Raw genomic sequence first — 63,985 nt, forward strand, 5'->3', positions numbered from 1 at the left:
ACCTATTCAGGGGGAATTAGAGGAAAGGATAGAGGGGGGACATTGCCGTATGGCTTCACATGGCTACAGACAAGGTCACTTCTCACTTCCCATACGCTACCCTCCCACCTTTCCCTGGCGGCATCCGAGTAGGGCTAGTGCAGTGGTAGACCCAGGAGAAGTGGGAAGGAATGTTTCACTGACTTAAAGAATGTCTGATGAAAATGTAATTATTCTTTTAGTACATAGGGAGATATCAACTGAATAGACAAATATATCTTTTTTTTTTAAAGATTTTGTTTATTTATTTGACAGAGATAGAGACAGCCAGCGAGAGAGGGAACACAAGCAGGGGGAGTGGGAGAGGAAGAAGCAGGCTCATAGCAGAGGAACCCGATGTGGGGCTCGATCCCAGAATGCCGAGATCACGCCCTGAGCTGAAGGCAGATGCTTAATGACTGTGCCACCCAGGCGCCCCTAGACAAATATATCTTAAAATTTTGATTTGAACTTGCAATTCATCAGTGTATGACCCTTTTGTTATGCAAGCATCAGGGGAACCTCAGCAGGTTTTGTGTTTCAAAAGGGCCTTTTTTTTAGGGCTATTCCTTATAAACTACACCCCTGTTCAAGCCAAAGTAACGGAACGGAAGCTTTGGGAGGTAACTGAAGGCGAGGAAGGAGATATGCTCTCTGGAGTGACGTCATGGTTATCATCTTGAGCTCTTGCAGGATCTTGTTGCCTTCGTGTACTCCACCCATGGCTACTCGGCAAAATGCCTCTACAACGGGATTCATCAGCGGAATCCAACTAAACGGAGCATGGCTGAAGAAACCTGCAGCAGAGGCCACACCCAGAGGATGGCACCTCAAAGGAGGGATAAGGAGTCAAGTCCAAGGACAAGGAGAGGCACTGCTCACTGCAGGGCTGGAAATGGTGAGGGCCACGAGTCAATGACTGAGGTCCTTTGCTCCACAGTTGAAATTAAAAATGTCAACCAGCTGGTACTGATCATCAGAAAAGGATGCCAACCGTAACCTGGTCACTCTACTTGCCAAAACTTGGGAGGGTCTGGGGCCACGGGGTGTGTCAGGGCAAGCCTCGGTGGGGCTCAGAGTGGGGCTCACTTCTGTATCTACCACTATGTCAGTGTTTCAAGATTGAACCTAGAGTACGGCGTTACCACTTGTGTGTATGCACACCTGTGCGTGCGGCAGACCGTGAGGTCTGCCATATTTGTGGCAAGAACTGGGAATGAGGTGAAGGGACTAGAGAAAGATGCCCAGACCTCTGTGGCCCGCAGACTTCCTCTGAGAAGAAAAGGTTACACAAACCTGAAATAACAGACCAACTGCCCATTCACTGAAGATCTGTGCGTTGGCCACGTTAGGGAAGAGGGGGCCCATATTTGTAGGGACCACACCGTTGGCCTCCATGAGAGGTAGAGTTACCCAAAGTCTGTTGAAAAGAAGAATCTGGAGTTGGCGTTCTGATGCAACTTGCACAGTTTTGCTCATTTCTAGAATTGACCTCTGACAGGCCCCCCTCACTCGCCTCCTGCAAATAGCTCTGTTAACAACTTCTGTTCGGATGATACTTTCAATTTCGTGAGGTACCTTCAGAGGCCAGTTTTAATTCTGTGAAGTAATCTGTATGCTCTCAGGTTGTAGACAGGCAAATTCCTATGACGGTGGTGACTCGCCCAGTGAAATGGATTTTTAAACTAAATCCATACCCTCTCCTGTGTTCTTTTACCGTAATACCAAGTTGCATCACAAGTTTTTAGTTGGGAATCATCTAAAATTTAAAAATCTAAAAATATTTTTAAACATCATGTAAAGAGTGAGAGAATAGCCATAAGCAATTGCAGAAACAAGCTTCTTCCTCTACATTGAGGGTCCTGTTGTAGTCCTTACTCTTGCCAATGCATGAAGACCGCCCCCCCCACACACACACAGGGGAGGGGAAGGGGCTCACGCCCAAGTCAGTGTAAATCCCAGGGTCTTTTACAGAAGGACTAAAACTAGAGGAATGGTCACATGTGTCTCCCAAAACAAATCTCAGAAAATGATGCTCAAACATATTTTTTAAAAGAAATCGTCAAAACGTACTGACAATCTGTGAATCCGAAGTTAGGATTTTTAAAGTATATTCCGCACACTAATTTTCTCTGGGAACGTGTTCGCCCTTGTCAGTTTCTGTATGTCAACAGTGCTTTTCCTTTGGGTCATTCCTTGTAAATTATTGACCCCTCTAAGAGTTTAAACTAAATGTGTTCACTCAAATTATTTACACAAAACTCTTCATAATCCCATAGAAAAACAAATCTTTATTTCAAAAATAGATTTTCGTGTTTAAAATAGCACTTGGTTTTTGGGAAGGAAGTATAAGTACTGGGAAAGGTATGTTAAGAACTAAATTATCAGAGGGAAAATTAAAGGAAATGGAGGGAAATACTCATTTGATGACTGTATTTCAAAGGGCTTTGGGCTAATAGTTCATCTCTTCATGACTTTCTCCCTTCATCCTTCACTCTGTGAGAACTCCCTCCAAAAACTGAGCTATTTGTCACCAACCATGTCCATTTGTCTTTTCTTATTAAAGGACAAGATTTCCAATTCACTGAAGGCATTAACACTGTAGTACAATTTTCAGTGTTTACAAAGCCATTCCATACCCTCCCTTATACTTTAGAGATGAATGTACTCTCCTAATTTCTGTTTATTTTCTTCTGAGGGATGAGTTTGAGCTTTTAAAATGTGAAAAGATTCACAACCATGGTTTTGAAAAGTTCATGGGCACTGATGACTTTATCTTTTCACCTGCTTCACTATCCCTATTCTTTTTCAAATGTTGTTTTAATTTGATAGCCCTACATAGTCCCACTTCACCCATTTCCTGTGCCCTCAAGTTGCCCCCAAGTAGAAAGGGAATAGTTGAATTTGCTGCTTTTTCTTCCAAGCATGTGAGCTCTATCCTCTGAGCATGGGGGCTTGTGTTCTATAGGCCTCTTGCCCTTACTGTCATGGGGTTTTACAGAGACACCCTCCACCCCAAAAAATCATCTCAAACCCCCTTAGGCCTGAAAGACCCAGATTAAAGAGCAATGTAATGGCTGAGAGAGAGAGAGAGAGGAAAGGACAGAAGGAAAACATTTAGTGGGTCTCTAAAACTTAAGTTTTTAAGCCCAAATAATTTCTTGAAAGGTACTTTTAGGTAGGAGGGCCTGCTCTTTCTTTCTTTTCTTTTCCTTTCTTTTCTTTTCTCTTCTCTCTTTTTTTTTTTTTTTTTAAATTTTTTTAGTTTCTTTCCAAGTCCTACTTCTGTGGCTGCTGCTGGATCTTCAACTCCTTAGCACAAAAAGAGGCACCAAAGATTCCAAGGCTTTTTAGAGAACAAAAGGGAGCCTGGGTCACTCTGATAAATTACTTGTGTTAGCACCTGTAAGTCTGTTTCGCATTTCACTTCAACCTTTATTCACTGTTGATAACAGCAACAGAAAATCAATCCTGACAAGTTGTGCTTTTACAGTATCCAGCAGGAAAGCCCAGCTAATTGTGAGCGGGTGATTTTTTTCAAGCACCGAATTTTGTATTTAGTCCTGCCTCTGATAAACCTACTTATTCAGTAGTTGTTAATCATCGAGGCATTCACTGCTTTACTCCCATGCTTCGAGCAAGATGGAATTTGTTTTCTAAAAAATAACTTCTGCAAAGCCGGGAAGTCATCGTTGTTTCTTTGCGGACCGTGCTTATGGAGGTATTTTTTACTGAACTGCTCCAAGGGCAAGAAAAAAAAAAAAAAAAGGCTGTTGGAATAGCAAACAAAGGCCCCATGCTGCAGTCTTGCAGGAAGGCAGCTCCAGTGGTGTCTAGTTTCAGGCCAGAATACTAAGGTCGTAATTTCAGGCCATCGATGGCTCTCCCAGATGTCTTTGGTCAAGTTAATCACAGTTTGCCTGAAGGGTGCGTTTTCAGGTAATCCATCCTGGTGTAATTGTAAATTGAGAGCTCCTTCTGGCTGAATGTTGGGAGTTTTAGCCCAGACTGAGACCAGGGACTGTGGACACAAGGCCTCCAACTTCTATCTTTTTAGTTTTGCCGCCGAAGATGATTCAGCGACTGCTTCACAAGCGCTGAAAAGAGCTCAGAAGGTTCCATGCCAAGTGCGCACCAGAACTGATAGACTTTTGCATCAGCGGGAGCACATCAGCTGTTCTGAGGACAGTCAGCAGCGCCCTGGGTCCTCCACCAGGTGATGGTTTGCATTGGGGTGGATGCCACAGGGCGAGTCCCCAGCCAGGCCCAACGGGGTGCGGAGGGCATGAGCCAGGCTCTTGCTGCCGGGGAAGCAAAGAGCACATTCTCCTGCTTCTCCGGCTTTTCTTCCCCTTCCCTCTGCCCCTCCACCCGTGCCACTTCTCTCCAGCCTGAACTCAGTCTTTTCCCTGATTGACATTTAATTCCTATTTAGATTGGAAACCCTGATCCTGAAGAAATACACGCCACTGCACTAGAACGTCTCTACCCCTGCTGCCACAGGATATATACAAAACGTGGCTCACGCACACACCCTGCTGCACACTCATCATTTCCATCATTTCATTTGGTCCTCCACTCATCCTATGACTCACGTACTACTGTTACCCCTTTCGTACAGACGAGGAAATACCAGGGTGAAATAACACATTGTTGCTGGCCTTCTAGATTGCATGGGATTCGGACCCCCGTCTGGTTGTCTTTAGAGAGCACGTGTTTCACGAAACCTCCACGTGTGCGTCCCACGGCAAGGACCTGATATTTTTATTTTTCCCGGCACCCACTCTGACCTCCCTCCACGGCACACCCGCTGCGAGGTGCCACCTGAGGGCTCATACGGCACTTGCTCACGCAATGGCGTGTCTCCCCGAGTTCTGGCCCATCTTGGCAGTAGCCGGGACGTGCTACTTGGTTTCTGTCTCAATCTGAACGTTCCAGTCTTTTCCATCTTTTACAGGAAGGGCAAAGTAGAATGGTTGGGGACAAAAAAAATAAGAACCTGGCTTTCTTTTTACACCTGCCATCCCAAACATAGTTCTAGATGTGTGTGAAAGAGAATCAAAACCCATGTTTTTTGAGGTCTCAAAACCATGTCGCTCTCTGTTTAGAAGGACGCAGCAGTGGTATTCACCACACAACAAGATATCAGAATTAAGGCAGTCATCTCTGTAAGTCTCTCAGTACATGAAAAGCAAATATATGTTTCCTGCGTTTTATCCAAGAATATCTGCAACTGTGGAACTCCAGCTAAACTTCAAAGTCCATTCTCAGCCCTTTTTGTTACTTACTTTTCTTCTTGCTTCTTCTCTCGGTCTACAACAACTTTGAAAAGGAATTTCTCTCTCTATCCGATCTCTTCCCTAGAACAGGAAACATGTCTCCCAGCTTCCCTCTGTTGTCTCCTCTGCAACAGTCACATTGGCCTGTTGTGGGGAGGTTTGCCACTAATTACCTTGGAGGAAGCACCAAGGCAGGACAGCACGTCTCCTCCTGCCCCTGGCCTGGCCAGCCATCATAGTTGATCTCAGCACTCTGTGTCACTAAGAGTCACCAGATGGCCCCTACGCCTGACCAGTCTGGGTGCACAAATGGAGTTTTCCTTGCACACCAGGATGATACAAACAACAGAGCCATGGCAGTCAGAGTTGTCTTTTTAAAGTGAATATGTCCATCATTGCTGTCTCCATCTCTAAAATAAAGATTTTATTTATTTATTCATTCGACAGAGATAGAGACAGCCAGTGAGAGAGGGAACACAGCAGGGGAGTGGGAGAGGAAGAGGCAGGCTCATAGCGGAAGAGCCTGATGTGGGGCTCGATCCCACAATGCCGGGATCACGCCCTGAGCCGAAGGCAGATGCTTAACTGCTGTGCCACCCAGGCGCCCCTAACTCCTCACATTCTTTGTTCAAAGGTAAGGACAGCCCAGATGGTTCCTGTTTCTGATGCAGGGGTTCTATCCTCAAGAGTCACAGCTTGAATGGAGAATAAGGGGTGAGCTTAAAGGAAGGGTGTCTCGTATGTGTCACTTTATAGAATGTTTCACTCCTCTCCTCTTCTTGGTTCTCCACAAAACAATAGTTACCCTTTCTTAATATAAACATTCAACACACTAGGAAGAGAAGGGACTTTCTCAAGCTAATAAATGCCATCGGTGAACAAAACCACGACCAATGCTTTCTCCCTAAGATCAGGAACAAGACAGACTTCTACTCTTGCTCTTCCATTCAGGATTGTACTGGAAACTCTAGAGTTGTTAGGCAATAAAAAGAAATAGAAATAAAAAGACATCCAGACTGGAATGGAGGAAGTAAAAATTATATTGTGAGATGACATAATCTTGTATATAGAAAATCCTAAGGTATCCATTAAAAAGCTATCAGAACTAATGAATGACTTTGACAAGGTTGCAGTATACAAGATTAATATACAAAAATCAATTATATTTTATACACTAACAATGAACAATTCAAAAATGAAATTAAGAAAACAATTTCATTCACAATAGCATCAAAAAGAATAAAATACCTAGGAATCAATTTAACCAAGAAAGGGAAAGATTTGTACACTGAAAATCACAAAATATTATTGAAAGAATAAACCCTAAATAAATGCAAAGACCTTGTCTGTTCATGGGTCAAAAGACTTGATACTGTTAAGACGGCAATGTTGATCTACAAATTTGATGAGATCCCTATCAAAATCCCAGCTGCCTTTTTTTTTTTTTCAGAAATTGACAAGCTGATCCTAAAATTCATATGGAAATTACCTGGAGTTAACCAAATCAAGCTTAAAAGCACAGTCCACCAAAAGTATATTCTTATTTCAGGCATCAGCCAAATGTCCAGGGATCACCAAGACTGTCTTCACTTCTGGCCAGCTGGCTACAGATTCAGGGGTTCCCATGACCATCTTCAGGTTTCAATATTTGCCAGAAAGATTCACAGAACTCAGGAAAGTGTTATACTTAGGGCCATAGTTTTATTGTAGCAACGGGTTACAAATTAGAACCAACCAAAGGGAGAAACACATCAGATAAAATCTGGGAGGGTTCCAAATACAAAACTCCCCTCTGTCCTCAGGGATGTATCACCCTCCTAACATCAAAATGTGATGATATTCCGAGAGTACTGCTAACCAGGGAAGCTCATGAAGCTTCAATATCCAGAGTTTTTGTTGCAGTTTCATTACATAGGCATAATTGATTGAATCATTAGCTCTGTGGTTAAATTCAATCTCCAACTCCCTTTCCTCTCCCAGAGGTTGGAGACTCAAATCTCTGACAATAATCACATGGTTGGTTTCTCTGGAATGACCAACCCCCATCTTCAATCATCTCCTTAGCATAAACTATGTAGGGGACCACAGTGAATCACATCGTTAACATAAACTATCAGGTGTGGTTCAAGGGACCCCACATGAATAACAAAGACACTCCTTTCACTCAGGAAATTCCAAGGGTTCAGATATTACCTCCCAGAAACTGGGGACAAAGGTCAGTCAAATTCTTTATTATGCAGAACTGGAAAGGGACCCAGAATAGCGCAAACAATGTTGAAAAAAGAAAGAAAGAAAACAACAACAAAGTTAGAGAGCTCAAAATTCCTGACTTCAAAACCATAGCATCAAGATAATGTTTTACTGGCATAGGAATAGCGAAATAGTTCAATTGTATAAAACTGAGAATCCGGAAATAAACCCTCATATTTATGGTCGATTGATTGTATACAAGGATATCAAGACAATTCAGTGGGGGAAGGAACAGTCTTTTCAATAAGTGGTGCTGGATATCCACATGCAAAAGAATGTTATGTACCCCTACCTCACACCATATAAAAAGTTATCTCAAATGTATTGAAACCTAAAAATAAAAGCTAAAATTTTAAAACTCTTAGGAAAAAAATAGGAATAAATAGTCATTACATTAGACAATAGTTTCTTATATAAGACTCAGAAGAACAAGTGATGAAAAAATTGATAAAATGGATTTAGCCAAAATCAAAAATTTCTAATTCTGCAAGTAGTAGCATCAAGAAAGTGAAAATATAGACCATAAGGCGGGAGAAAATATTTGCAAATCATATATCTGATAAGGTACTTGAATGTATAATATATAAGTTCATACAATCAACAATAAAAAGGCAACCCAATTTAAAAATATGAAAAACTTGAATAGACATTTCTTGAAAGAGTGTACACAAGTACATGAAAAAGTGTTCAATACCCTCAGCCATTAGGGAAGCACAAGCCAAAACTATATATAACAAGATATAACCTCACACTCGTCACGAGGATGCCGAAAACAAAAAGATAAGTAATTGCACTTGTTGATGATGTTGTGGAGAAACTGGAGCCCTCTTGCATTGCCAGTGGGGTTGTAAAATGGTGCAGCTACTTTAGAAAATGGTTTGGGAGTTTCTCAAATTGTTGAATGTAGAATTACCTTATGAGCCAGGATTTCCTCTCCTTGGTATATCTCCACGAGAATTGAAGCATATGTTCACACAAAAGCTTGAAAATGACTGTTCATAGCAGCATTGTTCACACTGGCCAAAAGTGGAAATAATCCAAATGTCCATGGACTAAGGAATGGGATAAATGAAATGCAGAAGAATATTATTTAGCCATGAAAAGAAATGAAGTACTGATACATGTGATGACATAATTGAACCCTAAAAATGTTATGCTGAGTGAAATAAGTCAGATACAAAAGGTCACATGTTGTATGATGACATTTACATGAAATATCCAAAATATGAAAATCCATAGAGACAAAAAGATTAGTGGATTATGGAGTGACCATCAAAGGGTATGGGGTTTCTTTTTGGGGTGATAAAGATGTTCCACAAGGAGATATTGGTGATAATTGCACAATTCGCTAAACATATTAAACACCCCTGAACTACTGTATACTTTAAAACAACATCATTCTATCTATCTATCTATCTTTCATATATAAATGTATTAAGCTTACTGTTAATTAATAAATATTTTAATATTATATAAAATATATATGCGTATTTACATCTCAATAAAGGTGACATTAAAGAAACCAATAATTGCTTCCTAAGGTAATCTCATGTCTTGACTGAGAACACCACCATTGTTTTCTTTCTTTCTTTTTTTTAAGATTTTATTTATTTATTCAACAGAGAGAGAGAACAAGCAGGGGGAGAGGCAGAGGGAGAAACAGACTCCCCACTGAGCAGTGAGCCTGATGTGGGGCTCGATCCCAGGACCCTGGGATCATGACTTGGACCAAAGACAGAAGCTTAACTGACTGAGCCACCCAGGCGTCCCTCGATATTGTTTTCTCAAGAAGAAACAATTAGGGGCATAGTTAGAGAGTGAGCAGGCTTATAGTTCTGTTAGATTTTCAGGTAGGAAAAAAAAGATAGAACAAACACTTCCCTGTCATTTCATATATCTTGACACACATCAACCTGCCTCCTATTGATGGCTTTCATGCATGTCAGCAGTATCATTTCCTTTCCCACCTGCTATAGGAAGTTAGAGCATTTCATAATACAATACATCTGGGTTAATTAAAATTAAATCGTTACAGATAAACAAAGATTAAAATAACATAGCAGGTGTATGTAGCAACACTGAGTTTATTTGACCATTACAATAAACTGTACTTGAAGTAACTTTCTGAGTAGTATTCTGAGCCTTTAAGAAAAGAGGAGACACACATTCTAGACATTCTATCATGAAGCTATAGATGTTCTGGTGGCAAGCGGCCTTGGTTCACCACCACGGGGCAACTGCCTCTGACTAGAAATAGATACTTACTGTATTTCTCCAGTACAGCTCTTCAAATATTAGAGAAAAGCAATATCCTCCCACAGGAGAAATGTTGGGGAATTAAATATAATTTAGCAAGTTGACATTTAAGGATAATGACTTAATTCAAGTGAGCTGAGAGTGGCCTTATGATTTATGGTGTGAGGCGCACCAGTGTGGAAAGACACAGGGCTGGAGCGGGAGCATTCAGACTCTCTGGATCTGCTCCCTTAACATCCCAGCAAAAGGACAAGATTACACAGATAATTCTGACATCTTTTCTGCAAGTCCACTGTGTCACTATGGTAGAAGGGCAGGGACAGCCCATCTAATGGGCCTACCAGGAGTGGCAGCAGGCCTTTCTATGAGATGTTCATTCTAGTTTCTGTAGCGATAGGCTTAGTGATGATATTTACACGAGTAAATAGAAACATGACCTATGCTGTAAAATAATCATATCTCAATCCATCTTTGATCAATTCACAGCATAGCTAACTCATACACTACAATGATAAACATACCGCCATGTATTTAGAGGTAAATGTTCTGCTTCTCTGGGATGTCTTTTGCTACGGAGTACTTTTATATAGAGGGCAGCGGGAAAGCCCAGTAGGGGAGGGAAGTGTGGTATCTGGGGGGATATTGTTCCGGAACCCCCTCACCCAGTGTTCCCCACGGTAACTACAGTACTGTGGAATGACCTACCAGCCTCTGGGTTTGAAATAGCTCAATACTCCTTCAACATTTTTGAAATGTTTCTGACATACAAGAGAGTATAAAAAAATAACATAATGATTCCTCTCTTACTAACCAGCCACCTTCAGAAATAAGATGTTACAAAGGCAGATGAGACGCCCATGGCCCCTCCCCGGCTGCATTTCTTTCTCTTTGAGGAGTCACTCTTTGGCGTGACTTTTTTTCCCTCTCTAATGAAACCTGACACGTAACTCATTCCTGAAGAATACACCAAGGCAACATTTGATCAGTATACATAAAAATGACACGAATGGATGATAAAGAAAAAACTTCTCTTTTGGGATTGCGGATGATGACTGGGGTCTTTCAACAGCTGTGCCATTCATTTAGTAAGAATCTCACCTAATCATTCACAGGGGATATCCCGCAAGGATATGCCACCATTTCAGGGTGCTGGCCTCTCAGGTCATTTCTAGCACCCTGATTCTGTAAGCAGTGTTCCAATAGGCACGTGTGTGTGTGTGTGTGTGTGTGTGTGTGTGTGTACATCGATCAGATAGATAGACAAACATAGACGTATATCCTAATATACTGTGGCACTTTTTTCTTTTATTTTAAAGATTTTTATTTATTTATTCATTTGAGAGAAAGAGTGCATGAGCGGTGGGGGAGGGGCAGAGGGAGAAGCAGACTCCCTCTAAGCAGGGAGCCCGGTGTGGGGCTCGATCCCAGAACTCCGGGATCATGACCTGGGGCCAAGGCAGACACTTAACGAGGGACTGAGCCGCCCAGGCACCCCTGTGGCACTTATTTTTAAAGGAAAGATTCCTTCGAAGTTTAGGAGCCAGGTTGAACACTGTATGTATTTTGATTCCGATTTTATCATTTTTATTTGTTTATTTAGTTAGGAAACTTTTCTGCCTTTATTTCTTTGAATTTAGGTAATATTTCATGCACGTTTTTCTTTCCTTTGGGAACATCTTTTTTTTTTTTTTTAATTGAAGTGCTGTTGACGTATAGTGCTACGTTAGTTTATATTTTTGGTTTTAATAGATATTGCCAGAGAGTTTCCCAAAAACTATTTATTTGAAATTGAAGATTTCTACATCTGCCGCATTGTTATGGAGTCCTGGAGTTTCCCGGAACATTGTGAAGATCACTGGCCTTAGGGTGTTATTTTTCTGCCTTGGCTGCCCACATGTCCTTAGCGAAAGGTGAACCCGGTAAAATGCCGTGGTTCTGCTGGCTGTAATACAAAATGGAGAAATAAAGAAAGATGTCTTGCTGTATATTAGAAAATAAAGCGCAGAACTGACTTCCTATCTTCCTGGACTAGGTGGCTGGTTGAAAAATGGAAATAGGTCATTAGAAGGGGACATTTGTTAGTACTTCCTTTCAGTGCAAGCTTACAAAAAAATCCTGGGAGGTAATGGAGGAAAGACTTTTCTGGTTGCCATGAATACATTGAATTCTGTGGGGGTTCTCATCTCATGTGATAAGGGCCCCTCCAGGAACACAATATCCCACATCTGGTTTGTACAAAACTAGATGAAACAAATTGCTTAAAAAATCAAATCACACGTTCATTCTCCTCAAAAGTAACTTCCTAAGGTCATTGTGAACAAGACTAGATAAAACAGAAGAGCTGTTGTGAAATTAAGTTTGGAACGCGTCCTTTGTGAAAAACTAATGACAGCTCATGCGAAAGCCTCAGTCTGAATGAACAAAACTAAGAAACAAATTTAGACCAAATCAAAATACACCAGGAATTCGTATCTGCTGCCCTGGACTTTTGGGTGCGCTTTGAACTCTGGCCCTATACATTCTCATGGATTTTCTTCCTAAACCCATTAACCCTCAGGCGGGTGGACTGGGCGAAAGGGGGATTGTAAAGAAACTGGACACATCTCTATCAAATCTCCAGATCATCCCAGAGAAAGTACATTGTAAAAAGATGGAAGGAAGGAAGGGAAGGCGGGAAGGAGGGAAGGAGGGGAGAGAACCATTACCTAAATGACCCTTTAAATGTTCAAAAATTAGATTTAATGATACTGGGCATTGGACCAAAAAGCCTCCATCTTGTGCCAAAATGTAAACTGCTGAAATTCAAAAGAAAGGAAAAAGAAAAGTTAAAATAAGCAACTAAGTAAACAAACAAACAAATCTATGGTATAAAGGCAAAACGTTGGGATGAGTCCAATAAAATCCCTTTTGGATCAATGTAATGCCATTGTTTATTCAAGCTCCAAATTCCATCACATGTGGCAGGCAGGAGCGCTACTCTTCAACTGAAACAGTGCAAAACATAGTCTGGATCCAAGGAAATCGCGCCAGAATCCCTGGCAATGTATCACTTTTTAAGCCCTGTTTTGCTTTTGTGCTCATGGTAACGTTCGCAGCTGTCGAACGTGGCTTCGGGCTGTCTGACTCCCTTGAGAGAATTTATGTGTTTTTCTACTTCCCTTCCTTATTAGGAGGCAGGAATCTGCGACACCTATTAGAACAAGTATGCATAAAGGGTAATGACCATGCAATTTATTAGTGGTCTGTTCTTCCTCAATGAGCCCCCGCCTCCCGCTCGGAGAGGCCACGCCCACGGTGGAAAGGCCTGTGGGCGGCGGCAGCAGGTGGGCAAAGCGGCGGGAATCAGGGAGACATTGGACTCTGGGAAAGCAGCCTCTTTCTTCCACACCGAGGCATGGAAAAGAGACTGGAATATCGCGGTTTGAATTTCACGAATGCAAAAGCTTATTAGCCAGCAAACGTGAATAGGGTCGAAGTAAAGAGAAAACATGAGCTACACAAACTTCTTCCTGATAGCTCTGTAGCAGGAGAAAGTTTCTCAGATCGTTTTTCTTTTCTTCTTTCTAAAATGGGATGAAGTGGAGGTAATTTTGGTCTTCAAGGCCTGGGTAGGGGAAGGAGCCATTCCCAAGAGAGGGCAAGAGATCTCTGTTTCCTCGGAGTTTCCAGCAAGTAGGGCAGCAGAGTTGAGGGTGGAGACGTGGGCAGCAGAACCATTTGGGGAAAGATGCATTTGAGAAGCTGAGAGTGGGCTCCTCTGGGCTGAACCCTCACGAAATCTTCAAACAGGAAGCAGGAACGAAGTTACAGATTCTAATAAAATCTGCATGGGCAGCCTGAAAATGCCAAGCGGCCCCCTGCCCCTGCCAGGCATCGTGGTAAGGTTTGGAGTCCAGACGGAAAGTTCCGGAGAACAAACTGCTTGGGGACAAATCTGTTTCTGCTAAAATCACATATATGTTCAAGAAAACGTAATCCATATGTTTTTGATCCGCTCCCGTGTTTGCTCATCAAAATGTTTCGGTGAGGCATGTCCACAAAGCTTGTTAAGTCATTCTTCTTCAAGACAGGAAACCAGTTTTGGCCACGGAGGGTGCATTCTAACCCCGGGAGAGCTAGGCTCAACTTGAAACGCAGAGTCTCAAGGTGTGAGTGGGCTCTCACGTGGAAAAATGTAACAGGATCTGCAGAGAACCATCTGGAGGAAGGACATGCGCATTTTACTTGCGCTGTTTTTAGGGGTGCGGGGGGCGGGGAGCTACTGAAGGGAGTCAACGGGCAGACGTTCTTCCAAGCTTTGGAGCGTGATCTATATTGTGAAATAGAGAAAATAAGATAAAGGTACTCCACGTGAAAGTTACAACCTCTCCACAATCAATTACGGGTTGGTTTGTTTTTTTCACAAACTCTCAACGATTCTTCTTCTTCTCTAACATCATTCATGACCCCCTAAATCAGAGAGCCGTTCTCTTATCCCTCTCGTGCATGCCTTGTGCATTCTAGCCAGCCCGGGTGAATGCTGACCCGCCCCGAAGTGACTCGTGTTTTCAGCGTGCGGCACGTACACGGAGTGGTAGGCACGCGGTGTAGACACAGCTATGGCAGGTGGCGCGCTCTGCTCTGAGAGAGTCAAAATGCTACGCGGCAGGAACACCCACCGGCACGGAAAAGGGGACAGGAAGGTCGACCAGAAACCTTGGAAGATGTGCTAATTGGTTTCCTCCTCTCTTGAGCGTTCTCTGGCTTTTTTTTCTTGTTGAATGTGAACGCTGGCAGGAGAAGGTGAAGGAAGCGGCTTGGGAGTTAATCCTGAGCCGTGGCCGGAGGAGAGCATTGCATTGTGGTGCTCCAAGGAACCAGCCCCGCTCCCCTGACACACTCTCCCCAAATGGCATAAATCTCCCAGAGAGCGGCAAATGCGACCCGTGTCTGGGTTCCTGACTGACGGCTGGCTTGCTTTCACGTTTTGCTCAGTGATTTCAAGTAGGCCAGTCAAAGCTGCTAATTAAAGAGGGAGTGATTTATTTCATAACTTTTCTTCTCCCTTCAGGAAACATAACTCAGCTCCAGGCACAGCGAGTGTACCTTGCCTATTCAATAAATTACACCCAGCTCATTAATACTTCATTAGGAAAGCTGAAAACCCTGTGACAGAACCGCAGGGAAGGAAAAGGTTGGCCGGCTCCGACCCAGAAAGCAGAGAGGGCCTGATTGAATGGACTTTTTGGCTCCTGGGCCCGGCTGCCTGGCCCAGCATGCCAGTCTGTTTGCTTTGGGAGCACATTCTGTCCTGCCCCGTGCCCCTGCACCGAATCCTTCACTCATTTCTTCTGTGTGATGTGGAGAGGTGGGAAAATTTGTTTTTAACCTTATGGAACTGTCGTCATTTTTTTTTTTTTTGAACGAAAACATTGTGGGCAACAAAATCTAGAGATCAGCAGTCCTTCCCCAATATGCCTATGTTTCTCCATCACCCAACGCATGGTGATGGCTTAACCTTCAAGAACAAGATAGGGTTTTTTTTTTCTTTTTAATAAAAGAGAGAGGCCCCAAAGCTTATACACAATTGACTTAACCTTTCCATATATAAATATTAACTGGAGGAGAGCCAGATCATGCCAGCTCTCCTGGTTCTCTATATATGGCGAATCAGTCCATCGGTGCACTGCAGAAGCAAATATATGTACATCGAGAAATCTAAAACTAATATCCTTAGCTTCCACTAGTATTTGACCTAAGAGCTGTAGAGGTGAGCCTACTGTTTCTCAAATTTTAACATCCACACGTACCTCTTGTGGGTCTTGTTCAAAGGCAGAGTCTGTGAGATCTGAGGTGGGACCTACGAATCTCTATTTTGAACCAGGCTCCCAGATACTACTGCTGCTGCTGGTCTGTGGACCAGTCTCTGGGGAGTAAGGGGTTGGGAAACATCACACACCTTCCGGAGTGGGCTGGTGGATCTGATAGTTCTGGGGCGAAAAGGAATAAACACCAGGTAGCAGTGTGCATTACATTCCCTCACCTGTCAAACCACTTCTAGAGCAGGGGTTAGCAAACATTGTCTCTAAAGTGTCAGTAAGTATTTTTGGCTTTTCAGGTCATGTAGCCACTGTTTCAACTCCTCAACTCTAGCCTTGTAGCACGGAAGCAGCCATTGAAAACATGGAAACCGATTGGCATGGCTATGTTTCAATAAAACTTTATTTATAAAACTAAGCTGTGGGCCAGATTTGGCCCGTGGACTGTAGTTTGCGAATTTCTGTTCTAGAACAATGGCTTCCAAAGTCTGTGGCTGTACACCCAGAACAGTACACTTCCCCAATAATGTATGGGTATTTGTAAATTCTATACACATCCAATTGCACTAATACAAAAATAGAAAACAGAAGCAAGAAAATTGATATAGAAACTAATACTTCTTTGTTCGTTCAAGCGGAACACCTTTGCTAACCCCTGGGTACACACACTCACCTTCCAAACCAGTGATGTGGAGAATTTTAAAATGTTTTTTTCTCAACAAAATGATCACATCAACAGGAGTAGTACTTGGGGTTTGGATGGTCTTGGAGTTCTAGAACATAGAGCAACTATAATAAGATCTGACAGTAACAAAGTGAAGAAAACTACTGAGAAGAATTACTTTATGCAAATCACCAGGGTAACATGGTGACTCTGTAACCGTCTGGGCCTTATTGAAGGAGTCCTGGGTGCCAGGTGCCGAACGAAGCACTCTGAATGTAGCATCTCATTTAATGCTCCCATGGCGCTCAGAAGGAAAGGTCATTATTCGTCCATTTTGCAGAAGAGAGAACAGAGACGTAGTGAGGTTGTCACAAGGGACTATAGTGAGTTCCTTATTTAGTTAGGTGGGTCATTGGAGTATAACAGTCACATCTGCCTAATTACATACAATATCTTTGGTCTTAGCTGCTGGTTATAGCCTCATCAAATCACGATCATTTTCCGAATGTTAATATTTATTATATGATGACATCATACGGATGGAAAATCCCACTAGTTACAGTGAATGGGTTTAACATACGAGCACACAAATCCCTTCATCTGGCCAGAAGTAGCTCTTGGAGGTCATGGTAATACCCGTCTCCGTGCTAAGAAAGTGTGCCGGCTAATTTCAAATATATTGTTGGTTTCTTTAAAGAGATTGCTTGCTGGGTATTACCGAACAGTCTGAGATGAGAGCCATGTGCTGAAAACCCATTTATTTCCCAAACTCAGAGATGAACACGTGAGCGGAAAGCATAGGAAGATTTCTATGCAAGAAGATGGTTTGTAATGCTAATTGTTTCACTTGCTTTACAGAGTTAAGAAATTCTTAACAGTCTGTATTTCTGATGGAGACCCTATCCATGTATTTTATTCTAAAGGGAAGGGTTTAAGGATAAATACTGACATTTGCGTAAACGAGGGTTTTAGTATGGTAAATCACGGTTCTGCAGTTTAAGAGAGAAGATTATTGGCATATTAAAAAGCTTTTATTTCAAAATAAAGGATGCATCAGGGTAAGCGGATAAGTGTGTAACAATTACTGATATTCAGACTGAAGGTTCTGTCAATAAACCTTGGCTGGTTGATCGTTAACTATAATTCAAGAGCGAGAGATTTTTTTTTCAATGAGAAGTATATTGGGGATAGCCGTGGGACTAGGACAATGGGATCCATAATTTGAATAAAAAGTCAGGACAGATAATCTGAAATGTGCTCTGATGCCAATTTCTGTTTTCAAACGTTCTCTTTGTTAGATCATCCTGAAAAGCCTACGACGTATGATCTCTGTAGCTTTAGTCATTCATAACGCTACTTAAACCATGGCACATTTCAGCGTTTTTTTAGAACTGTGAATTGTACGTCCAGCCCAGCATTCTTCATATTGTTTAACACACCTCTTAAATGTAAAATTCATAGCATGTATGGCCCTCTTTATTTTTTTAAAAGAGTTTATTTATGTATTTGTCAGAGAGAGGAGAGAGAGCACAAGCAGGGGGAGTGGCAGGCAGAAGGAAAAGCAGTCTCCCCATTGAGCAAGGAGCCCGATGCGGGACTCTATCCTAGGACCCTGGGATCATGACCTGAGCCGAAGGCAGACGCTTAACCAACTGAGTCACCTACACGTCTCATGTATGGCCCTCTTTATATAATTACCTTATTTCAATTTAAAAATGCCCAGGTTTTACTTTAAAATGTGTTAGTATAGTCCGTGACCTCAGAAAATGCTCTCAAAGAGATAAAAGCAGGTTAGAAGAAAATGAAACACTTTCACAAAAAACATTTCAAAGGAGGATACCCTTATTAAACATGTAAGAGATGCTTTTGCAAAAATTTTGCATTTCAAATAAATCAACCTCATAAAATATTTGAGAGTTAAAGAGTGGGCAATTTCCTTCCTTGTAAGTTCCATGAAAAAAAAAAAAAATCACCTGTGAGCATTACCAAAGCAGAAAAGATATAAATGACATGTAGACTACACTTTTGACTTTGGCTGTTTGACACAACATTCTTTAGTACACGTTTAAGCTTTCCGTGAAATTGCCTACATTCTTTTCACAATTTAAAAATTCCCTGCACAATAGGTGAGGAATTATTACACCCTCAATCATAATTTTGTCTCCAAGATTTATCATTATGATTCAGATAAAAAAAAATACTTTTCTAACTTTAAAAATGCTTTATTCCTGTTAGTGATCTATTAAAAAAATATTGGGATGGGTTCAGAAAGAGGAGTTTAATAGAGGTAAATATCCATATTGCACCTGTGTCATAGTAGAAAACTATCTTCTGATTGTCCAGCATACAAAAGTGTATGGTTTTTTAGGAGAAATCCCTTATTGCATGTGGTTTTGTGGTGAGTCTATGCTCCATACTTTAGTTTGAATTTTTCTCAGAAGTAAACTGAGAAGCCAATTCAGTTGCCAGGGGTGTATTTTGAAAATGACTCCAAGAGACCCCAGTGGAAAGGTGGGTAGGTAAGACCGCAAAGGGAAAGAAATCGGTAAATACTTTCTTACCAAGTAAATCTTACTATGGGCAACAGAAGCCTAGTTTCTAGGAGGCTCTCCAGGACACAGTAAAACACAACTGTCAGAGTTTTCACCCTGGGGGGCAGGAGTGGGGAACTTAAACATCAATGCTGTGCTCATTCATTTTATGTGTCCACTTAGCTAGGCTAGAGTGCCCGGATGTTGGGTCAAATACCACTCTATATGTTGCTGTGAAGGTATTTTGTCTTTTTTAGATATGAATCACATTTAATTTATTTCATTTAAAAAAATATTTTCTTTATCTATTTGAGAGAGAGAGAGACTGAGAGAATGCGTGGGAGGAGGGGCAGAGGGAGAAGTCGACCCTCTGCAGGGCAGGGAGCCCGATGCAAGACTCGATCTCACGGCCCTGGGATCATGACCGGAGCTGAAGGCAGACCCTTAACTGACTGAGCCACCAGGGCGCCCTAGATATGAATAACATTTAAATCAGTAGACTGAGTAAAGCAAATGATCTTCCATAATAGGTGTGGGCCTCATCCAATCAGTTGAAGGTCTTCAGAGAGGAAGACGGCCAGCAGACTGCCTTTGGACTCAAGCTGCAACATCAGCTCTTCCCTGGATTTACAACGTGCTGGCCTGCTCTCCAGATTTCAGACTTGCCAATCCCAAAATCACGTGAGCCAATTTCTTAAAATCTCTCTCTGTCTCTCTCTCTCTTTACACACACACGTGTGTGCGCACGTTTGCACGCACACCCACACCCTCTTGGTTCTGCTTCTCTGGAGAACCCTGACTAATACAAATCCTCTTCAGTATTAGTATTTGGTTGAGGGCGTTTTCAGGCAAAGCAGTACAGGCTTGCAGTGAAATAAGGGGGGAGGGGGTAAGGGCAGGCTGCCCACAGCGGCTGCTACACTCTGCCCCCATTACCGAAGCCCAAATAATTAGGATTTAGGGACAGTGGCTTCCAGGGGGTCAATGGAGCCCACAGGATAGCACATAGAAATATGGATCCAAGAAAAGCAAAGAAAAGCACTGGAAATGATTTGAAAATAAGGGCAAGTATCAAAGGTATTTTTTTCCTATTTTTAATCCCTATATCAGATAAGTGATTATATAAAGCAAATACAGTACCAACGCCCTATGTTATCTAGAACATCTGTAGGAATAAAATGTACAACCAAAATTGCCTAGACAATGGGAGGTTTGAAATGAAAGTATATGCTTTGGAGCTCCCGCACTCTACTTGAAGTTCCATATTTTTGAAGGTTAGACACTGATACATTAAAGGTGCAATCTGCGAACCTTAGAACAACCACTACAAAAATAAGAGATACACCTGAAAAGGCAATGGTGGATAAAATAGAGGTATAAAAAATAATAGTTCAAGTACAAGAAGGCAGGAAAAGAGTTTGAGGGGAAAAAAAACAGATGAGACATATAAAAACAAACAGGAAAATATGATGTTGGATTAGAGCCATCCAGTATTAGCTCTAATATACATATACATTCTCTATAGAATATGCGTATATAGTATACGTATATATGCACATATATAATATGATATACATATGTAATATACATAATATAATATGTAATATAACATAATGTGTAATATAATGTAATATACATATATGCATAATGTGATAAAATATACATCCTCTATTGGCCTATTAGATGGCTATAATCAAAACAATTCACAATAACAAATGTTAGCGTGGGTATGGAGAAACTGGACCCCTCATACATTGCTGGTAGGAATGTAAAATGGCATAGCCATTTTGAAAAACAGCTTGCAGCTTCCTCGAAATATTAAATATAGAGTTACACGTGACCCACCCATTCTGTTCTTAAGTATATACCCAAGAAAATGAAAACATATGTAAATAAATGTTCATTATTCATGATAGCCCCGAAGTGGAACAGTCCAGATGCCCACCAATATCCAATGGATAAACAGACTAGGGTATATTCATACGCTGGCATGTTATCTGACAGCAAAAGAGAATGAAGTCCTGATACGGGTAACGACATAGGTGAACCTTGAAAGCACAGTGCTAAGTGAAAGAAGGCAGTCACAGATGAGCACATCCCGTAAGATTCTATTTATGTGAAACCTCCAGAATACGCAGATATAAAGACGGAGTTGATTCATGGCTGCACAGGGCTGGTGTGGGATGGAGAATAGGCAGTGACTGTTAATGGGTTACAAGATCTGGAGGAGGTAATAAAAATGTTCTAAAATTGGACTGTGACGATGTTTGCAGAACTCCGTAAATATACTAAAACCCATTGACTTTTTTTTAAATAATATTTTTTATTATATTATGTTAGTCACCGTACAGTACATCCCTGGTTTTTGATGTAAAGTTCGACGATTCATTAGTTGCGTATAACACCCAGTGCAAAACCCATTGACTTTTACACTAGACATGGGTCAATTATATGGTGTGTGAGTTAGATCTCAATAAAGCTATTTTTCTAAAAAAAAAAAAAAGGACAGATTGTCAGCTTGGTTAAAAAAGCAAGACTCAACTTCATGCTTTCTATAAGAAAACACTTGAAATATAAGGATGGCAGGTGGTGAGAGATGTGGCAGCAGAGGTAAGCAAGCACAGATGCTATACCACCTTGTCTAGGATACTGAAGAGCTGGGTTTTACATGGAGGGGCATAGGGATTTCACAGAAAGGTTTTTTAAGTGGAGTAGAAATGCAACTAGCAGGGCCATGACTTGGTGCTTAGCAAAATTTAGGGACACCCTCACTCTCGGGGCCCTGGACTGCAGGCAGCCCCTGATTCTGAGTGCCCCCTTTGAGATGATATTCTAAGTGCTAGGGTGCCCCACCTTTGTTCTGGCCCTGGCAATCAGGGACACGCGTCAGAAGGAGCCCTCTCGGGACCCTACAAGGTGGAGAATGGATTAAGAATGAACATTCAGAGGCAGAGAAATCAGCAAAGATTTACTCATTTATTTTACGCATTTGCATACTTGCTTTGTGGTAAAGAGAAAGCCTTTTATTGGAGGTTTCCCTTCTCAGTAAAGTTCTACTTTCCTGGAGCCTGCCTTCTGATTCTGGCAGGGGAAGACAGGTAATAAAAACCTACACTAACAATAAACGTGGTAGTTCTGAGTGTGTGATCAGTGCTGAAAAGAGAACGAAGTAGGGCACTGGCACACCCAGGGACTGGCCGAGCTGGGGTTGATTTCCCGTCAGACCACAGTAACGGTTGTAATTTTTTGTGCCAACCGAGCCAGTTTGAGCGTGAAATTCAGTGCTGACAGTAATGCTATGATTTTGGAAATATTTACTTATCTAACAATTTTCAAAAGGCAAATACTGTCTTGAAAAATTAAAATGACACATATCCACAGAGAGTAAGTCAAAATATAAGTCTTTACATTCATTGTCTGAACTTAAGAAAACAAAACTATTCTTAGAAATATATTTATTAACTTTAATCTTAGACATATTATATCTCTATTTCTGTGTCACTAGTATTTTTCTAAAGATTGTTTTAAAATAGATTTGGAGATCATTTAAATAGTCTTACTTTATCTATACTAGCTCTTGCTGTCTCCGTCACATTCGCATTTTATGGTGAATTGAAATTGTCGAAATCTTCAAATATCTCATATCCATAGATGATCACATTTTTAACTGAGAAAAAAAATCTCTTTCATGTTAAATGAAGGATATTTTCCTTTCTATTGTTTTCTTGTTGTTGTTGTTGTTGTTGCTATGGAAATGTGTATTGTAACCTGCCTGTGTACTTGGCTCCATTAGCAGAAATGAGCAACTAGGTAAACAGTGTTACTTCAAATAGAAAATCAGCTGCATTGCACTACTGGGTATTTACCCCAAAGATACAGACGTAGTGAAGAGAAGGGGCATATGGCACCCCAATGTTCATAGCAGCAATGTCCACAATAGCAATATCATGGAAGGAGCCAAGATGCCCTTCAACAGATGACTGGATTGAGAAGATGTGGTCCATATATACAATGGAATATTACTCAGCTATCGGAAAGAACGAATTCTCAACATTTGCTGCAACATGGACAGCACTGGAGGAGATAATGCTAAATGAAATAAGTCAAGCAGAGAAAGACAATTATCATATGGTTTTTCTCATCTATGAAACATAAGAACTAGGAAGATCGGTAGGGGAAGAAAGGGATAAAGAAAGGGGGGTAATCAGAAGGGGGAATGAAGCATGAGAGACTATGGACTCTGAGAAACACTGAGGGCTTCAGAGGGGAGGGAGGTGGGGGAATGGGATAGACTGGTGATGGGTAGTAAGGAGGGCACATATTGCATGGTGCGCTGGGTGTTATACTCAGCTAATGAATCATCGAACTTTACATCAGAAACCAGGGATGTACTGTACAGCGACTAACATAATATAATAAAAAAAAAAGAAAAAAGAAAATCAGCTGCATTAATTCCAATGATTTGATTTTTTCATCCAACTCATGGAAACAAAGTAAAGCATTTCTAAAGTTCATTCTGTCTCAGGTGAAACATCTGTCACCTTAAAAATTCACTCTTAAAGTCCCACATGAAGATAAAAATACTTGTTGTCACAGTGATAACATAAATACAAATTTTGGTTGGAGTGTAAATTAGTTTCCCATTGCTGCACTAAAAAAGCACATAAACTTAGTGACTCAACGTGACATAAATGTATTATCTCACAGTTCTGTAGGGCAGAAGTCTCACTGGGCTAAGATTCGAGTTGCCACAGCTATATTCCTTCTGGAGGCTGGAGCGGAAGACGAATTCCCTTGCCTTTTCTGGCTTCAAGAGGCCACCTGCATTGTTTAGCCTGTGACCCCTCCTCCTTCTTCAGAGTGGGTGGTGAGCACCTGCAAATCTCTGATTCTTAACCCCCCCCTCCCGTCATCAAATCTTTTCTGCTTCCCTCTTATAAGGACTCTTGTGAGGACATTGAGTCCACTGGATAATTCAGGGTTATCTTCCCATCTCAGGGTCTATAACCTTAATCACCTCTGCAACGTCCCATTTGCCAGGCAGGGTAACAGATTCACGAGTTTCAGGGATTAGGACGTGAACATCTTCCGGGGCCTGGCATCCCTCTACTCACCTCCAAATCCTGTTTCCACTAAGAAACCTATGGGGCAGAAATGACGTGGGGAAAAGCTGGGTGTGCACATAATTCACAATTTTAGTCTTTTAAAAAGAACTCTTGATATTTGAAGTCTTCTCCAAATGGCCATTGGTATCACTTTGATGCTGTGATGGGTGGTAAATGTTGATGTTTTGTGTAAGTTTGCACATTCATCAACTTGTTTGAGACCTAGAAATGTGGTACCGGATTTTTTCGTGAAACACTCATGTTCGGTTTTGTGAATTTGCTTTTGAGCTTATTCCTGCTGAAAGGATTTACTGAAAAATAAAAATGTATTGCCAAACATTACAATTGCACACACAGGTGAAGACTGAACTCATACAATAAATGATACAGTCTAGCAAGAACACGTGATCTCCAGGGGCCTGGGTGGCTCAGTCAGTTAAGTGTCTGCCTTCGGCTCAGGTCATGATCCCAGAGTCCTGGAATCAAGCCCCACGTTGGGCTCCCTGCTCAGCGGGGAGTTTGCTTCTCCCTCTCCTTCTGCTTCTGCCCACCACTCGTGCTCTCTGTCTCTCTGTCAAATGAATAAATACAATCTTAAAAAAAAAAAAAAAGAACATGCAATCTTTCTCTCCCCCTTCTGCAGTAGGACTGCTTGCTGGCTATTGCTTGCACACATCCCTGCACGCTTACACTAGAACTTCCCACCTTTCTTTTTATTCTGCTGATGAATGGCCTGGTGGCCTACTGCATCCTGCAGGCTGGGACACAAGCCATGGCACTGCTGGCCAAGGGCAGGCAGGGGCAGCCGCTTTGTGACTTCTCCCACCAATGCCCAATAATTGGGACGTTAACTGCCTGAGCACGCTTTGCTAAATGCAGGGGTCCCCTGCATTTGTGCTTGACATGGAGGTGTCGGTAGGTTGCTTCTGGAAGGGGTCAGGAAAAGAGAGTGATCTCTGGGAGTCTTTCAGATTCGATTACACATTCTAGTGAGAACTCTCTTCACTGCACGTGAGCTTCCCAGGTTAGCAGACAAACCAGGCCATGGCAGACGCTGGCAGAACAAAATGGAGGCCAACCATACATATCCTATATCCTAGATAAGTTTTTATTTCTACTACTAATAATACTTGGTTAAAAAATTAAAAATCTGGGACAAACGCTAAGACAAACAGGATGCCAGGACAAAAAGCATCGATGAAGATGTCCCTGGGCTAAGTGGGACTTATAATGAGCCTAGCTAGGCCGCAGGGCTCTCTGAGGAGGCGGTGAGCAGAGGCCCCAAAAGAAGGCGCCAGGGCACAGTGATCTCACGGAGAAGGAACATGAAAGGCAAATGTCCTCAGTAAGAAGGGCCGGAGTGTGTGGCTGGGCAGAGGAAATGGGGAGGGGTCGTGGATAAGAAATGAGGGTGGAGAGACAGGCACGTCAGACAATGCAGGGTCTAGGAGACCGTAGAAGGAGTTTCGATTTTATTCCAAGTGAGTGGAAAGCCACTACAGGGAAGTGACATAATACAATTAAGAATGATCACTCTGGTTATTTTAGGGAGACTAGTCACCAGGTGGTGGCAGGAGCAAAAACAAAGACATCATTGCAATATTTGAGGCAAAATCCAATGTGGCTAGGACCTGCGTGGTCTAATAAAGAGGGGGAGAAATGCTCAGATCTGGGATATATTTTGAAGGTGAGTTTCAGAGAATTTGCTGGTGGATCAGATGCAGGTAGGGACAGAGAGAAGATAGACTCCGAGCTTTTTGCCCTGAGATTCTGGAATGGACCATAGTGCCTTTTCCTGGAATGGGAAAGCCAGAGGTGGGAGCAAGGTTTGCTAGCTTGTTTGTTGTTTTGTGGGAGGAAAAAATCCAGAAACTGATGTAAGAATATGGACAGAGAATGATAGTAGACTCAGGCAAATGGGGGTGCTTGGCAAAGAAGTGACAGGGCTTGCTTCTGGATGTGATGTTGAGGAAAAGGCGGGGGGGGGGGCGGATGAGGAATCGAGGACAATGCCCAGGGTCTGCTTAGGCATGTGGGTGGATAAGTCACAGCACAGGAGCTTATGGTTTAAACATCCAAATTTTCATGTACTCCTAGGATATCCAGGTGACAAATCCTCGGATGCTTTGCAGATGAAAATATCTGAAGCTCAAGGGAGATATCTCGATGGACTAGAGAAATTTAGGAAGACCAGGGCATACAGATGCGGAGGGGATCATAGAATTTGTACTAGGAGATGGAGAGAAAGATTGGAACAGTGCAGAGAAGGAGGTTAGATTCCTAATGGGGCCGGATCATCCAAGCCCTTGTGAGGTAATATAAGGCTGCCTCTGGCCTTAAAGAGAAAAAGATGGAGAGAGGGAAAGAGAGACTAAGAGAGCCTGAGAGAGATGGATGGAGGGAAGAGATAATTGGGAACAATTGTGTTTACTTCAGCATTTTGCTTAAGGCTGGCCTTCAAGGAGAAGTGACGAATGGAGTTCATTTATCAGTGCTTCTCAGACTGTTCTTTATCCTCCCCCAGATCTACTGATTTAGAATCTTCTGGAGTGGAGCAAAGAACAGACATTTATATCACCAGTGGATACTAAAGCTTGTGAATAATGGTACCAAAGTTGAGGATGTCAATGAAGGTTTCAGGTCCTGATGCAAATTTATTGAGCTGTTCATGCCTTACACAGTGTTGTGCAACACTGTGCTGTTGACTCATGGATAGACTTGTTTCCAGATCACATCACAAACGTCCTCATCCTAATCCAGTGAGCCCTGAACTTGTCTGATCCTGAGAATCATCTGGGACCCTTGTTAAAAACACACATTTCCAAGCCAATTCCCTAGAAATTCTGATTCAACGATGTCTGGATCTGTGCATTTAACAAGTTGTCCCCAGGCGATGCTCATAATCCAGCAAGGTTGGGAAACATTGCTTTAGTCAAAGTATTTTTTGTCTCATATGTGAAAATCTAGGAGCAGATCAGAAGCAAAGGGCAAACAAACCCCCAGCTGAAGAAGCAAAATAATACCCAAAGTCTTCCAGATGTTTCCCTGTTTATGAAGAGAATTCTGGTTTCATTAGCTGCCTTGCTTTCATTTATGCCTCTGGTTGAGTCAAGTGTTGAGATAATAAAGTACTATGCAGACAATGATGAGGATTGTTACCTAGATTATGCAATAAATAAACAGACAAACAAGAAGAAATAAGACAGGTGAAGGGAACAGGAAAGTATGAAATTCTAAACTCATTTCATTAAAGAGCAAATAGAAGGGGTTTTACGAGATGAGCACAATGTAAAAGTTACTCAGCTCCATACAGTTCTTTCCTTATTCTCCTTTGCCAAGTCATTTCTCAGCTTTCCACAGATAGATCAGTTCACTAATTTATAATCCGCCACCAAATCACCCTAACACAAGGAGATCTACTTACCTTTCTCTAGTCTACACTGTTTTGCTCCAAATTCCCTCCTCCCAGATGAATACATATTTGGGGGTGGGTTAAGGCACGCATCTCCAACAAATATACTCCTGGTTAAAATAGCAAATGGTCAGCTAACAGGTTTGAATATCAAGGGAGGCAGCTTACCTGAGCCAATTTGGCGACCAAATAGAAATTCTTTGAGTGGCAAAGAATTTATCCAAAAATTTCTTCTATTCTTTTTAGCTACTGAGTTCAGATGGCGAGAATTTGGAGAGCAGGGAGGGAGGGAACAAGGGATTACCATAATTGATCATCAGTGAAGTCTATTGTGACACAGTGTCAAGCACTGTGCATAAGGCAAGTATTTGAGCCCTGAGCGGAATTTATTAGTTGTCAAGTATTTGAGAAAACACCAAAATGTTGTCATTTCTAAAACACGCCTTTTTTTTTTTTTCTAGTCACAGCTGAAAACGACCCTTTGGATTGTCTTGAACATGGATGAACATGGAAGGAAACTACAGATATTTGGCAAATTATGGCTTCAGGCACTGTCCCCATGGCATTTGCACCAACCGTGACATGGAGAGCCTGTGACCCTCAATTTCAACTGGTTTGAAGACCACATCAATGGGTCTTTTATGCAAACTAATCATAGGCTTGGAACTCTGTGATGTTTCTTCTTCATCTTCTCCTTTAAAATATCCTTATCCTTTCTCTCCTTCACATACAGTATTGTGTACACATGCCCAGCTGTGCACAATATCTTTTATTTTTAAAAAAGTGATGATTGATAAATAATGTAACGCATACAATGGAATAATACTCAGTAAGAATGAGAGGGTAGATATTAATTTCCTGACATGAAAATTACTGAACACATATTATTTGCAAACAAACTACTTCAAAAAATAATGGATCCATTGTTAGCATCCTCACACATTCATATTCAAGATTTTCTTTTTTTTTTTTTTTAAAGATTTTATTTATTTATTCGACAGAGATAGAGACAGCCAGCGAGAGAGGGAACACAAGCAGGGGCAGTGGGAGAGGAAGAAGCAGGCTCCGAGCAGAGGAGCCTGATGTGGGGCTCGATCCCATAACGCCAGGATCACGCCCTGAGCCGAAGGCAGATGCTTAACCGCTGTGCCACCCAGGCGCCCCTCAAGATTTTCAAATACATTTGCCTATTATTAATAGTTAACTTATCTAGGTAGGGAGACTGCGAACGTTATACATTTTCTTTCTCTTTCCTTTTTTAAGTTTATGACGCTGAACTTTTCTTTAATTGCTTACGAAGAAAAACAACTATTTGTATTTAGATGTTAAAAGGAACATTTACCTGGATTAGCTTTGGATGTTGATATCTAGGAAAACAGGGAAAAGCTAATGATGGTAAGGTAGTGAACTGTCTCTGTTCCATCTTTGAGTCACAGTATGTACAGGAAAAATCTAAGAAGCTCACATGCTCAGGGTTGGTTGTCTTACCACCTACACATTGGGCTGGTCTTGAAGTGCAGGATTGTAGGAGATGACCAAAGATGTGCTTTGTAATTTTCTTCCTATGCAGTTGTCTGTTTGGGAATGAATAAATTTATAATCATTTCTTGAACAGTGAATGGAGATGATAAAAAATCTAACCCCTGGAGCTGTGATAATGGTTAAACAGGAGAATATTTTATAATGTGCTCTATAAAAAAAATGTTAGATTGGGCTTTTTCTGTTGCTTACACCCTGGGTGAGAAGGAAGTAACGCATTAAATCAGCCCCCCCCACTTATCTCAGGACAAAAAAAGAAGTGTAAATCAGTGTATTAATTAGTCTTAAGAGAAAAGCAACCCTAAGAAACAGAAAAGAGAGCAGATAAGTTTACACAGAATTTACAGGGTCGAAGCTAAAGCCTGGGTCAGAGGGAATCGAACATAGACTGTAACATCTCTGTCTCTCCAAACTCTTATGGCTTTTTTTTTTTCATGATTCCTTTTCCTCTTTTAATTTGACAGGATATTGAAGTGTTTAAAGAAGATCATAGTCAAAATTTAAAGGCAAAAACAAATCAAATCAAAAAACCCTATAGGTATAAGAATAGATTTTCTTATCCTTCTACCTGTCCAAAAGCAGAGAGCTACAGAGACAGAGAAGGGACACAGGTAGAGATCCAAACAGAGTAAGTGTAATTATAGATTCCTTTGGCTTCATCTACCATGTGACCTCTAGATTGTGGATGAATTTCCAAGATTTTAAAGAATCCTACTTTGAGCTACTACAATGAGGATTTTTCACTTGAGAAAAGAATTTTCATTATTTTGTATTTCATTTCTTCATTAAAAATTGTATTTATCTCCTGAAACTTTTGCTCATGATGAGATCATAAGCCTTGGCAGGAACCACTTGATATCTGCTTCCAGTTTCCAGGGATCCCGTATACACACCATTGTTGGAAAGCTGCCATAAGCTACAGAAAAACACAAACGAATACAATTACATGCAGAATAATTGGCTGATGTAATCACCAAAAAAGTTACTCGAGGTATTCTAAAGACGTAAATGGGTTTAGAGCTGATTCTCTTGATTCAGAGTTTGGGATAGTGGAATATTACAAGCTTTGTTTTTACTTTACGAAGCAGACAGGCAATAGTCCATCTCGTGCAGTTATTTCCTGCCATCACCTCCAGATTCTTCCTCCTTTTTTTTACTCTTGGTCATTCCTGCCACTTTGATGGCAGAAGGAAGCGAGGGGTTACAAGAACTGTATGTTATGTAAGGGTAGCTTATTCTGAAGACAGAGTCAGCTGTTGGGGTCAAGGAAGGGGGTAAGGTTAACGCCTTTGTGTTCATGTGGTAACGCTTCTATTATTCCATATGCTTCTGAGAAATTTTTCCTCATTTTTTCCCTTCATTTTTCATTTTCTTAATTTTTGGAGCTCTGAATGGATCGATGTGGTGCTTATTTCCAGGGTCCTCACATTTCTGGGATTTAAGATATGTCTTTTGTAGTTATTTCATGTAAAGTTTAAATCATTTCTAAAAGCATTTATCAAAAGAACTCAGGGGCTAGTAATAGAGGTATAAATACCTCTATTTAATAGGTATAAATACTTATTAATAAGAGTGATATTTCTCAGATGCATTATTCTATACCACCAAGCTACAGCAATAGACTCACTTCTTAAAAAAAAAAAAGAAAAAAGAATGAATGGTGTGTTACAGGTTGAATTGTGTCCCTCAAAAAAAATGCAAATGTCGTCACTCCCAGGACTCCAGAACGCGAACTGCTTTGGAAATAGGATGATTACAGATGGGATTAGTTAAAATAAAGTGAGGTCGTAAAAGTAGACTGGGCCCCAATCCAGCATGACTGGTAGCCTTGGAAGAAGGCACCATGTGAAGACAGAGACACAGAGAAGGTCATGTGACAGCCGAGGTAGAGGATGGCAGGAGCGGCTGCATGCCCAGGAACACCAAAGTGTCCCAGCAAACCACAAGAAGCTAGAAGAGGAAGGAAACATTCCCCTACATGGTATCAGGGAAACATGGCTCTGCAGACACCTAAATATCAGCTCTCCAGCCTCCAGAACTGTGACATGATCAATTTCTACTGTTTTCAGTCTAACACACACATACAAAGAGCCAAGGCAAAGACTAATGATTTGCTGTTTTTAATCCTTCCCATTCTTGATCTACCTGGCATCTTAGTCCTACATTCCCAGTCTGGTTTGTCAGCCTTCTATAACCCTTCTTGGCATTCCATTTGTAATGCATTTAGCAAAACACAGCACGAAGCAATGTGTCAAGCATACGTCATCTGATGGTGCAACCCATGCCAGGAAGATAGGATAACTGTCCATTTGGTGGGCAGAGAATGGAAATGAGGAGCAAATGGGACACAGATGACCCATTCTGATTGTCCAGAGAAGAGTTTTGTAGATTTCTCCCGGTAGCAAATCAATTCTTGAATGAATAATAATTTCAAGACTCAGCTCAAAGTTCACAAAGTCAAGGAAAAGACAGTTAAGAGTATGAAGTTTGGAAATGAGTTTTGGATCCCACATTCCTGGCCAGCTGTGTGACATCAACCAAGTTATCTAACTTCCTTCCTTCGCCATTCTGCCATATGTAAAACGGCGATGGAAACTTCTCTGACATAAGATCACCGTGATGATTCAATATGGTAATATCTATAAAGTGCTCAGCAAAGTGCTTGGCCCATGGAAAGCACCAGCTACATGGGCCCTACTCTGTCATTGAGTGTGGCCAAGGCCCAGGCAACATCCTAATCTTCTTGCTAATTGAAGAGAACCCAGTTTCTAACCAGTCAAGTAGACGCCGTTCACCCACAAGGTGTTCGTTCTATAGCGTGAAGCTCACGAACAAGTGGTGGAAAAGGCAAACCTGTCAGTGTAACAGCAAATTCACGTTTGCTCATGTGCACATGTTCCTGAACAAAGAGAGGCCAAAAAAAAAAAAAAAAGAGTATAACTATAACCTTGCACAAGAAAGGAAAATCTCTCAACTTGGCTACGGTGTTCATGGAAGGAGCCCTCTCAGCAATGCCTGAAGAAAATTAGTTGGGGCGCCTGGGTGGCACAGCGGTTAAGCGTCTGCCTTCGGCTCAGGGGGTGATCCCGGCATTATGGAATCGAGCCCCACGTCAGGCTCTTCTGCAATGAGCCTGCTTCTTCCTCTCCCACTCCCCCTGCTTGTGTTCCCTCTCTCGCTGGCTGTCTCTATCTCTGTCGAATAAATAAATAAAATCTTTAAAAAAAATTAGTTAAACTCAAAATGGATGAAAGACCTAAATATGAGAGAGGAATCCATCAAAATCCTTGAGGAGAACACAGGCAGTAACCTCTTCGACATTGGCCGCAGCAACTTCTTGCAAGACACGTCTCTAAAGGCAAGGGAAACAAAAGCAAAAATGGACTTTTGGGACTTCATCAAGATAAAAAGCTTCCGCATGGAAGGAAGGAAACAGTCAACAAAACTAAAAGGAAACCCACAGAATGGGAGAAGATATTTGCAAATGACATTTCAGATAAAGGGCTGATATCCAAGATCTATAAAGAACTTCTCAACTCAACACACAAAAACAAATAATCCAGTCAAGAAATGGGCAGAAGACATGAACAGAGACTTCTCCAATGAAGACATACAAATGGCTAACAGACACATGAAAAAATGTTCAACATCACTGGCCATCAGGGAAATTCAAATCAAAACCACATTGAGATACCACCTTATGCCAGTTAGAATGGCAAAAATTAACAAGGCAAGAAACAACAAATGTTGGAGAGGATGCGGAGAAAGGGGAACCCTCTTAAACTGTTGGTGGGAAGGCAAGCTGGAGCAGCCACTCTGGAAAACAGCATGGAGGTTCGTCAAGACGTTAAAAATAGAGCTACCTTACAATCCAGCAATTGCACTACTAGGTATTTACCCCCAAAATACAGATGTAGTGAAGAGAAGGGGCACATGCACCCCAGCGTTCTTAGCAGCAATGCCCACAATAGCCAAACTGTGGAAGGAGCCAAGGTGCCCTTCAACAGATGACTGGATAAAGAAGATGTGGTATATATATATACAAGGTAATATTTTTCAGCCATCAGAAAGGATGAATACCTACAATTTGCATGGACATGGACAGCACTGGAGGAGATAATGCTAAGTGAAATAATCAGTCAGAGAAAGACAATTATCATATGGTTTCACTCATATGTGGAATGTAAGGAATAACACAGAGGACAATAGGAGAAGGGAGGGAAAACTGAATGGAAAAAAATCAGAGAGGGAGACAAACCATGAGGGGCTCTGGACTCCGGGAAACAAACTGAGGGTTACAGAAGGGAGGTGGGTGGGGGGAGGGGGTAACCGGGTGATGGGTATTAAGGAGGGCATGTGATGTGATGAGCACTAGGTGTTATACGTACTAATGAATCGTTGAACTCGACATCAAAAACTAATGATGTACTATATGTTGGTTAATTGAACATAATAAAAAAATGACAGAAAAAATAAATTCATGTTTTTTAAGGAAAAAAAAGAAAATTAGAAACATGTTCTTGCATTCAGGTTTCCCCAAGATACGGGCTCCTCGCTCTGTACGCTGTTGGGTCAAGCAAGGCAGGTGGCACCACTTTCTGCAGCCACTCTAGCAGTGGCCACTGCCACCCGCCTGGTCTCTGTTCCCACAGCTGTGGTCCATTCCGATGGCTGCTGCTGTGTTCACTCTGCTGGTTTTATGTGTTTTTAATATCTGCAGCCAAGAAAGTTCGTGATACCTTTCCCAGGTTCAAAGTGTTGCTCTCGTTCGTGCTCCAGACCCAGACCTGCACAGGCACTGAGTGCTTTACCTCTAGACCTTTCTCTTTTGCATAAAGCCTGTTATTTTTAGTGCAGATTTGCCCATTGTGGAGTTTTTTTAGGAATGCAAGTGCTGGTTTATTTTAAAGGCACCTCAAGTGTGGTAGGACCTCACAGGAGAGCCATTGAGGAATTACTTGCCATACTCATATATAAAATAACTCAGTAGTGAAACTACAAGGTCCAGTTGGAAATCTTCCAGCCAGATCACTCCACAATGATGGAGGCAAGTTGGTGGAGTAGAAAAGATTTCAGAGAAATGACAGCAAGAAATGAGAGAAAAAGTAGAAAGTACATCATAGACTGTCTTTTCCAAAAGTTGCCATAAATCCTGAAAACACTTTAATCTATTTTGCAACAGGACACCCACAGGCATTCTTTCCAGTTGACTTTTTGATTGGAGGGTTTGCAGGTCATTCACAAAGTACAGTGTGTGCGTGTGTGTGTGTGTGTGTGTGTGCGTGTGCATGTGTCCATTATAACCTTGATTCGACTAAAAATAAAGTGGGGTCAGCAGTCTCCCCAGGCAGTTTGAGAGGCTGGAATCAGAGCTAGTGATTAGTGGTCAGAGCTGCTGTCAAAGGAGCCTGACCAGGTCATTGTCCTTGAGAATTATAGCCACTTCAGTGAAGATAAAGTGTAGGGTTTTCTGTGGCCTTCGATATTTCTATTGTGTTAGGTTGTTATTTTTAATCCAAAGGATAGTCAGGATTTACAGTTACTATTGTCAGAAACATCCCCCCAAGTTTTGCCTTTTAGAGAATCGGCAAAGTGGAGCATAAAGAACAACAGCAGCGTGTCCCTACGTCAGGGTTTTGGTCCTTGCTCCTCAATCCCCTTGGAATCGGCTTTCCACAGATACCTGGAGAGCTTGTTGGTGACGTGCTCAGTGACTGCCTTTCCCCAGGTGTATCCCGTCCTCTCTCTTGATTTATTTTTCCTCAGAGCATTATCACTGCTTAATACACTCTATGTTAAGTGTGTTTGTTTATGGCCAGCAATTGATCCAGAAGACGATGTTTGCAAACTCTGAGGCTATCCAAATGGAAGAGTGGCAGCTTCCTATTTGGTTTGTTCCAGATGGGAAAGCACTACCAGGAGAAAGAGACAGACAGAAAGAAAAACTGAGAGGAAGAAAGAGAAAGAAAGAAAGAAAGAAAGAAAGAAAGAAAGAAAGAAAGAAAGAAAGAGAGAGAGGAAGGGAGGGAAGGAGGGAGGGAGGAAGGAAGGGGAAGGGAAAAGAAAAGGGGAGGGAGAAAGGAAGAAAGGAGGGAGGGAGAGAGAGAGACTGAAAAAGAGGTAGAGAAGAAACATACTGGGAGAAAATACTTTCATTGCAAGCCTTGTTCAGATCCTCCTATATCACATTCTGGAAGCCATGTCAGACCCAAGATTACATCAGGAATATCCGTAGAAGAAGGGCAGAAAACATTTCCTTAAAAGCTGCTCTTTGCTTCTCAGGTTCTCCAAAGGTAGCACTTTTCCTGCTTTGGACACCTTAAAATACAATCAAATCAAAGAGTTCAGCATGGAGGGTGAGTGGTGGTCGCCGCCATAGAATGTGCTCAGGCTGTGTGATCTTGGAGCAGGCATGGGGAACAGAAAAGAAGAACACGCTTTTCGTAGATCCTCTAACAACTGAGGTGACGAGCTCCTCTAAGGAGTTGTACTTGAACACACACATAGAGAATGGAATGAACTCCTGACACACATGGCAACATGCGTAAATCTCACGTGCATTATGTTGGGTGAAAGGAGCCAAACACAAAAGGCTAGAGACTGTATGATGCCATTTACCTGAAATTTGGACCAGGTAAAACTATAGGGACAGAAAACAGATCAGTGGTTACCGGGGGGTTGGGGAGGGGTGGGGAAAAGGAGCGTGAGGAACGGGGTGCTTTCATCCAAGCTCATCAAACTATTCAGGAGGAAGAGTGAAATTTTACTAAATACACATTATGTCTCTACAAATTGGACTTTAAAAAAGAATTAATAGCAGCAACAACAGAACCAAAATGTGTGCTTGGTACAAGAACCTGGTAGGAGAGGCTGCCTCTGGGGCCGCGGAGTGAGAAAAGGGGTGAAGGAGGACTATGGGGCTTATAGCCTTTGGTACTTCTTGGATTTTGTGCCACACATATATTCTTCTCATTCAAAAATACTGAAATCACAAAAAAATTTATGAACGCATGCACTATGTACTATTGATTCTAAACATTTCCACATCTTAATATCTCTGAACTCCGAGTGCATCTGAACGCCATGTCACGGGTTTTCATTTCTTAGTGGTACACAAAATACTGATGTGTCTTATAAATGGTGTCCTAGATTCAAGAAATCATAGAATACTTTCCAGAACTGATTAGTAGTTCTCTCTTAGAAGCTGGACTGTTAGAACTGTAACAAATCAGCTAGAAAGATCACCGGAAGAAATTCAATTCAAAATACTACCTAAACGTGGGGCACCTGGGGGGCACAGCGGTTGGGCGTCTGCCTTCGGCTCAGGGCGTGATTCCCGCGTTCTGGGATCGAGCCCCACATCAGGCTCCTCCGCTATGAGCCTGCTTCTTCCTCTCCTACTCCCCCTGCTTGTGTTCCCTCTCTCCCTGGCTGTCTCTCTCTCTGTCAAATAAATAAATAAAATCTTAAAAGAAAATGCTACCTATACAAACCCTAGTATAAAATACCCAAATGAACAACAAGAAGAAAGTAGAACGCTGCTGTTCTCTCGAGTTTGGGAAAAAAATTTTACATGCCCAACAATACAAGGGAGTCACGTGATCTAATACACCCAAAGTAGTGGGAATCAGACTTGTCCTGTCATAGGAGAACAATACTGAGCCAAATCCTTTGTAGGCCAGAAGGAGAAGAGAAAGAGAGATAACTGGCACGAACACGTCATTCTGATTTATCAATGGGAAAAGACTGGAATAAAGGCAACTCTTCAAGAGACCTGAAACCAAGATGAATCAAAGTCAGAAACAAAGACCTTCCTGCGTTTCATGTAGCTCTAGCTTTAGGAAGTTTCTGGATAAATTCACCTCCACCAGCACTTGGTTGTGCAAGACAGACTAGACTATGAATTAATCACTAAATACGGTAAATGACATGAGATGAGTGAGCTTGGGGTATTCAACAAGTGGTAGGGAGGATAAAGGCACCTGCTGGGGTATCATGGGAGAGAGATGGGGATGCTGTGGCAGTTGCCTTTGTATATCCTTTGTAATAAAAATCAAGAATTTGGGTAATTAAAAAGTTATTTGGGGAAGAATGAAATGCATTTTTCTGACTGTGCCATTGATTTGAGACTTCATGCAAGGAGCATGGCTACGTATGAGGTTACACTGAGAGCTGGTCTCTAGACCCTGGATTAAGCCTATCGCCCTCTACAAGCTAAGAGTGTGTGTACTCCATGGCAGACAGACTGTGGAAACAACGGTGCAGTAGAGAAGTGTCAATCAAGCCCAATCTCTGATGGTTATTGGACTAATCCTGAAGAGCCAGAGAGATGTCATGAAGACAACAGCTTTAGCAAATAATAGTAGAATGTAGGAAAGGCGAACTTTTGCAATGCTATGTGAGTTTCATATGACAACGTTGTTTGAGACCCCTTTTGAGAACTGGTTAGCTAAAAATAGTGTTTTTTCATTGAAGTATAGTTGATACACAATGCTACCTTAGTTTCAGGTGTACAACCCAGTGATTTGACAAGTCTGTATGTTATGCTCTGTTCATCGCAAGTGCGGCTACCCTCTGTCACCATTCAGCACTATCACAACATTACCGATTATATTCCCTATGCTGTATCTTTTATCCCCATGACTTATTCATTCCGTAACGGGAAACCAAACTAAAATTAGTTTTACCCAACATCTTCTGGCGACCAGGTTCTTCAAATATTGAGGTTCTTTGACGTCAAGAGAAGATGAGCGTTGGTACTACCCAGACTAGTGAGATTTATGGCCCTGTTTTATCAGATGATGTGGCTATAGCCATGGGATTCAAAATTAAGCAAACTTGGGAATCACTGGTACAAGTTCTCAGTACCAGAAACTTAAAAAATCAATGGCAGATATGTGAGGAACTAGAGAACAAGAATGAATATGGTTAGTACCTGCCCCAGAATTGGTAAAGGGTGGCAAGGCTTGGAAGCAGACAGAGGCTGCCATTTGTGTGAGTGTGTTGGGCCTCACCCTAAGGTTGCTTCTGATCTTAAAACTGTGGCTTTGAATTTGTGAAAGCCCAGTCAGAGAAAGTAAATCACTGTGGATTCTTGATGACCTGGGGCTGAATCAGTCCGTATGTGGATTAATTTGGTGTGGTGTCTCTAATCAAAGCCGTTCTGCCACTATCTAGTGAACATGTAGCCTTAACTGCACTCAGTCTGGTCCTGGATGATGGGCAGTGGCTGTATTTTTGGTCTGAACCATAAGGTATAGTATCTGTGGTAGCATCCCCTCCGCTCCAGTGCCCGAGAGCAGGGGAGAAGAGAATCTAAAGTAATTTCATCTGCAATTGGGGAGATCAGAGAAGGTCTTACTTCTAACTTTTGAGCTGAAACTTAAATAATAAGGTTCTGAGAGCTAGAATATGTATAGAGAAGTACCCCAGGGGTAGGAAACATTATACTCTAAACCATGAATATGTAATTGTGTAAGTTAAATTTGAAGGACATTGAGACATTGTGTATGTGTGTGTGTGATGTCATTGTTTTAGAAAATAAAAATGGCAGAACAAGAGACAAGGTAGTTAAGGAGATCCTGGAGGATTTAATTGCCATCCAAAGATTGCAACTTTTAAGAATAATATAGTGTCCTTCTGTATCTCTAACTACAGTCTTTAGTTTAAAATCTAGTCTGATATGAAAATTGCTACCCCAGCTTTCTTTTGAGGTCCATTGGCACGAAAAATGGTTTTCCATCCCTTCACTTTCAGTCTGGATGTATCTTTAGGTTCAAAATGAATCTCTTGTAGACAGCAAATTGGATGGGTCATGTCTTATTATCTAATCTGCAACCCTGTGGTGTTTTACGGGAGCATTTAGGCCATTCACATTGAGAGTGATTATTGAGAGATATGATTTTAATGATGTCATGTTGTCTGTGAAGTCTTTGTTTCTATAGATTGTAAATTTCTGTTCTATATCACTCTTGGGGTCTTTTTACTTTTATAGAACCCCCGTTAATATCTGCTGTAGGGCTGGTTTTGTGGTTACGAATTTGGTCAGTGTCTGGCGATCATGGAAGGTCCTTATCTCTCCATCAATTCTGAATGACAGCCTTGCAGGATAAAGGATCCTTGGCTTCATGTTCTTCTAGGATAGAGCTTTGGAAATATGCTCCCACCCCTTCCTAGCCTGCCATGTCTCTGTAGACAGGTCTGACGTTATTCTGATATTTTTTCCTCTGTACGTGAGAAATCTTTTTGCCCTGGCCGCTTTCAATACTGTATCCTTGGATCTAATATTTGCGAATTGCACTATGACGTGACATGGTGTAGATTTGCTGTGGTCGACCTAGGGAGGGGTCCTCTCTGCCTCTTGGATATGAATGCTTGTTTCCTTTGTCAGATTAGGGAAGTTTTCATCTACAATTTGTTCAAATATCTCTTCTAGACCTCTATCTTTCTCCACCCCCTTGGGGATGCCGATGATTCTGACATTGGAACGTTTCATTGAGTCAGTAATCTCCCGTAATCTACATTCTTGAGATTGGATTATCATATGGTTTCACTCATTTATGGAACATAAGAAGTAGGAAGATCGGTAGGAGAAGAAAGGGAAGAAGGAAGGGGGGGTAAAAAGAAGGGGGAATGAACCATGAGAGACCATAGACCCTGGGAAACAAACTGAGGGCTTTAGAGGGGAGGGGGGTGGGGGATTGGGATAGGCCGGTGATGGGTATTAAGGAGGGCATGTATTGCATGGTGCACTGTAATGAATCATGGAGCTTTACATCAAAAACGTGAGATGTACTGTATGATGAGTAACATAACACAATAAAAAAATTTTATAAAATAAATTAATTAATTAATTAATTAAAAAAAAACAAAGAGTGCAACTTTTTCTTCCCCTCTCCGATGCTTTTCTCTTGGCAGCCAAGTAGCGTAGTCAAAACTTTGCTGATGTTGCATGAAATAGAACACCACCCGACTGCTTGTTCAAGGTGATTTAACTGATAATCTAACACTGAAAAGTAAAACCTTATTTGTGTCTATGATTGTAATGGCCAAGATTCAGACACACAGGATAAAAAATATGTTGAGTAAGACAATGTCATTATTTATGTGGGCCAATTCCTAACTGTGCCACATTCTAAATTCCCCTGTTTCTCTCTCCCACGTTAATTGAAATTAAGTGACTCATCAACCATCAAAGGGATTCACAGGCTTTAAAAACTCGAGCCATTTATTAAGGCTTCTCTGTATTAACTTTAAATTGATTTTTTAAATCTTGGTGGACTCTTAGGCTTTCAAGTATGAAGCAAAGAGGATCAACATTTCCCTTAAAAGAAACGTCTTAAAATCAGAACTGGTTTCATTCCAACATAATTTGACAAATAAGCAGAGTTAGAAATAAAAAAGAAATATCAGTTTTAGTGTATGTGGGAAAGAAAAGGCTAACAGCTTGGTTTGATTTGGGATTCTTCCAAATTGGCTCATTTTTAAAATTTAATTTATTTAATTTTTTTTTTTAAGTAATCTCTACACCCAACATGGCGCTCGAACTCACAACCTCGAGATCAAGGGTCACATACTATACTGACTGAACTAGCCAGGTATCCCCAAACTGACTTATTTTAATCTTGTATCCCAACCAAGGCACTAAGTCTGTGTGAAACCAGTTCTTAGTACAAAACTCTTCCATTTGGGGTTGTTCTAATTTTGTGTCCTGTGAAGTCTGCATGAGATGTTTTCTGTTAAAATGTTCTGCATACTGCATGATACAAAATGGCAACTCAATAAAGGCTCATATTGTCAAAATTTGAAAACATAACGAGTTCTCAACATTTGCTGCAGCATGGACGGCACCGGAGGAGATAATGCTAAGTGAAATAAGTCAAGCAGAGAAAGACGATTATCATGTGGTTTCTCTCATCTATGGAACATAAGAACTAGGATGATCGGTAGGGGAAGAAAGGGATAAAGAAAGGGGGGTAATCAGGAGGGGAAGGAAGCATGAGAGACTATGGACTCTGAGAAACAAACTGAAGACTTCAAAGGGGAGGGGGTGGGGGAATGGGATAGGCTGGTGATGGGTAGTAAGGAGGGCACGTATTGCATGGTGCACTGGGTGTTATACGCAACTAATGAAGCATCGAACTTTACATCGGAATCCGGGGATGTGCTGTATGGTGACTAACAGAATATAATAAAAAATCATTAAAAAAAATTAAAAACATAATGCTCACCATAAAGATTAAAGGCTCACCATCTGATTATTACCATAGACCTATAAGTAGAATCATTCCCATTTTACTGGTGAGAAACTGAGTCTTGGGTTTAAGTTAATTCCCAATTATTGTCATATTGGCAACGCATGTTCCTCCTTCATAAGAAGACTTAGGTGCCAAATTGTACTGGCTGCTGCTTTCTTTGCTTGTTTTGACATATATGTCCCCAAAATGTGTTTCCTAAAAAAATCTGTTTACTATCTCTCCCATTAACCTGAGTGCCCCAGAGGGAAGAGACAGCGTCTGCTTTGTTCACAGCGCTGTGCGCAAAGCCTAGGACAGCAGAAGTTTCTCAGTATCTGTTGAATAAGCGAATCACAAAATATCCTTTTAAATCAGTGTGTCCTTTCCCTCGATACCCCAGTTTTTCCTACTATTTGGAGGTTAATATTAATCAAATGGGCCCTTAGACCTGGATACCCATTAACAGGTCTTATCTCTAAAGGAAAACAACAGGACTGAAAGTTTGGATAGTTTTGTTTGTTTTCCGCACAGCAGAAATAAGCATATCGTTGTGTACATTCTAAAGTCACCACGAGGCCTGAGCTTGCATGGAGACGCACTTGCGATGATAATCCTGGGCTCACATCTGCGGCACAGCCTGGCTTGTGGGAGGAGTGGCTCCGAAAGGGTCCATTCCATTCCTCTCGTCTGAAGATTGCTGGGTGGCCCCTGCTATCCTCCTTAACTAACCCTCCCTGTGTCTGATCCCTTGAAGGAGGAAAACTGAACGAGGAGTAAGAGCTTCCTGTGGTTGAATATAAGAAAGATCTCAAGGCTACCTTGCATTCAGAAGTTGTAGGAAGAGACTCTATCTCATGCATACATTTAAGAAAACAGAAGCCTGGAGTGATTTCCCATTAGAAACAATTCGGAGTCCTTTTATTTTCAGTGAGATCCCCAGTCCCACTTGGGGATGAATTTAGCAAAAAATAAAGATTTTCTTTTCCGATCTCAGCCATACTTTCTTTTTTTTTTTTTAAATTTTATTATATTATGTTAATCACCATACAGTACATCCCCAGATTCCGATGTAAAGTTTGATGCTTCATTAGTTGCGTATAACACCCAGTGCACCACGCAATACATGCCCTCCTTACTACCCACCACCAGTCTATCCCATTCCCCCACCCCCTCCCCTCTGAAGTCTTCAGTTTGTTTCTCATAGTCCATAGTCTCTCATGTTTCTTTCCCCCTTCTGATTACCCCCCTTTTCTTTATCCCTTTCTTCCCCTACCGATCATCCTAGTTCTTATGTTCCATAGATGAGAGAAATCATATGATAATTGTCTTTCTCTGCTTGACTTATTTCACTTAGCATTATCTCCTCCAGTGCCGTCCATGTTGCAGCAAATGTTGAGAATTCGTTCTTTCTGATAGCTGAGTAACATTCCATGGTATATATGGACCACAGCTTCTTAATCCAGTCATCTGTTGAAGGGCATCTCGGCTCCTTCCATGATTTGGCTATTGTGGACAATGCAGCTATGAACATTGGGGTGCATATGGCCCTTCTCTTTACTACGTCTGTATCTTTGGGGTAAACACCCAGTAGTGCAATGTCAGCCATACTTTCTGAAATGGTCTTTCAAAAGGCTAGAAAACAACTTTGTCTTTTTGAAGACACAAAAAAAGAAACACAGAAGGACTTGTGTTCTGAGATCTAGGGGCAAGTTTAGTGTCTTACAGCTGAGCTCTATGAAGCACAAAGAAGCAACTAATGGTGTGCTGAAAATTACACTAACTTTGTGCCTTTACTCAAGTAGGGTTGATATATTTAACCTATTTTTTAGCCATCCTGGCAAGGGAATTTAATCTCTGGATGTTCTCACAAACAGATGTGCCATGACCTGTATGTAAGGGGAATAATTCACCAATTCATCTATGTCTGAATGCAATGTTCACTTTTCCTTCCAGGGGTCATCTGCCTTTCTAGTATAAGATGACCCACATTTTACCCTTACCACATGCCATGGACTTGCTAAGTGCTTTACCAGTACTAGCTCACAATGACCTTCTAGGTTTTCTCTTTTTATGATCTCAATTTCACATATGAGAAACTGAGGCTTAGATAGATGACATAATTTCCCCCAAAGTGACCCACCTAAAAAGTGGCAGTGCAGGAATTCCAGTGTTTAGTTCCGGACCTTGCATATATAATCACGATTCTGCACCGCCCTCTCTCTCTAAGCAGGTGCTCCTCAGAATGGGGCCTTTTCTAGTGGCAGCTCCAAAGGACTTTGGAGAGACACGTCCATAGCTAATGATGTCCTTTTAAGGAACGCCTTTTTGATGACGGCAGTGGCAACGACCTCCTTAAAGGTTACTTTTGGTGGCCTGACATCGTTTCTAACTAATGAAACACGATCACCCCACATGCATTTTGCTTGTCCTGGCTCACCAAAAGGGCAAAACTTAAGGACAAAATATATATGCCAAAACTTAGAAGATAACAGCAAGTTTGCCTTGTAAGAAAAGTAGGCTGTTGGCGCTGTCAGCCTAGATCAGACTGACAGTGGATCTCTGTTAGGTTCACTTGAGAAGCAAAAGAATCCTCCCGTTGGGCTCAGGAAACCTACGTTCTGATTCCAGCCCTATAACTTTGGGCAAGGCACTTAACCCTTGTGCAGTCTCAATTTCTGCATACGGACAGTGGGGACTAATACCTGTTCTGCTTACTCTCCCTAGTTATGGTAAGGGAAAAGAAACTGAGGCAACAGCAAACATTAAAGCTCTGGATCCATGTATTCATTCATTCAGCGATTCATTCAACAGACCTGTGTTGGGCGTGTACCCTTTGCTGGCACCATGGTAGGTTCTGGGGCTACAAAGTCTTTACTCTGGCGGAAGAAGATTCTGAACCAAAATTCACTTTGGCTTGTTGGCGGTTAATAGCATGAACTTTGTCAGATTTCTTTTTAGGACAGGGCATGTATAAACAGAATTGAGTATTTCAAGAAGTTCTGGATCTGTCATCTTATATTTAGCCACAGAATGCATGGAAACAAAGCAGAAAACAAAACAACCAAAAAACGGATCAATGGAGCCCAGCCTGGAGACAGCGATCAAGGGAAATCCTGGCTCTCCAGAGGGTGGCAGTTCCCGTTACAGTGCTACCACCCTCTGTGTGCCGCAGAAGGAAAACACGCCCCGTGTCAGCTGTGTCCCACATGACCCAGCCGACTCTGTCTCCAGGCACGACCTACTCAAGATCCGCGATGAGCCGACTGGCAGCATGCCTGATGTTCACCAAGTAGAGGAGGCTCAGGCGGGCTCCATGGAGGAGGTGGCCTCTGCCAGCCTCAGCCCTTCTTGAACTCTTTTATTTCCTCCCATTTGGCTACAAGCCTTTTCATGCGTGAAGTGAATTTTCGGATTTCTGTGCAGTCCTTAGGAGAGCCCTTCCTTTAGGGAAATAACCACTGCCATAAGCACACCTATTGGTCACCTTAACTGAGAACAGAGTGGGCCTCAAGGACCTCTGGCCATGCAGTTGCACGGAGCCCTGCCCTCAGGAGAGACACTCTTGGAATTCAGTATTCTGTGCTTGCCATCTTGCAATTCTTAATAATCTGATCTTGACTGTGTGAGTTGTAAGTGAAGCCCGATGGACAATGAAGAGATCTTGCCCTGGGTCTTGGAAAGTTGGTTCATACATGATCTAGCCTACTATTGCTCCTTTGGGACATGTTCTTGGCCTTCCCTTCTCCATCCTCCGGAGTTCTAGGTCCTGTCCAACCTCCTCCTCCTGATTTCAACTAGCAAGTGCCCCTGCCAGGGCCTGGCACAAGCACAGGCATGGCTGGCTGTTGCAGGATGGCCTGGACAGAGGGCCCAAAGGAAGGGTAGCAGAGCCTGGCAGCCAAGGGGTGTAATGTGCTCACTCCAGGGAGCACGGCATTAACTAGGAAATATATAACGTCATGGCAGATGGAGAAAGACTGCAGAAGAAAAGAAAAACTTTCTTTTTCAATATTTTTTCATGGCATTGTTCTCTGCTTTGTGAACAGGGCCCCACAATTTCGTTTTGTATTGGGCCCACAGACTATGTAGTGGCCCTGACTGGAAAGCTCAAGATTCGGGCTTGTAGAGACTGACCCACTTTTTTAACACTCACAGATGAAAAGAAAAACAAAACAAAACAAAATGCTGATCAAAAGGACCCATCTCCCCAGTGAAGTGGGAGGGAAAACAGAGGGGAAGTTACATTTACTGAGTGCCCTTTGCCAGCCAGACAGAGGCTGGACCGTTACGAACACCATCCATCAAATCCCCATAGAGAATTTGTTTTGTTGGGGCAGGGGGTGGGATGGAGGAGTGACTAGCTTCATTTTAAAGGTGAGGGAACAAAGGGTCGGGAAAGTAGAAACTGATACAAGTCCAGGATACAAATTTAGGCTGGTGGTCACTAAAGTTCACGGTGTCCGTATTTCTCAAATTTCGATCCTGAGTCTTTGCAAAAGGAAAAAAATGCTGTGGACCAACTAAAACAACTTTACTGTAATGTCACTTAAATATGTTAAGAACCTAAACCCACGTATTACTGCTTTAGGCTTGTAGCTCTCATGCAATTGTAAAATCTAAATAAGTTCTCAGGTTAAATACAAATGAAACTACAAAGTCAATTAAATTCAAATGAACAATAATGTTGCAGATGGTGTTTTGCTGAAGTTTAATGAAATTAATTCAACTAATTCAGATTTAATTAATATTGAATTTAATTGTGGAAAAATGTAGGTCATGGCTTGTGCTATATTTACGATTTCTGAATTTTGACTTTAATATGCGTATGTGGGGAATTCTTGAACACATAAGCGCATAGTATAAAATGATGTCAATCATTTTGAGGTACTTTTATTATTCTGTTTTATATTATTTTATTATTATTACTGTATTTCCAGTTGAGGGCTATCAGACCTCATGCTTAACAACCATTTTTGAGGGTGAGTTGTTGGGTCACTTTATAAAATTGTGCTGTTTACTCGAAGATTAATTTGAGCGTCGACACCATTAGCAAATCTGCTCTTAATGGGTATGAAAGCCAGTTGTTTCTGGACTCAGGGTTAGAACGTGTATTTATTGCACATTTACTACTTTACTTTCTGCTAATGAAATGTGGTAAAGAGTGGGATACGAAGGGCAGTGGCTGGAGGTATTTCAGGATTCTAACACATGGTTATGGCTCCACACCATACTGTATCAGGCTGCCTGCGACAGAAACTTACTCTGCCATCGACCATGGCCTTTCCAATCATTGCTCACTAATGAAGGCAAGTAAATACGTATGTGCTCATACATGTAGGGTGTGAGCGTGTGTGTTGAGGGCACAGATATGGATCTATACCTGCATGTGTGTATACGTGAGTGCATATGTATCAGGAAATTTCTGGGCCTGGAGGAAAAATAGGAAGACTCATCTTCTATCTTTTCTAGTTAAAATGCTGTGCACTTAGTAGGTACTCAAAAATGGTACTTAATCATCTGTCACCAGATGCTCTCAAGTATTATTATGATATTGATGCTGAAGATGATTATTATTTGGTCTTGAATTCCCTACTCCAAGCCAACAAGGCATGCCATCCCCTAGTTGGATTATCTCAGGCTGGTAAGACAATTTACATATTTATTATTATTTCTCTGCTTTAACCAATACTTATCCAGCGTTTCCCATGAGTAAGGAATAGCTCTAAGCATCTTATAATATAAATCACTTGACAGCTGTTTTAGGTTGTGTTTCCCTGGGATTCGGATTTGGGGGTAGTAGTTTGTTCCCCAAACAATGAGCTGGTAATAGACCTACAGTGGTTTCACGAATGGTTACTACTGTGGGCAGCTGGGCTCAGTTCTGTTGGGGTCCTCTGGACAGGATGCAGAACAGGTGTCTCAGAGCTATCCCTCTCTCCCCACAGGGACAAGGAAGCGGGAACATTTATTACCCATGGTTGGAAGGACTGCACCCAGGGGTCCTTAACTCCACGGCGCACTGGTTGAACATAACTTGGTACCAAAAATCCCCTGCACAGGAGATTGTAATAAGAAGACATTGGCATTCACAGAAAGGAGTGCTAAGGGGGCTTGAAGGGACAGCCAGCATCTGCTACGATACTTTCAGCAACAGTGTCACTTATAGCAACATATCTGACAGGTGAGGAAACAGAGGCCCAGGGACGTGACCTTGCCCAAGGTCATAGGTGTGGAGTGCAGGAGCTGGGATTCTAGCCTGGTTGACACAGGGTCTGCACACTTAATTACTGTGCTAAACATCAAAATGAGTTTTATTCCTCTGCATATTTTCCCCTAAACTATTCACTTCAAAATATAAGCAGGTCTGACCTATGCATACTTTCTAATTCAATGCAGGAAAAACTCTTTGGTAATAGTATATTCTTTCCTTCTCTATTACCTTGGAACAAATATTTCTGAATGTGCTTCTTTTTCTTGGATGACCCTCTCAGTTAGAGTCTGAAACTTTTCTATTAAGATTAAATTGGTACAGCCATTGTGAAAACTTCATGGACTTTCCTCAAAAAATTAAAAATAGAATTACTATATGATCCAGTAATTCCACTACTCGGCATTTATCCAAAGACAACAAAAACAATAATTTGAAAAGATATGTGCACCCCTATGTTTACTGCAGCATTATTTACAATAGCTGAGATATGGAAGCAGCCCGAGTGTCTATTGATAGATGAATGGATAAAAAAGTTGTGGCGTATACATACAGTGGAATATTACTTAACCATAAAAAAGAATGAAATCTTGCCATTTGCAACAACTTGGACGAATCTAGAGTGCATAATGCTAGTCAGGCAGAGAAAGACAAATATCATATGATTTCACTCATATGTGGAACTTAAGAAATAAATGAGCAAAGGAAAAAAAAAGAGGGAGAGAGAGAGAGGGAGAGAGAGAGAGAAACCAAGAAATAGACTCTTAACTGTAGAGAACAAACTGGTGGTTTCCAGAGAGGGGTTGGGTGGGGGGATGGGGGAAATAAGTGAAGGGGATCAAGTGTATCATTATCGTGATGAGCAATGAGTAACAGAATCGTTGAATCACTGTAACGTACGCCTGAAACTGACGTAAAACTGTATGTTAATTATACTCCAAATAAAAAATATAAATCAAAAGACGTAAAAAAAAAAGATTGAACAAAAATTACCCAAAAGGAAAAAAAGGATAGTAATTGTTAAATTTGAAAGAGCTAGGAACAACAGGAGTGGAATTCTATGTCCCAAAGTTGGAGGATGGCACATGGTATCTCTGAAAATATGAGTCATACTATTTATTCACAACATTTGCATGAAAGTAAAAGGTAGAAAGTCTCAGAGTCCAAGCAACGGGACCTTGTGATTGGATGAAGTGGTCCTCCTGGCCCTTCCTAGTAACGGTCCCTCCATCAACAAGACCCAAGGCAGACATTCCTTTCATAGAATGCTATCTGGAGTGATAAGACAGGAGACTCCCTGGGTTTATGACTCATAGATGATGTCCTGGAAGTAAGCCACATCCATTTCAACCATATCAACCCTACTCAAATGTGCATAGAATAGGTTTGCTCACCTAAATGGGTTCCCCGTGTTCAAGGCTGTTTGTCGGGTGACGTGTGGCCCCAACTGCAAAGAATAACCCGAAGTTGCAGGAAATTAGTATTGAGATATTTGTTTCAGTTTCTTCTCGCTATAGTTACCCTTCCCAGGTCCCTCTCTGTTTCCAGATGGGCTCCTTCCTTCTTTCAGTGCCTTTGCCTCAGGGGAATTTTGTGGCAGGGCAGGAACTGAAGTTTCTGGAAGTAGGCCAGCTCTTCTTGCTTATGCAAAAGCCTGGATTGATGAAGACATTTTCCTGGGTGTCCTTGATTCAAAGCACGGAAAGCAGTCTTATATTCAGGGCAACAAAAGAGAAGCGGAGATTTCCCCCACACCAGGAAGGGGGCAGAGGTATACAGCTCTTGGAGAAATAGGGACCTAGAGGGGTTGTCTCCCAGAAGCACCCTGTTGAGCTCGCAGGACCTCTAAGGGAATGGTGGGGGTGGCATTGAGCCCCTAAAGAAGCTCATGCATGGCCCCAAACCAGAGAGCCACTACAATGATTGTGATAACAGGGACATGAGAGAAACTCCCTTCCCCATAACTTCCAGACTCTCAGATTCTTAAGAAATCTAGGAAGACAGAAGTCAGTAGTGACCGAAAGTGACTTTCTAGCCTGCACAGTGGATTGGGGACGAGGGCAGTTTTAGGCAGTTTTAAAGATATTTCTGGATCACTTGGATTTGTACAGCATTTCAGGAAACGCTCACACTCAACATGGAATAAAAGAACTAACACTTACTGTACGTTTTGCACATGCCACAGGCAGGGCTAAGTATTTTGCATGAGTTTCTCATGTAACCCTTGCAACAACTCTGTGGATTTGGTAGCTCTGTTTTCCCCATTCCACCGTTGAGGAAAATGGGGCTGAGAAATGTGAGCCCTTACTTAGGCTAAGGTCCTGTCAGGTGGGCTCTGACTCAGGCCTGATTGCAGGGCCTGTGCATTTAACTCCAGGCCATTAAGTCTAGCTTCTGAAAAACAGGTCACCGCACAGAGAAGTACATGTGTACGAATGAAATTCAGTGTTTCAGCCTCTAAATGTTGAAGCATGTCAGAGGAAAGAGAGCTTGGTTATCGGCCGCAGGGAGGAAGGGAAGCATCAAGAGGACTGACAGCCTCTGTTGACTTTGTTCACCAGTGCGTCTCAAGTACCTAGGACAGGGCCTGGCCCTTAGTAGGACCTTGATAAATGTTTGATGAATGACTGAATGAGTGACAGGAGCCTGGAATTCTGCCTTTTATGATGAGAGGGCTATCGAGAACCCAAAGGGAGAAGGAAAGCCATTCCAAGTGGGGTAAACACCACTTTTCTAAATCACCTTGCAAAGTGGTTACAAATTTGTATGAATAAACACTACTTGACACATTTCCAAAATGGGCTCATTTTCCCTGCTTTTCTCCTCTTCCAAGCTCTGATGACTTCAGTGAGGGAGAAGGAATTCTTTCTCTCTGATTCTAGAACACAGGTAGACTCCATCACAGGAGTAGTATTTTGGGTAAAATAAAAAAGAGATAAGCCTAGTAAATCCTTAGATTAAGGACAACAGATCCACATGTCTAGCGTGCACTTGCATTTTTGTTGTCCTTATGCATAGAACTGCTCATTTTGTCTTCATTAAAGAGTTTCAAGGGATACCCAGAAGAATTATCATGATTAAAAATAATGCAAAGCAAAAAGATTTGGGACCCACCTCTCCAAACAAGATTCTTCTCAGGAACGATGGCTCGACTCTAAAATGCCTGTCAAACAGCCTAAGACAAGGGGAAATCTGTTATTGGAAATTTTCACAGTAGAAATAGATGTTGTGTGAATTCATGAAGATTTATCTTTAAATAAAGCCATCAGGCAGGCGAGGTGGCGATGTGTTTCACAGATCTTGACAAGGAAGAGGCGTTACTTCGGCTTTACTGCTAGGGCAGGTCAGACACAGATCACTTAAGGAATTTTCTCCTAGGATAGCAGGTTCAAGCCTCCTAATGCCGTCCTCAGATCTGCAGAAAGATACTCTGGTGACTGAAGGGAAAAAAAAGTTGAAGGAGAAATCACCTCTTAATGTTTTAGGACAGTCTGCAACTAAAATTCAAGGTGGAAGAAAAAATATATCAACCACTCTTCCACATGAACTCGGGTGACCTTCTGGCTTCTCTAAATGAGAAGTCTGGCATTTCCCCTGGCAGTATGGCCGAGGAGATAAGCTAAATTGGAATTCTTGAGATGATCTGGGATACTTATCGGCAGAAGCTGCTTCAAGGAAAACGTCTGCTTTCTGTCTCTTCAAAATTAAGGAAGAGCTGACAAGAAGAAATGCTGGTATTTGATCCTACGAAGGCAGCAAGTATGCTAGTATTCCAGAGCACATATATTCAGTGTAAACACAGATCTATCTGGAGCAAGCGGGGTAGAAACCATGGCCCACCCGCTCTCGCTTAGCCACGCCCCACTCGGCCATCTTGTCTTCCCCAAAGTAGATGTACTGTTAGGTTCAAAGCCCACTTGTCTCGTTTGCGCCCATTGAGGCCACCCTCACTTTGATTTAAACACGGACGCTGGGATGCCTGGGTGGCTGAGTTGTGAAGTATCTGCCTTCAGCTCAGGTCATGATCCCAGGGTCCTGGGATCCAGTCCCGCATCGGGCTCCTTGCTCAGCGGGGAGCCTGTTTCTCCCTCTGCCTGCCCTCCCCCCGTTTGTGCTCTCTCTCTCTGACAAACAAATAAAATATTTGAAAATAAAATAAAATAAAAACAAAACACAGACACTTTCCTAACGTAAGCTCAAAGACCAAGTATTCTTTCCAGCTGGCAATGAGAGGGAATGCTGGTGGTGACTGTCAGTGTCTAGGGAAATAGGTTACAGTGACAGTGGTCTTATTCCACTTTCTGGACTTCAGGGTAACGTTCACCACTGCCCCACTGGGGCCACCTATGGGAATGACATTTACAGTGCCCCCAAGACACTATGTAAACTTCTGGGTTCTCTCCCAGGATCAATTTCATCCCCAAAGGTAAACATTCATTTCACTCAATCCCTTTCCTAAGACCCAGTGCTAAAATCCCACCATATCTTTCTGCTGCAAGATTTTAAACATTTATTGGTCCTGGAGGGGCCAGAAAAGCTACAGAAGAGCCCTGGCTTTCAGTGCCAGCCTCAAAACCTTTGAGCTGAAAGCAAGAAACTCAGAAGCTTCCAAGATGGTCCCATAAAGGCTATTTTGCTTTACCCAAATCTTTCACATTTGCATTCAAATGTGAATTCTGATGGCAAAATGAACACTAATTATGTATTGAAAAACCTACACAGAAGCGAGATGACTCTGCCTCTTTTCAGGGACAATAGGTGGGATATGCTGCAGAGAGCTTGTGTTACCCACTCTGGCCTCTTTCGGACAAGAATCTGTGCCACTCCCCTGCTTAAAACCTTTCACTAGCTCCTAGGACATTAATGCATATTTATCAGGATTTTGTTGGTAGCAAAGCACAAAATACTAACTTAAAAAGGTTTAGGTTTAAAAAAAATGCTTATTGGCTTACGAGGCTGAAAATTCCAAGGCATGGGTCTGGTTCCAGATGGATCCAGGAGTTCAAACAATAATGCCAAGAATTCGTCTTTCTCCGGGTGGGTCTGTCAGACAAGCGAGGTGCCTACGGTGTAGACTTTGAGGCCCCGGAGTCGCGGAACTGCTGACTGTACTCTTGCAGAGCCCGGAGAGCCAGAGATTACTTGCAGGGCTCTGTCTTCTTGCGTTGAGCCTTAGGCATCTGTCAAGGCCCGGCGCGCCCCCATCTCTCCTCTCTCGTTTTTTGTGTTGACTTCTTTCTCAGGTAAGTTCTTCCTTTTAGGGGCCAGAAGCTCCAGATAATAGTTTTGCCACTTCAGTAAACTTTCTCTCCTTCCCACCTACACCTCCCACAAACTTGTTTCCTAGTAATTTTAGGAAAGAACAATTTCAGGACTTGTGTTCATTGGCTCTGATCAGCCCAGCCTGGGTGTGACAGACACTTAATACGACGCACTCCGCAAGCTATTTCCTTTCCCTCCCGGGCATACAGCTAAACTACATTTCCCAGGTCCCTTGCAGCTAGGTCAGACCATGTGACCCCTCCAGACCAATGAAGTGGAAGTGGGAGTGAAGCTCCTCCCCCCAGGCCCAGATCCTCAAACTGCCTTCTGCCGCGCTCGCTGACTGGTCTGGAGGTTTCAGCAGGTGGCCCCAGGGTCACACAGCTATTAGGTGAAAAGAGCCTGGATCTCCAAGTCACCATTTGGAGGAAGACATCCTCAAGAGCCACTTCATTAGGAATACATGTGTTGGGTTTTTTGTGCGAGAGAAACCAAGCGCGGAGATTAAGGCTTGTCTATTCCAACACCAGTGTTACTTGTCCTGTACAATCTCCTGGGTATGTACCTGTTCCAGAAAGGATGGGATTTTTGTCTGGCTAGGCACGGGTATGCACTCATCTTTGGAGCCCCAAATTCGGTAGACGCTTGCCCCAAACCACAAAGATACAGAGTGGGGGAAGTAGCAGCTCCCCAAAGGAAAATCAAGGTTTTGCCAAAATAAAGAGGAGCCATACTGGACAGACAGACAAGCAAGCCAAAGCAGGTGTCCACCGCAGACCCCACAACACCCTTCAGGCTCGCCTCTTCACGTTGTGCTCGAAGAACGTCCACGAGTTGAAGTTTCCCTTCCATGTTATGGTGCTCCTCCCATTTTTGTTCTTCTTACCTGCCTTTCTGTCTTTCCTTCTGCTCATCGTCTCTGCCCCGCCCCCATGCCCCTCTGTTCCTTTCACTTCATCTGAAAAATGTCTACTCTTAAAACCCCGTTCAGATGTCCCTTCCTTCAGGCCAATGGGACTTCTATACCTTCCTCTCTCTCTCTCACCGGATCCTGTGATTTCTCTTTCATTGTCTTTGCCTCATTAACCATAAATCATCTCACTGTGAAATCCGCAAGGCAGGGATAGGCCTTGTCATCATTTTTTTGAAAAGAATGTTCACAGGAGCTTTATTCATAATAACCAAAAACAAACAACATGCTTTGTGTATTCACACCGCAAACTACTGAACAAGGATTAAAAAGCGCTACTGCTACACGACATGGAGGAGATCACTGACATGACAATAATGAATGGAAGAAGCCGGATACAAAATACATATTCTATCATTGTAATTATATGAAGTTTAAGAGCAGATAAAACCAATCTAGGGTGACAGAAGTCAGAATAAGAGTTACGTGTGGGAAGGAAAGGAAGTATTAATTAAAGAAAAGGCACTAGGGAATCCTCAAAGCTGAAAATATTCTTTATACTGATTGGGTGGCAATTACATATAAAAATGTTCAGCAAACTGTATACCTAAAATGTTTTGCCTTTAACTGTATATACTCCAGTGGATAAATAAAAATATAAGTAAGACATTTTGAGAGAGGATCGAGAGATGAGCCAATGAACACCATTTGGTGCTTACTTTGGAAGCTGCCCAGTCAATCCAGCTTTAGCACAAGGGTCAAGGTTTGTGAGCACAGGCCTTCTACAAGCACTGGATGATTGAATGCAAATCTGCTGAGGATATAAGCGCCAGCTCCAACTACAATCCCAGGGACGCTTTTCAGACTTAAGTGGGTAAGAACAGGAGGCAGCATTTTGGCCAATTCACCCATTGTGGAGTACTGGTACCCTGTAGGGAAGGAGGGTGCACCTTCCTGTCTGCCTGGGGCATCCACATGACAGCAAAGTGCTGGGTGATCTCTTGCATATCCTCAAAGTTAAAGACCGCATTGAAACAGGATTTATGATTGAGGCCACTGTCATGATAGGTCAGAGTAACTGGTCTGTTTCCCTTTGGTAGGACTCTTATGGCGACGTGAATGATACTATGAGTTGTTTCTACGTCATGTTCCTGGTAGTCAAAGTCCTGGAAGTTTTGTGTACCAGTCTTACCATTTAGAAGTGGCTTAATCTCTGCAAGTTGAACGTCCTGAAGTTCATCCATGAGGATAGATGTGAGTAGAGGATTCTCGAGAATAAATCAGTGACTCTGAGGCTTGGGGACACCAGCATGGGTGGGGAAGCTTTTATTTTTTTATTTTTTTAAAAAGCATCCACATGCAATGTGGGCTGAAACTCACCACCCCAAGATCAAGAGGCACATACTCTACCAACTGAGCCAGCCAGAGGGCCCCATCGTTTTGTCCTCAACATCTAGCATAGTGCTTTCCTGGTGGAAATACTCAGATGAATGAAGAAAGGAATAATTAAATTATCCAACTGTGGGATAAGCCCACTTTTCAGAGGATAGCCACAGGATATTTAAATCCATTTTTCCATGCATATCATTAACTAAGAAATTTACGGATCAAAAATGTTCAGTAGCACGGATGTTTCTGAAACCATTTGTCAACTTTACAAATCTTATTGTATTAATGAATTTTGGGGATAACTTTTGAGTATGAAAAGGTGGTTACAATAGTATTTGAAAAGGTGGTATTATGATAACTTAGTTATATCAAAACTTTACTTGCAATATTCATGTGCATGTGTGTGTGTGTGCACGCGTGCGTGTATCGCAGAAAAACAAGATAGAGAAAATAAAGTAGAAACTACTTTGTGGAAGTAGGATTTATTCTTCACTTTCTTTTCCCTCCTCTTTTTCATTGTTTTGGACTTTTAGATGGTAAGTGTATAACATATGGCTGATATGAGGATAAAACCATAAGTGATGTTTCAAATTTTATTGTGATCTTTTTCTGTCTCTCTTAAATAAAGATAATGTCCTCATTGTCTGACTGAGACAGAGACTCTCCACCTCCTTATTTAAAAAAAAAAAACAAACAAAAACAAAACCACGACCACAGCAACAAAACCCAACCCTGACCAGGAGGTTTCTGAAGCCCCCATTGATAACACACAATGGCCTGTTCTTATGGGGCATTTCTTGGCCCTTAAGTAAGTCATTGTCGGCTAAAGTCCCCTGTTGGATGAAACAGTGAAAGATGGGAAAAGAGAACCTAAGGGTTCATCAGCCAAACTCAGGCCTGGCAGGGGACCCTGGGTATAAGCAGGAATCCATAAATAGCAAGCGGGGTTAAGAGATGCCAAATTTGTATCTTAATGAAGAGAAAAAGGCAAACCTTCAAAGCAAAGATGTTCTGGCATCTTTCAGCTAAGGGGAGAGAGGGGAAAGGAAGGAAGAAAAGAGAACATGAATGAGCATCGTCTGAGCCAAATCCACTGTTCAAAGTAGCTTTGCCCCCTCTCTTGAGGGCTTTCGATGCCAAGTCCTTACTGTCCCCGGACACACATGAGACCATTTTCCCACTGCGGAGAGGTGAAGTGCACTCTGCAGATGTGTTATGCTGAGTTGTATTTACTGAAACATATACCTGGAAAAATAAGACTGCGACTTTCTGTCGGCTTGATCTGGTCCTCATCTACCATGAATGTCCTTCCTCACCCTCATCCCTGGGTATTGCCTTACAGTGTTCTCCAGAGAAACAGAGCTCCGAGGGTATATAGATTTATATACGAGGAGATTTATTAAAGGAATTGGTTATGGAAGGTGAGAAGCCTTACAGTCTGCTCTCTGCCAGCTAGAGAACCAGGGAAGCCAGTAGTAGAATTCAGTCCCAGCCCAATGGCCCAAGAACCAGGAGCACCAAGTCTGAAGAAAGAGGAGATGGATGGCCCAACTCAAAAAGAGAGAGAAACTGCTCTTCTGCCTTTTTGTTCTGTCTGAGCCCACAACAAATTATATGTTTCCCACCCGTGTTGGTGAGGGTGGATCTTCCTTACTCAGCCTACTGATTCAAATGTGAATCTCTTCCCTAATGCACCCTCACAGACATGCCCAGAACTAATGTTTTCTCAGCTCTCTGGGCATCCCTTAGCCCAGCCGACTTGATGTATAAAATTAGCCATCACACCTGTGAATGTATTACCTTGCATGGCATGAGGGATGCTGTTGTCAAGCAATGACACTTGTCCTTAAGCACTAAAGGAAGTGCAGCCCTCCTAGCACCTTGGTTTCAGCCTTCTGGTCTCCAGAACTGTGAGAGAGTACATTTCTGTTCTTTCAAGACACCCAGTTTGTGGTGGTTTGGCATGGCAGCTCTAAGACACTACACACGCAAGGTTATAGACTAAGCTATAAAATATAAGTATTACCAGAAATAATAGCATATTCATTTATCAGTGTTGTTAAGTGGTCCAGAGACATTCCCATATCACAGAATGATTATGTGATTAGCCCCTAATCTGTGGGCCCCTAATCCGATTTTAGATGCTTGATTAGGTGGTGAGCTCCTTGAGAATCCTTATCTCCTGGGGCATCACCCCCTCTACAGTACTGGGTACTAATTAGATGCCCATCAGATATTTTATGATTTGTATAGCATAGCAGGAAGTAATTCAGCCCATGAAGAGCTCCTTATGAATGCAGAAAAATAGGACTGCCTGGACCAAGAGGTGTGACTCTGTGGGACCCCAGCTCACACCTTCTCTTGGTAGCTTCTGAATTTCCAGGCAAGACCTAAACCAGGTCCAACAAATGTATATGGTTCACAGTGGGCTCTCCACAAATATTTTCCCTGTAGCTGCTATAAAGAAGAGCTTCTGATGTCCCAGAGCTGAGCCGGAGGCCAAAGCCAAACTGGCCAGATGAACCCATATGATGCAAAAGGATGGGATCAAGTTTCCAAGGTGATGGGATCTGAAGCTGCTGTGCCTCAGGACTGTGCCCATCAGGTTGTATTCTCTTTGGCCTCCACCCAAGCCTGAGTCCTCCTGCACTGCGAATTTGAGGACACTTCTGGCCCCTGGAGTGCGATCACATTTGTTTCTAGAAATTTCTAGAAGTTTCTAGAATTCCCTAGAACGTTTCTAGAAATAGTTGTTTTGTATGGAAGCATCCCCACATCCTTTTCTGGCTAGCTCTGGCACATGCCCTTCCCCCTGTCACAACACCTCCCTTCCAATCAGCATGACAGCCATCTGCCCTTGAAGCTGAGAGGCCAAAGCAAATACGATTATGGACTATCTTCAGAGTGCTGACAGCACCCTTGGTGTTGGACGAACAGGCAGCCCAAGCCACTGCGCCAAGTTCAGTTCCCGAAAGACTATGCAAAAACTGCAAAAGGAGAGAGGAAGCTATATGCATTTGGATGAAGAATACATTTCCATCAGCACCCTTTTCCCCACTCCAGTTCACCAATACAGGAAGCCATTAAAGAAGCATGCATTTTCGAGAACTTGGTAGTTGTCCCTTTATCACTGTATTGTCTCATTCCACCCAAATACACCCAGGAGTCAAACTCTCAAATCTCTTATCGCTCATGGATGAAATTAATCATTTAACCCAATGAGATTCTCTATGCTGTGTGGCATGGCCACTGCTGGCCAGGATCTTAATGTTTCACTCAAGAAGATGGCTCTGTTGTCTTCTCTTCTTGGTTGAAGCCAAGCTCCACTGCCCTCACACAGCGGCAGCCTCCACATTCTCTGCATCTGTAGCACAGGGAGCCTGTTACTTCTTCTGATGGTACCTCTTCCTTCCTGCAACTTAAATGCATCTAGTCTGGTTGTGTTGTCGGGGTTGCTATGACCAGTTCCTGTCATGGTCATTGGGTTATATTCCATTTTCTTTTAAATGTGGTTGTTAATGTCTAATTGAGGCAGGCAGCAGCAATTCCTGCTGCTTTGAGCCCAGACACACTATAAAACCAATTTGATTTTCCATGATTCTATTTTTTGAGCTGGAGTTGGAAGAAACTTGAGAAATTATCTGGCCCCAACTCACCATTTTCAAGAGGAAATCAAAGATTCTTCCAAAGTCAAAAGTGGTGTGAGACAGAGCAGGTTTGCAGTAAAGTCCCTAACTCTGCATTCAAAGCTCATGCTGTCACCTCAGGTCATCCCCCAGGAAGTGGCTGCCTGAGATCACCTGGCTATTCTTCATCTCCTTGGCACTAACCCTACACCCCCTGCTCCTCCCCGAAAATGATTTTGATACCCATTTATTTGGATAGAAGTGTCTTTGACGTCATCTAGCATGAGCTATAGGACAGCTTGCACCCATCCGTGGAGTAGGAAGCATATTGTTTCTCGTTGTATTACTGCTCAGACCCCCAGACTCCCAGTGTTAGAGAGGGAAGGGACCGCCATCCTGCGTGGTTGGCTTTTGTTCGCTAATACCATTCACTCTCACTGCTGAGTCACACGTGGTGGCACAGTGGCCCCTGAATGAGGTAAGGTGAATGCACCGTTGGCTCTGTCTGCACTGTGTCAGGTGACATTTGAGGTCAGCTGATCTCAGAGAAACACATGAGCAGGCGAGATAAGCTCTTCTCTCAGATAAAAGCACTATTCAAGCATCACTGGGATATGAGTTCCTGGCAAGACAAACAATTCCATATGACATTCCAACCAGGGCTGTGGCGAGGATGAAATAGTAAGATGACATATGTAAAAACACATACAAACTTATTTATCAGTAAAAGTCAGTGTGGCCACTGTTATAAGTAACTGTCTTTATTTTACACCCCCCCTGCCTTTATTTTTCTTAAAAATGTGGACAAATTGCCGTATAGAATGTAATGTAATATAACTAATTTGGGAAGCATTTGCTAATCCTTCTATTTCAGCCAAATGATTCCCCCAGATGGATATGGAACCAAGAGGCAGATCCAATATTGGCTGTGCCAAATGAAGAAATGGAAATAGATTTGCAAGGTGGGAGCTTTGAATGGAAAATTGCTCCCTTTCCTTGCTTCCCAACCTGGGCTCTGCTCAGAAGTGTTAGACAGCTCTCAGATTCCACAGTGGGAGAGCAGCGTTTCAAACGGAAAATTTTATTTTAAGTGCCAGAAAGCCTCCCGTCTCTAGCATAACATTTTGTTTCTCTTTCTTGAATTCTCTGACTTCTCCTTTCCTCTGCTAAACAATTTTCAAACCAGCTTATTAGAATTTATCGGTTGTAGTGGACACGTTTTGGTTTGTGTTTTTTATAGGTTTTTGTGGACATGTGAAATAAGGCTAAGTCTTGTATTCTGTAAAATTTTATCAATACATTCCATAAGAATAAGGGTGTGGGTAGGGAGAGGGAAAGCAGGTTGCATGGTTAGCCTTAAACCTTCAGGCCATTTTTGTCTTTGGGGCACTGGGGCCTTAGTAAAGACCACGTCCATCCTTGGACATTAAATGTTTCAACTAGATTTGATTTTCAGGTTGTTTTGGTTTCCTGAATTCAGCATTTACCTGTAAGTTGCCACAGTTGAGTTAAACCCTTCACTTCACTTCACATTGGAGTTGTTGAACTTGTAGCCACTTCATTTGTATAGATGGCTCATTGATGTGCTTTGGGGGATAATTAATGCAGTTGATTGTTAAATACACATTTGGTTTCTGATTGGCTGGCCCCAAACAAAAGGTCATCGCTTGGTAAATATGAGAGAAATAGGAAAACTTTAGCCTTAAATTTGGCATTGGTGTCCAACTCACAAGGTTCATACTCTGAGAATAAGATCCATGCCATGCTAATCCCTGGATCTCTGGGAGAAGGTCTTCTTCCTCTCTTGGGCTCTGGTATATGACAGTTTGTAGTTTCTTATGGGAAATTATCTGGATACAATCTATCCAAGTAGATCACCGGACAGCTATTTCAGGGGTTGCAGAATGGAAAGGCTCACAAATCAAATTAGCATTCTTGAATTTATTAAATTTATTAAATCCATTTGAAACATACAACCGGAAGAAAGGATAAAGAGGCAGGGTAAGAAATGAACACACCTGTAGCCTGGGCTGGGAGGATCACACTCCCAGAATCCTCTGTTATGCAGCGTTCATGCATCCTGTGTCTTTGCTGCATCAGCCTTCCCATTACAGCCGTGCTATGAAGATCGGAGCTGAGGCTTTGCCAGGGGACCCAAAAATAAAAGGTGTCTAGAGCCAACGATACGTGTTCACTCTGTTGGGGAGATGCAAGCTATGGCTTGCCAGTTAGCCTGGCAAACAGCTTTGGATTTTATCTATCTCTCTTGGGGAAAGGACATGTGAGGCCACAATAGATGTCACTAATGGGTGGCTGATGTAAAACCTCATGAATATGGATTGCCTTGTGTATATTAATGCATCGTGAATATTCAGAGCCTCATAGATCTCATGAATATGTAGTGTCTATTGGTTTTATTCTCCCTTTCTTTCTTTAGTACGTGCATGCATTTCTCGCTTTGTCTACATATAACACGTCTCCCAGTTTACTAAGTTATCTGCATTTAATACAGCTCACGAATTCTATGTATTCCTCATAAGCTACTTGTCCACACATCTATCCCATTGTTTTTTTTTTTTTTACTTCTATTGCATAATTGAATAGTCTTTAACACAGCAAACACAAACAGCAACATTTATGATTGGCTGGATGGAATAGTGGGAAAAACCAGAATTAGTAGACATTGTTGAAGTGGTGAGGCAATGCGTCGAACCCAGGTGTCCTGGGATACATCCCCTACCACTCACTAAGCTCTGTGCTTAGTTTCTGAGCTCTCGGCATCATGCTAACAGATTGTGTTGCAAATGGAATCACCAAAATTAGCCACATTTTCTGGTGACACAAAAAGCCACCCTAATGACTGATGCTATAAGCTAAGCTAAGGACGGGAGACAAGCAAATGGATGAAGAAGCAATTTTTCTTCTTTACCAGACTAAAAGTTCCTCAAGAACGGCTTCAGTTCCTGCTACAAATTAGATGCCCCTGGAATGTTTGCTTAATTCTTGGGCTAAATGTTTACGAAATAAAACAGTAATTCATTCTTGCTTTGTAAGAAACCAGGACCCCAGAAGATTCTCCCTGGACTCCTCTAAACCCCTGGAGAGTCGCCTAGACACTATTCCCTGCCCTCCCCGTGTCCTTTCTGTTAAATGAGATATTTGTGTTTTAAATGAAAGCCATTGTTGACCCCTCACTAGTGGAAAAGAATCAATGTGCATGCATTCCTCTATAATAAGAAATAAATCCCTTAAGCCTCTAATTTGCTCCCAGTGGCGTAGAATTTTGAAGTCTAAGAATGCATCTGCCATCAGAGAAGTTAATTCTGGGACTGCTGGCTCCGCAGCTATGTATGTGGCTATTGTTCATGACCCAGGAATGGTCTGGAGGAGATCAGGGCTCTGTTCTCATAATGAACCTTATGTTTCTAAACACAGGTGCGTTTGAATTGTAGACATCTGCGTCATTAGCTGAGTCGAGAAGGAGCACAAAAGCAGCTCAGAAATGAGCTCCTTGCAAATGCAGGGTGGTATCGTTGCAGTGGCTCTTATCACCATCATCGTTATTTCTTTGATGATGTATCATGGCACAGAGATAGTGAGGAACGAATCCAGTTGTCTTGCTGCCATGTTTTCAACATGCTGCCTTTCACTGTGGGAGGAGGGAGACTCTTGACAGAATTCACCCCATTGTCATTCTATTGAAAAGAGTTGTCGGAGAGCCCTTGGTCCATCCTGCCGTCATTTCAATCTGCTTTTTACTCTTTGTATTTCATCTCTGCTCTTTGATGCAGCAGAATGAAAGAACTCTTGGGAAATGCTTGTTCCTGATGGCTCTGATGAGAACGATGTCCTGAAAACCTGTCAAAAATTTGCAGGACAAAGAAAGAAGGACCATCAGATGACTCTTGGACATTCTTCTGCTGACTACCGAATCAGCATTGAGTCCCAGGTTCCTGCAATTCATACCTTAACAGATATTCAGGACAACCCAAACCTAGTGACAGTCAGTGTTCTTGGCTGTTTTACAAGTACATATTTCCCGGGGAATTTTTGTAGTCAGTCACACGGGATGCTGTAATTTGCATTTGCTCCATATTAATGAATATTTTAAAACAGTATAACAAAAGCATATGCCAAAACCAGGAAACGAAATTAAGTTTTAAAAGGGATCTTAGATACATAGCCTGATTTGACTACAACAATCTCCTAGCTTTTTACGAATTCTATAAGTCTGAGTGAAAATCGTGCCTTATCAAGTTGTAAATGCCGTGGTGGTGTTTTACTCACTGCCTCAGACTTGGAGCTAGGCGGCCACTAATAGTGGCCTAATCTAACAGAACAGAGATTCAGAGAAGTCAGGTGATGTCCCAGTGCACAGCGAGGCAGTGGTAAAGCTGGGGCTAGAACCCAGTCTCCTGACTTGAACTATGTGAATCAGTCAGGGTGTAATGGGGGAGGCAGAGCCAGTCTGAGTGGTATGGAATAAGGGATTTATTATGTGGATGGTGGGAGCTGGTGGAAAAGGCTTTAGGGGGATGTCGCTGTGGTTCTGTGGGAGGTCTAAAAGGGCTGCCTGTCAGCAGGGCTTGAACTTGGGAAGAAAAGCTGGATGTCAAGAGGAAAGAACAAGGGCATACTGGAATCCATAAGGGCAAACTCCACAGTGCCTCTCTCTCCCCACCTCCAACGTCGATGATGTGCTTGACTTGCAAGGAGAAGCTGGCAGCCTTCTCCAGCCAAGTCACGTGCGCACCTGGCCCAGCCACAGAGAAGTGGAAGGAGGAGGTCAGCAGGGGCTGGGGCACCTGAGGCCCAGCTGCTGCCACTTGGCACCGTGGGAGCAAGCCCATCAGCACCCACAGGTGGGGCTGCACTTGGGGCCCCGCATGGACCTTGCGGGTGTAATGTCCATTGCTTCGCTGCTACCTTTCAAATCACACACAAATTCTCTTGTTGTCAAACGTAACCCAGAACCAAAGGGTGATGGGAATTCTGGGAAATCAGCTCCAGCTCAGCTAAAGAAAAAGCTTCTGCTTATATCTTGTCAACGTATTTGCAGATGACTTCGATTTTTCTCTTGACACTAAACACAGAATAACTCAAATATAAAAGAAAGCGCAGGGTTAAGGTTAGGGTTAGGGTTAAAAAAAAAAAGGCACAAATATAGAACCTCTCCATGGTTTCCTTTATGAAAGTATTGCTTTTCCGTCACCTTGAGAGCTCAGTTGCCTTAAATCATTTTCTTGCCATGTTGTGCTTCTTGGGATGATTGAAACAACAGCCTATTTGCCCATCACTTATGTATGAAATATTGAGTTTATCAATTATACTTGTAACAAAACAGGTCCTCTAATGTGATGTATGTCATGTAAATAAGAATTAGACAAACTTCAGGATCCATTTGGCATTACTAGCTATGTAACCATACATTTATGTATTTATGTAGCTAGGTCGGTATATTTGTAACTGCCTATCATCTATCTATCTATCTATCTATCTATC

General features: G+C 42.2%; 1 long non-coding RNA gene across 1 annotated transcript; it reads right to left on the minus strand.

Annotated features, from left to right (window-relative positions):
* Nucleotides 1-15,654: 15,654 nt before the first annotated feature.
* LOC109488970 lies at nt 15,655-50,662 on the minus strand. The gene is made up of 3 exons (XR_002141881.1): nt 50,411-50,662; nt 48,691-48,743; nt 15,655-15,772 (listed from the first exon to the last, which is right to left on the minus strand). It is a non-coding gene; the product is annotated as an uncharacterized LOC109488970 (long non-coding RNA).
* Nucleotides 50,663-63,985: the final 13,323 nt, after the last annotated feature.

Source organism: Ailuropoda melanoleuca, chromosome 17, assembly GCF_002007445.2.
Source record: "Ailuropoda melanoleuca isolate Jingjing chromosome 17, ASM200744v2, whole genome shotgun sequence".
Taxonomy (NCBI): domain Eukaryota; kingdom Metazoa; phylum Chordata; class Mammalia; order Carnivora; family Ursidae; genus Ailuropoda; species Ailuropoda melanoleuca.